Source organism: Salvia splendens, chromosome 2, assembly GCF_004379255.2.
Source record: "Salvia splendens isolate huo1 chromosome 2, SspV2, whole genome shotgun sequence".
Lineage (NCBI taxonomy): Eukaryota > Viridiplantae > Streptophyta > Magnoliopsida > Lamiales > Lamiaceae > Salvia > Salvia splendens.
This window is the reverse complement of record NC_056033.1, coordinates 38,627,529-38,699,013: the sequence shown is the minus strand read 5'-3', so window position 1 is coordinate 38,699,013 and position 71,485 is coordinate 38,627,529. Positions and strand designations below refer to the sequence as shown.

General features: G+C 39.2%; 6 protein-coding genes across 8 annotated transcripts; 3 read left to right on the top strand and 3 right to left on the bottom strand.

Moving 5' to 3' along the window:
* Positions 1-7,471: 7,471 nt before the first annotated feature.
* On the top strand, positions 7,472-8,726 carry LOC121792685 (DNA damage-repair/toleration protein DRT100-like). The gene has a single exon (XM_042190730.1). It carries the CDS (start codon positions 7,546-7,548, stop codon positions 8,644-8,646), a length of 1,101 nt encoding a protein of 366 aa, XP_042046664.1. The 5' UTR covers positions 7,472-7,545; the 3' UTR covers positions 8,647-8,726.
* Positions 8,727-34,723: 25,997 nt separating this feature from the next.
* On the top strand, positions 34,724-37,363 carry LOC121779656 (B3 domain-containing transcription factor ABI3-like). The gene is made up of 6 exons (XM_042177021.1): positions 34,724-36,199; positions 36,293-36,385; positions 36,724-36,824; positions 36,932-36,978; positions 37,064-37,140; positions 37,223-37,363. The coding sequence occupies exons 1-6, from the start codon at positions 34,724-34,726 to the stop codon at positions 37,361-37,363; spliced, it is 1,935 nt and encodes a 644-aa protein (XP_042032955.1).
* Positions 37,364-38,806: 1,443 nt separating this feature from the next.
* Positions 38,807-52,194, top strand: LOC121792683 (actin-related protein 2/3 complex subunit 1A-like). Of its 3 annotated transcripts, none has more exons than XM_042190719.1 (16): positions 38,807-38,902; positions 39,022-39,108; positions 39,202-39,287; positions 40,115-40,191; positions 40,370-40,464; positions 46,968-47,037; positions 48,014-48,083; positions 48,586-48,659; positions 48,741-48,777; positions 49,814-49,895; positions 50,288-50,376; positions 50,462-50,547; positions 51,088-51,148; positions 51,476-51,573; positions 51,713-51,771; positions 51,872-52,194. In XM_042190719.1, the coding sequence occupies exons 2-16, from the start codon at positions 39,039-39,041 to the stop codon at positions 51,940-51,942; spliced, it is 1,125 nt and encodes a 374-aa protein (XP_042046653.1). In that variant the 5' UTR covers positions 38,807-38,902; positions 39,022-39,038; the 3' UTR covers positions 51,943-52,194. The 3 variants fall into 3 exon arrangements, with proteins under 3 accessions (XP_042046653.1, XP_042046655.1, XP_042046654.1); XM_042190721.1 differs by having other exon boundaries at positions 38,824-38,902; positions 39,025-39,108; XM_042190720.1 differs by having other exon boundaries at positions 38,839-38,902; positions 38,997-39,108.
* A 222-nt stretch (positions 52,195-52,416) lies between these two features.
* LOC121792678 (probable pectate lyase 1) lies at positions 52,417-54,094 on the bottom strand. Its single transcript, XM_042190715.1, has 5 exons — positions 53,984-54,094; positions 53,839-53,901; positions 52,963-53,709; positions 52,739-52,877; positions 52,417-52,658 (listed from the first exon to the last, which is right to left on the bottom strand). Exons 1-5 carry the CDS (start codon positions 54,055-54,057, stop codon positions 52,440-52,442), a joined length of 1,242 nt encoding a protein of 413 aa, XP_042046649.1. The 5' UTR covers positions 54,058-54,094; the 3' UTR covers positions 52,417-52,439.
* A 902-nt stretch (positions 54,095-54,996) lies between these two features.
* On the bottom strand, positions 54,997-55,961 carry LOC121792698 (protein LATE FLOWERING-like). The gene is made up of 2 exons (XM_042190747.1): positions 55,897-55,961; positions 54,997-55,648 (listed from the first exon to the last, which is right to left on the bottom strand). The coding sequence occupies exon 2, from the start codon at positions 55,643-55,645 to the stop codon at positions 55,211-55,213; it is 435 nt and encodes a 144-aa protein (XP_042046681.1). The 5' UTR covers positions 55,646-55,648; positions 55,897-55,961; the 3' UTR covers positions 54,997-55,210.
* Positions 55,962-60,943: 4,982 nt separating this feature from the next.
* Positions 60,944-63,822, bottom strand: LOC121792674 ((+)-sabinene synthase, chloroplastic-like). Its single transcript, XM_042190710.1, has 7 exons — positions 63,604-63,822; positions 63,249-63,528; positions 62,450-62,828; positions 62,129-62,347; positions 61,808-61,949; positions 61,397-61,648; positions 60,944-61,234 (listed from the first exon to the last, which is right to left on the bottom strand). Exons 1-7 carry the CDS (start codon positions 63,820-63,822, stop codon positions 60,944-60,946), a joined length of 1,782 nt encoding a protein of 593 aa, XP_042046644.1.
* Positions 63,823-71,485: the final 7,663 nt, after the last annotated feature.

Below are 71,485 nucleotides of genomic sequence, written 5' to 3'. Positions count from 1 at the left end.
TCCATTTTCTGATACAAAGAATCATCCATTTCTTTCAAGAGTCCCAAGAGATATTAGATTTCTCTTGACCTCTGGGATGTACCTTACTCCAGCAAGAACCTTGACACTCCCATCATTTAGGCTGAGCTTGATACTGCCAACTCCCTTGATGCTGCAGGACTTGTTGTTTCCTAGCAAAATAGAACCATTGCACTCAACAAGATCAAAGAACCAGTCCAAGTTTGGACATATGTGGAGGGAACAACCTGAGTCCATAATCCAAGACCCCTCCACTATCCTATCCACAACATTCATTACCTCTGCAACATCCTCAGGATCACTGCTTATCAGATTGGAATGAGCCTTTCTTTCCTCGGCTTGCTTCTTCTTCCAGCCATAGCATTCTTTCTTCAAGTGTCCAGGCTTCTTGCACCAATGGCAAGACCGCGTTTCCCTCATCCCAGAATTCTGACTCTTATTCTCCTCAACCCTCTTCTTGAACTTGGGCTTGCTGAATCTCTTGATGTTGAGGGATTCAGCCTGAGTGTCTTGCACCTTTGAACCGCTTTTGTGCAATTCTTAGGCCATGAGAGCCGACTGAACTTCATTGTATGTAAATTGCTTGTCCCTCCCATAAAGAATCGCATCCCTAAGCTGATCATAGGAGCTTGGCAAGGCGTTGAGCACCAAGATTGCCTTATCCTCATCACTGATTTTCACATCAACCTCCTCAAGATCATCTACGGTCTTGTTGAAGTCTTCAAGCTGCTCCACTATAGACTTATCCTCTGAGAAGCTATAAGAATATAGTCTTCTCTTCATATAAAGAATTTGGCCAAAGACTTAGCCAGATACACATCATCGAGCCTCTTGAGAATGCCTGATGCAGTTGTCTCTGCTTGAATCTCGCGCAAGACATTATCCCCTAGACACAAGATCATTGCGCTATGGGCCTTTGACTGCATCTCCTCCATCTTGGCTCGAGCCTTCTCATCCGGTACAGGAGCCTTTCCTTTGTCATCAGAGTCTGTAGACGTGAGAACAACTCCCAAACCTTGCTGGACAAGAACCGCCTTCATTTTCATTTTCCACAAACCGTAATCATTCTTGCCGGAGAACTTCTCCACTTCAAGCCTCGTTGTCATTGCTAACTCTGTTGATCGGTGAGAATAATCTTCCCACAGACGGCGCCAATTGTTGAAAGAATGAATCACCGAAAGAGAGAAACTATCAAGAAGTAGAGTATGAAACTAGAGCTCTGAACCGGAAAGAGAATTGATCTTATTGATGTGATTCAAGAAATGTTTATACATGGAATGATCTATCTTCTAACTGATCTACAACAACACTATTTATACTAACATCTACAAAACAAGAAGTGAGCAAGAATTCACTTCAAGCAGTTGAAACTGCCGCTGAGAAGCCCAACGGCTAGTAGCCGTCGCTCAACTAACTTTTGAACTACTCTTTCTTGATCTTGTGTTGTAGCCTCCACTCTCGGTTCCCATGCAACCTCACTTGCTGTGATGAGCCATATTTCTAACACATTATATTAGCCGATGAAAAAGAAGAATAAAATAGATTTGATTTTATTGCAACCGCCGCCAATTGGGATGCACAATTTGTTTGAAAATTTTGTGAAATTAGCCAATTCTAATTCTCCATCAACATTTGTTCCTCTTCCGCAATTCCTATAGTAATCAAAATCATTGGGCAAAATTTATCAAATAGGGGTATCAATTTATTTGCTCAATCCTCTATGACTCTATCCATCGTCTAGAATGAGAGAAGTCATCAATCTACTTAGAATTGCACAAGAAATAAGAGAATTGACAATAAAATAAATTCCCCAAGAATTGCTCACTTAATGTCACTACACACAAGATTTGATCTCGCCTGAATTCAAACATGTTAAATCACCTACTACAATATGTAATGTTCATGACTTTTTCGTCTATTATACTTTTCAAGTTCGTTAGAGATACAATAATTCAACCAAATTTGGTAATTTTGAAAATTCAAAAAAAAAATTCAAATAAGTGTATCCCTAAACCCAGCCATTTGTGATATGTCGAATTTGAAACAGAGGAAATTTGTCGCACGAAATAAATTACTAGTACTATTATTCTAAGATTTTATTTGGCTATGTTAACATGTAAGATTCCAGATTTCCTTCATCGAAAATTGAATATTTTACAAGTAATTTATACTCCATCTGTCCACAAAAAATAGAGCATATTTGTCATTTTTGATTGTCCACAAAAAATAGAGCACATTTGTCAATTTTGGTTATCTATTACATTTTAAAAATGAAAGTTTTCAACAACTCCTCTCTTACTTTTTTCCCTTCTCTGTTACTAATAATATGGGCTCACACTCCACTAATATTACTTTTCTCTTACTTTTTTTATTCTCTCTTACTAATAATATGGACTTCACATTCCCTTCTCTCTTACTTTTTTCTTTTCTCTCTTACTTTACCAATTTCATATTAAAACCCGTGTCATTCATAATGTGTCCTATTTTTCGTGGACGATGGGAGTATTTTTTATCAGAATTGGCCAATGTCACGGTTAATTGAATAAAAAATTAGTTGTGGGCCCAACATTGCTCCCCAATTATTGTGGGCCGATTCATTAAATGGGCGAGAATCTGGGTCATAGCTGTAATGAAATTTGACAAATCTTCGTATATGAATTTTAATAAAAAAAATTGATAAAATAAGAGATTTCAGTAGAAAACAATTCTTATTAATGAAAATTAAATAACGTTATTAATGAATAATCACGTTACCAAAAATATAAAGTAACTAATTTATGAAGAAGTAAATGGAAAACTTAACTAATCTCCTCCCTGTCTCATTAAAAATGAAACAATTTTCTTTTTAGGTTGTTTAATAAAAAATGAAATAATATTATTTCTACATTTTCCTCTATCTTTAATAGTAGCTCTACATAAATATTGTACAGTAAATAAAATATTTCAGGTTTAATTGGATGGAAGAAGTACGAGTAGTATTAATTATAGACGGCGGTGACAGTAATTAACCGACGAAATGGACTTCATGCTCAAACTAACAGTTTATTTTTTGTCAAAATATATGATTTATTCCGTTTTTTTACGTGAATGTGGTAACCTGTCAATTATTAATAAAATATTACTATATGTCAATAATAGTATAACATTAAAATCCTCTTGATGCACCAAACATGGGAAATGGGACAGACAGAGTTCGGATTATTGTCGTGTCGGAATCGTATTTATTGAACGATAGAGTTTATGCCAGCTTGATTTACAAAATCAGGATTTTATTTTACTCTCTTTGTTCGGCAAATACGTGTCTCCTTTCAATCACTTTGAATTTTAAAAAATGTGAAGGAATGTGTATAGTGTGAGTTCCACTTTATAGAGTATACAGCAGTAGTTTTTTATAATAAAATATAAATAAAATGAATTAGTCTAACATGAGATCCATTAATTGTATAGGATGAAAAGTTTATGGGATATGTATTGGAGAGCGTACTAAAATAATTATTGTAATTGCATACACATGTTTATTATTCCATTACAATTGCCATATCAATCTAATTTTATTTAAATTAGATTACACGGGACAATAGCAACTAATGTTGAATATCAAATATATAATTGTATTTAAATTAGATTACTTGGAACAATCACAAATAATGTTAAATCTCACTATTACTAATAGTACCAATTTTGAAAATAGTGTGACAAGCTAGAATTCTACTATCGCAAACTGCTAAAGAAAATAATAGTGGCTGCCCAATTTCTAGTGACTAAAATTGGTTACGCAAAATGTTGTTGAATGTGACTTTTGGCAGCTAGCATAAAAGAATAGTGAGATGATCACAATCCTATTTCTACTAATATTAGTCACTTCGACTTTGCGTCAATTGTCTTTATGATTATTGATAACTCATTAGTAGTAGTATAATACATAGCAGACCAATTAAATTCATTTTTCGTTCGCCTTTCAACTGAATTTATTTGCAATTCTATTTCAAATTTTTATTCAGTAGCTAGTCCTAGATTATATATACTTTTTAAGTTCTATTTGATAGAGACTAGATGAGTTCAAGAGAACATTGGTTTTAACAGTCATTTAGTAGAGCATTTAACTTAGCTATGGCACTGGAAGCAAGGACGGAGCCAAGAATTCTACATAGATGAGGTAAAAATATACTTAAAAGAGATTGTAATACATCAAGAAGGAGCAAAATTGTGGATATTTAAAAAAAATAAAATTAACTATTAAAAGTAGCATACATAAATTTTTTGCCCCTTGTGGAGGCCATATAGATCCGTCTCTGACTGGAAGCCCTAAAAGCTATTCCATACTAGTAGTATTTTTTACGCTAACAAACTGGGTCAAGATAAGTTTATGTATTAAGTTAGCACATACTATTACTTAAGATTGTTGAGTTGGTCTAATAATAAAATGGCTGAGTTATTGCGAAAATTATAATTAATACTATATGAGTTGATCTAGTGGTAGAGCGTTAGATATTTAAGACAAAAAAATCTTGTATTCAAGTTAACCGTAACACAATCTATAAATTTACGTTCATTTATCAATAGAAATCAAGGGTGATTTTCGGCTTCCAGCCAACAAATGACAAAATGCATTCAATCAAAAGCCCTAATACTGTCTCATCTGAGTCATTCCCTAAAAGCCATTTATTAAAATGCTACTATCAATATCTTCAAATTCCTCCAAAAACTAATAATTCAATATCTTCAGATCAATCATGTGCACATTTATTTGGGAGGCAGCCAAAAACGGTGGACCTCTTCAATTAATTGTGAAAAATAATAAACGAATTCAATCATGTTACTCATTCATTCCCAACTCAAATTCTACTTTAACTTGCTTTCCTTTTTCTCATTCTGTTTCAGCTTTTAACCTTTAAATCCATTTTATGTTTCCCAAACGACTCGAATTATTGACCTATATATCGAATAGAAAAAAAAATGTTTCACGAATTCAGATGTGTTTCATCTTCAATCAACTACTTTCTTTCTATTAGAAAATAAACATGTACGAAATCTTTTTCAAAATCATTACCTTAGTTAGGAGAGAATCAATTTTTAAAAACCGAAATCTTAAGGGCATGTCCAGACTCGATTTATCAGCATGATTTTGAATATATATATATATATATATATATATATATATATAGGGTTATATTATACTCCCTCTGTCCCGCACTACTCGCACATTTCCTTTTGGGCACGGAGATTAAGGAATGAGTGATAGACAAAGTCAACAATTACGGCTGTAGGTATAAATTGTTACTAAAAATGGAAAGCGTGCAAATAACTTGGGACGCCCAGAAAGGAAATAAGTGCAAGTAGTGCGGGACGGAGGGAGTATACCAAACTAGTTTTAAACACTAAACGCCAAACACACATCATTATATAATAATGCGGAGTTCATTACAACTTTATTTATAGTTCATTATAGGGAATTCTAAGATTTAAAAACAATGACATCATCATGCATAATCTAGAAATCTGAAGTTCATTATATGTTTGTTATTAGTTCATTATAATGAACTCCATGTTATCATATAATGATGTTGTTCGGCGTTTAAGGTTTAAGAGTGGTTCGGTATTGATCACAATCCTATATATATATATATATATATATATATATATATATATATATATATATAGGATGTATTCATTTCCTTTTTGTATCTTTTGTTCTTTTTAATCTTAGCCCCACGATTTTGTCATCCGACGGTTAGATTGGTGCCACGTGTCCTTTAATAATGCAGATTTTCAGTTGAATAATGCACACCGACTAATAATGCAGATCATCTGAACCGTTGATAAATGAGATCTAACGGCCCATATTAAGAAGAATAAAGGATCTAAGGGATGAATAGGAGAATAACGCTCCTATCCTATATATATATATATATATATATATGTCAACGTGTGAAAGGGATTAAAATTGTTTAATCTATAATGTAATTAAAATACAATAAGACTCTCAATAAACAATACCTTAAATCTGCACGATTAATTGATACGTGGCAAAACAACCTCCATTTCCTCTCCCTTTCCACATGCTACAGTTATTACTAACCATTAATTTCAAAATATCACTATCAACCGTCAAGTGAGACCGTGAGAGCATTCACATTCGGACCTCTTTTCCGCTTCCCAAACCGCAGGATAAGAGTTTGTTCGGAAAGAAAATTCCGGAAACTGTATGGTCACTATATTGTTTATTTATTTGGAAAATGAATATCTTGTCTAGTAGAAGTGGGTGTATTGAAAGTTTAAAACCATTGTATTGATTACGAGAGTATTTTTTTTTCAATATATGATTTCTATTTCAGTTTACTGTCGTCAAGTATACTTTTTAATAAAAAAGCTAGAGATTATTTAATTATAACTCTATTGATAAAATTAATTTAATTCACAGTAAATAATTTCAGACAGTATCAATCTTACACTAGTTTTGTAATAGTGTTTGTTCATGAATGTAAAGAAAATTAATTTGAAGTATCACAGGGGAGTGATCCAAATGTGGGAGCATTTGACCCCATCAATCTTTATAAAAAGTTAATATAAGTGTTTATCCAACTTTTTAATGATTTTTCATGTGAAAAGAAACTACTCTCATTTTCTTATATTTTTTTTCTAAATTTACTATTAACGGGTATTTTATTCTTGATTTGTATATAAAATCATTGGAGGATATGTGCCGTGAATTGCAAATTCAAATTGATTAGGATTAAAGTTTTCAATGTACACACTTAAAATTATTAGATTAGTGTAAAATTTTATTGAGTTTGTGTCTTTATCCTACTAATAAGTAATAATTTATTGTTCATTTCTAATTTTTAATTTATTTAAGTTATGTTTATGTTTTTATTTTTCATCGTTCTGGCTTCTTTTCATTCCATGTCTTCATCACCAATCTGCAATTTCTTTACGCCTCCTTTTCCTTACATTTCATGTCACAACAACTATCAACATACTTGAATTGTTCATGTTATTATCGAATGTTATCGAGTTCATGTTGATACCATGATGTGTTGATACAAATACGATCATATTGTTAATGGATTCATATCATGTCCCTACTGTGTTTGAGTTTCAATATAACATATCGAGTTTGTGTTCATATTTAAAATTTTCTTAATAAATCATATCTAAATTTAACCTTTCTAGATTGGATCGTTATTAGGTCGATTTTTAGCCAGTACAGTTCATACCCCTAAATTATGAGCATTCAAAATTATTATTTTTTTTGCTTTGGAACATTTAATTTACTATTTTGTTAATATGTCACGCTTCTTCATTCACCCCAATCTTATCTCCAAGGTCCAAACCATGTTGACCTGTATACCCTTATCCAAACAAGACACGTGGAAGGGCAAAACCGTCATTTGATAGAACCACACTATTTAACCCGCTTAATTAACGTGCATGCTCTCACTGAACAAGCAGCCCAACTCTCACATGCAAACCTCTGTCACAAACCTCAACTTCTAGAGAGAGAGAGAGAGAGTTACATCACCGCCGATGGCCACCGCCGCCTTCTACTCCTTCTCTGCCTTACTACTCATCTCTCTAACCCTCCCCTCCAACGCCTGCCTCCCCGCCGACCGCGCCGCCCTCCTCACCTTCAAATCCACCCTCATCGAGCGCCACCTCGGCATCTTCCGCACTTGGCGCGGCACCGACTGCTGCCGCCGCTGGTACGGCGTCAGCTGCGACCCCGAGACCCACCGCGTCGCCGACATCAACCTCCGCGGCGAATCGGAGGATCCTATCTTCGAAAAAGCCAACCGCACCGGCTACATGATCGGCCAAATCTCCCCCGCCGTCTGCCGCCTCACGCGCCTCTCCAGCCTCATAATCGCCGATTGGAAGGGCATCTCCGGCCCCATCCCCTCCTGCATCACCTCCCTCCCCTTCCTCCGCATCCTCGACCTCGTCGGCAACAAGTTCACCGGCCCCATCCCCGCCGACATCGGCCGCCTCAGCCACCTCACCGTCCTCAACGTCGCCGATAATCAGATCTCCGGCTACATCCCCCGCTCCCTCACCAATCTCTCCTCCCTGATGCATCTCGACATCCGCAGCAACCAGATCTCCGGTACAATTCCGAGAGATTTCGGAAAATTGAGAATGCTCAGCCGCGCATTGCTCAGCAAAAACAAGCTCACCGGCGCAATTCCGGCGTCTATTTCCTACATCTACCGCCTCTCAGATCTAGATCTGTCTCTCAACCAGCTCTCCGGCCCGATCCCCGCCGCACTCGGCAAAATGGCGGTTCTCGCAACTCTAAATCTGGACGGCAACAAAATGTCCGGCCAGATTCCGACGACGCTGATCAATTCGGGAATTAGCATACTGAATCTGAGCAGGAACGCGCTGGAAGGCTACATTCCGGATGTGTTCGGGCCGAGATCGTACTTCACGGTGCTGGATTTGTCGTACAACAATCTGAGAGGGAGGATTCCTAAATCGATATCGGCGGCGACGTTCGTCGGGCACCTCGATGTCAGCCATAACCACCTCTGTGGGCCCATACCGGTGGGAGCTCCGTTTGATCACCTCGAAGCGTCGTCGTTTACCTACAATGATTGCCTATGCGGGAAGCCGCTTCGAGCTTGCTAGTTTGAATTATTATTGTGTCGCCTTAGACAATCCGCAACGCTGTCTCTTATCCGTCTCTTAACCGTGTCATCTTTGAACTATTCATGGGCCTCACTGTACTTTTCACTCTATCTCTTAACTAAGAGACAGCACCTGCAACCCTCCGTCTCTTAACCATCTCATCCCTTAACTATTCATTCAATTTCATTTTTTATTTTTATTTCCAACAAATTCAATTGCTAAAAGCACAGTTCATTAAATAAAATAAAATTACAACTTAAAATCCTAAAAAAATACATAATTAAATTCATGGCAAAATAAATAAAAAAAGACATAATTTAAAATACAATTTTATAAAAATTATAAAAACTACTCCGCTAGCGAATCATCTCCCAAAGGCGGTGGCGGTGCACTCAAGCTACCTGGAGGCGGAATACTAATTTGTCTTGCCATATACTCAATTCCGGAAAGATGGGCTTGATATTGTGGAGGCGTCATGCGGGAAGTGTCCGCCATCATGGCGGTCAAGTACATGGACAATAGGGTGTTAGAGCCCGAGACCGAGCCCGAGCCAGCCTGGCTTGATTCGCCTCGGCCACTCCTCCCTCTAGCCGCCTTCGCCGCCTTGGTCCCTTTCAGCCGACGACGCCCACGGGAGGAGCCACCTGCATCGGTGGTCGTGCCCTCAACCTCTTGTGAGGCAACCTCTTGTGAGGCGCTGCCTGACCCGCCCTCACTAGACGAGTATTGGCCACCCGCAGTGTGCTTCGTGCGCTTCGAGCTCGAGCCCTGGCAGGACTGGACAACGCCGGGCCACCTTTCAACGTCTTTGACGGCCTCCCAAACATCGACATGTTTGAATTATTTGCCGTTGTCCTCAAAGAAGACTCGCAAAGCCGCTCTCATAATGTCGGCTCCACTGGCTCCGCTTTGGTATTGAGCTGCTTCATTCATGTAGATGCCGCAAAATTTTTTGACATCTCTGTCGACGCGGTCAAAATGATTGCGGAGCATCTTCAGGATGCGGCGGCGGGACCGAGCCGGCTTGTTCTTGTTGTAGGTGGCGGTGACCTTTTCCCAAAAACACTTGCGGGTTTGTTGATTCCCGACGATGGGATCGTACGAGACACTGACTCAAGCGTTGAACAGAGTCATCATGTCCGCCCGGCTGTATGGATGACGGCCTATATCCTCCTCCTCCTCGGCCGCCTCCTCCTCTTCCTCCACGGCGTAGAATGCGCGACCCCTGGAGCTTCCACCGTCTCGCCCTCCTTCCGGATTGGGTTCATCCGGATAATCTTCCCTAATCTGGGATAATCCCTGCGAATACCTGATGCACTATTTATTAGCACTAAAAATACCTGCAAGTTTACAGGGTAGAACTAGTATAACTAAAGGTCAGTACCGGGATATCGAACACAAGGAATAAGATTGCAACTGGCTATCATATACTAAACGTCATATACTATCTAGAGACACGGAGTTTTGGGTTTTGGTTTTATAAACTAGACATAAATATAAACAAATATAAAAACAAAATAATACAAAGCAGGCTAAAGAAAGTAGAGTTTTAGGATCTAACTACTACGACCTAGTGATGATTAATCTCACAGAACCTTTACCTTTATGTGTCTCCAAGATTATTAGGAAAGTCGCGATTTTCATATAAGTCCTCTCTCGAGTGCACTTATCCAGTAGATTAGACTCTAACTATCAAAGTCTCCTTCCAATAGATTAGATTCTAACTCCTTAAGTTCCTAAGACTCAAGCCCTCACAAAGGGTCCCCTCTCTCGAGTGCAGATAAACCTATGTGTTGTACTCGTTCCTTTTACCACGTAAAACTAGCTATCTCTCGATTAATCTAGTTAGACGGACATAGTTCTAAAGTTGGCCAGACAAAAGAACAATAAAAGCACAAGAACAAGCAAAACAATCACAAGAGCTAGAAAAATGTTCAATTCAATAAATCAAAACATATTCATAATAGTTTTCACCAAAAAATCTACAAATGATGTTTAACTACTCATAGATGGATGATGGATGAATTATGTGTGGATGATGGATGAATTATGTTTGGAAGATGGAATGGAAGAATGTGTAGATGGGGAAGGATTGGAGGCTCTGAGATGGGGATTATGAATTTGGTTTAGGAGTATTTATAGGATAGAAAAAGGGTTAGTCTTGGTTATTTTCGTGCCCTACAAGAAATGAGAGAGATTTGGTTTCACAATTTAATAATTTATTCTGTTTCTTGAATTTCCGCCCAAATTTCCGTCAGCTTTGACTGCATTACGCAATGTTCGTAGAATTGTAATAACTTTCTCTACAGAACTCCGATTGAGACGTTTAAGGTATCCACGCAAAGCTCTTTCGAAGACGAAGAGAATGACATGTAGTAAGTACTGATTGGACTTCAAACTTGCTGGCAGAATGGGCTCGAACAGAGGCTGCTACACCTTGGCCTTTTTGCATCTTTTTTCTATCTTTTTCTATCATTTATCAACAAACACATTCAAAATACCAAATGTATAATATATACAATTTAAGAACATAATTTGCATGATTGACATTTAAAACTAGTCAAATCTAGCCCTTAAAAACATGCAAAATCCGTATTTGTCAATACCTCGGGGCGGAGGGACGAGCGTATGCATCCACATCAAAATGGGGAGGCTGGTACGCCGCAGGCGTCGACGAGCCTTGGGTGCCCGGCGTCGACGAACCGGAACCACCCAAGACATTGTACATGCCCCCCAGTCGCCAAACGCGTTTATGTCAAAGCCGCCGGAGCCGCCAGAGTTTCCATCGCCGGACATTTTGTGATGAAAATTGGAGAGGAAATTGAGATGATTTGAGAATAATAGATGTATGTTTGTGTGTATAATGAGGATGAAAGATGAGTATTTATAGAGTAAAAAAATAAAAAAAAAAGATAAAAATTTACCGTTCAAAGGTAATATTACCGCTTTTTTTTAAAAAAAAATTAGTAAAATTGAATTTTTTTAAAAAAATGATTTATTGCGTCAGCGTGACGACGCTCACTCGTCGGCCGGCGAGTGGGCGTCACGCCTAGCGCCAGCGTGCGCCACGTGGCGCTGACGCGTGGCGAGCTGTCACGCGAGCCGTCTCTCTGGGACGAAACGCTCGGGGAGACGAGACCTGGACGGAAGGCTGCAACGCTGTCTCGCAGACAAGACCGAGATGCACGTGAGACACGTTGCGGATGTTCTTATCTTGTTTCAGTATTATTAGTATATTATTATTAAATATATAATAAGTGTATATTTCTAATTTTCATTAAATATACGTTGTTATAAATATATATTCATAATACGGAAATATTAGATTATCAATTATTCCATTTTGCACATAAACTTTTAAGCTAATCTACTATCTACATGCATAACTCAACTTTGATAAATGAGATAAATTATTAAATAATATCATTGGCCTATTCACCACATATTTTGTGTACTTGCATAATTATATCCAACTTGCGTGGGACATTTCAAGTAATAATATAGCATATTCGTTAGAAAGTATAATAATTACTACTACTATAGTTAGTGCACACATTCCCATGCATATATTGGGTTCAACATTAATGTATATAAATATATATTACCTCTCTATCTTCAATTTGTAACGGTCATATTATTCTTTTTGCACCACCATTTCAATTTTTTTTTAATAAAATGTACTGTTGTACAAATGTACAATTGTTTAACTTTCCAGTTGATTTCATTGTAAAATTATTTTTCATTTTTCAATCAAAAGATTCAAAACTGACGAAACAAATTGTCATGATAAATATTCTTCAATTTAGTAACAAATTTAAAATTTCATATTTCTAACTCTTGATAAAAGATTAAAATATTTAAGCCTTTATTTGATTATTAATTTATATAATAATAATACTTATTATTATTTAAAAGTCTGGTTTAGAGAACCATACCGTGGCTGCATAGCTATATTGTCGAAAATTAAAGTTTGAGAATTGTATATGGAACCTAACTTATAAAATAAAAAACCTAATAATTGTACGTATGTTTAGTCTTTTATTTGAACGCCGAACTATACCCTGTTGTGAGATTAATCTTGCCCTTAATAAAATTGGCAAAATGTGAAGCCAAATGACAAAAAAACGACACCCAAGTAAATGTCAAACTTGTTGAGTTGCCATTTGCCAACTTTTGAAAATGATGTTTATATTGCAACTGATCACCGTTCATATTTTATTATATAATTTAAAAAATAGTTTCTATCATATATTCTTCCAAATCAATAGTACTCACTCCGTCCCGTAATAAGTGTCCTAACTTATTAAATCCACTTTTTTATACATTTCTTAAATTCCATTTCATAACTAAATATGAGTTTTATTACTGGACGGAAGGAGTAATTGATTTATGACTAAACGTTTTATCCGGAACCGGATCATTATTTTCCGACAGAGATTACTTTTCAAAATTCAGCTCTAATAAATATCGTTAATATCAAAAGATGACATTTAATATTCAGAATAGATCTTGTAGATGAAAGAGTATTTTTCTATTATTATATTTTTGCATTCGTTTATCTCACAAATTAAATCCAAAATTCATATCTCATTCAAAGGATTGAAAAATATCATAACTTCATTTATTCAGCTCCGTATAGTCAGAATAGTAAGCATCCTAATTTCATGATATTTTCAGTATAATCTTCATTTAAAATATCATAACATCATTTATGGGATGAGACCCTCTTTTGTGCTGAAATCCACAATAGTCCCTGCTAGCTCTCATAATTCATTAAAATAATATATATTTATTTATTTATTTTTTGTGAGAGCCGGCAGAGGCTGTTGTGCATTTCATCACAGTAGAGGATCCCCACCCCTTCATTTATTCAGCTCCGTGACAGTTAGAATAGTGAACATATCGAAACTTTATGATTTTTTTGATATAATTTTGAACAATGTTTATGGTTTTTCCAACGATTTATCTGTATTAAAATGTGTATATAACTAACTCTATGCAGCCAAAATAATTTTGAATATATGTTGTAGTGTACATGTATTCAGTGGGCCCAAGCAACATGCTAACTTCAGATGATGCACGAGAGGACCACGTGATCTGTTTCGTTTGAGTCCACTAGTCTATTACCCAAGAATTTGGTGAGTCTCTTCGATTGGAAATGCACAGTTTATTTTCCTACACAACCAACTCTAATTACAAAATGAATGCAAGAATTGAATTGGTTCATTCATTATCTACTTACAAAATTACACATATCCAAGTGGTCATAACTCAAAACCATGGAGAAGAGAACTCACGCAACTTTTTTGCCCAGCTTACCTTAATAATGATCAAACTAACTTACATCATTAATTATCAAAATACATTTATTGGAATTAAATACCTAGTTTAAGCTATTTGCGATATTTTTGAATGAACCGCTCTTCATAGGCTAGGCCAATAAAAGAGAGAGTTAAATTAAAATCAATTCTCACCAACTTCAAGCCCAATTTAAATAAAATGATTAGCTATTTGCATCTAAATATTTATGCAATAAAACGAAGTTAGGTTGAAAGTAAACACAGCATCTCTTTAATTAAATTATAAACTGTTGTGAATTTATTGGGAAATACCCTGAAGATTATCAAAATTGCCATAATCTAATAGGAGTAATATTGATCAAAACTGTCCCGACCCCATTTTCAAACAACTAAATAGATAAACTAAAGTATAAGTTAATCTATTGGTTTATCTTTCAAAATACTACATTTAATACATCAATTTAGTTACATAGATTACCATAGGGTTACATAATGTGATCAATTGCTAACTACTAGTAGTATTTGCTAAATTGCTAACTACTATAAAATCTTAACTATTAGATCTAAATGGTATACAAGTAATATCTAGTACTCCCTCCGTTTCTCCGGTAGTGGGGGCGTTGCTTTTAGGCACGGCACGTGATTTTAAAAAAATTATTCATGTTATATTGATATTCTTAGGATAGTGTAATTGGTGGTACTATTAGGCCTCATGATTGAGGTCCAATGTCCGAACCTTTTTATAAGCCCATATGAACAATTCTTATGCTTTAGTTCTCTATTTTCAGTTTTTCTCCTTTGTTTACCATTTTTTTTTTCTGATAGTGTTTTAATGTTAGTTTATTTATATTTTTGTATTGTAAATTTAAAATTTTATCTTTCTACAATTACTCATGAATTAACCATTTAAAATTTATTTATTATTAATGATATTTAATGTGTAAATATATTTGTACTATAAAATTATAAATTTAATTTAAAATTTTGGTCTTTATTAAAAAAATTAATCTATCTTTGATCGACTTTATAATAATCTACATTGAATTCCATCATTGAGTCATATTATTAAAGATGTATAGAAAAACTATCAATAGAAAGCTAACTATAAAAATTTTGAATCATAATAGTAATAGTTATAGATAAATCAAAAAGAAATATATTCTATAGTTTATTTGATGTTATGATGCATTGTCGTTACCATATTCTATAGTTTATGTGGTGTTATGATATGTTTCACCATCCCTAGCTACTCATACTAACAAGATGTAATTTTTTTAAGGGTGAGGGAGGGTCCATCTGATAAAGAACTCCAAATTTAAGTGTGTTTAACTTTGTATATAATTGAGAAATGTGGGTCAAGGAGCCGGATAGTTAATGAACACAAACAATGTTGTAAAGATTTTTGTTGGTGTGTAAAGACAACTGTTAGTCAATGAGTCGGGTGGTTACATCCCTGTTACAAAACCTCGTGCACTTGAATTCTATTTCAAAATTGCTAATCCTGAAATTTAAAATCTATGTGCGCTCTATAAAACGTGATGTCACAATACCAAAGCGAATCTAATTAAACGAATAATCTAAAAAATGCGTTGAACATTTATGAGCAGATGAGCAAGAAACATTTCATATATGAGGAGACTTTCGAAAAAGATTGCCAATGCAAAATATGGGCAATTTGCAATAAATCCGATGATATCATATAGAATCGCCGATAATATTCGATAGGCAAAAAATAAAATAGGAAATCTGAAATAAATACGGTGATGAGATTTTGTTTATTGCGATGGCTACATGTGATGAGCAAAAATAAAATAAAATAAGAGAATACTATCAAATTTTATAATATGAATTTATCATAATATAAGAACTTACATAACCAAATTCCATAAAAGCATTTCTCCATTTTTCTCAGTGGGAGTATTATGTGGGCTTATAATTTCACTTGGATCATAAAATAATGTGAAATAGTAGTTTGAGTTTCCAAGTACTACCTTTTGGGCTTATATGAACTTTACTTCAACAGTTTTTTTGGGAACTTATCAAATACTATTTGGATTGCCTTACTTTCTGAATATGCACCGCTTGGTTTAATAAATGTACCTTTAATTCATTTTAAATTTTATTTTAAAATTTTAATTTTTTTATAAAAAATAATATATGTTGTATTTCATCGTGGAATTCTACGATTAAAGATGTCTAGAAAAAAATATCGAATGAACAGTGTACAAAATTGAATCATTAGTAGCAATTATGGATAAACGTATAAAATATATACTATGATAAGTTATTTACTGTTACAATACTTAGTCATCAAGAAAGAGAGAATAAAGATATACTATATAATAAAATTAAAATATAAAAAACTCTAAGGAAGGGTTCCTAAGGCTATCCACAATGGCGCCTAGCGCACCGCCTAGCCGAGCGCCGGCGCTAGGCGGTCGCTAGGCGAACCATTGCAGCTTCCGAAAACCGCCGAGCGGTTTTTCGGAATTAAAAATCGCCTAGCGCTAGGCGGTCGACGGGCGCTGGGCGATCCGCTCGGCGCTATTGCAGCGTCGGGATCGCCAAGCGCATCGCCCAGCGGTTTTTTTGTTTTTTTTAAAAAATTTTCGAGACAGTATATATACGCGATTTGCACTTCATTTTCATTCGCACCACTTGTATTAACGAGTACTCTCTCTATCTTAATTTCTATACAAGATCAACACCGAGAAATGAGTAACGCGGGAGATGGTAGTGGAGGTAGTGGGGGGGACGCTGAGGAGTACGAACGTCGAATGGCCGAAGCGTTTGAGGCATATACCAACCGCGGGATAGACCAATGGATGCAAAGAGCCTTGCAGCCGGCGGTACCTCGACCTCGGCCAGTTGTCCATCGCCGACAAGCGATTGATCGTGATCACGTAGCTGCACATCAGCGCCTATACGAAGACTACTTCGCAGAGGAGCCGCGGTTCAACGCCAACATTTTCAGGCGACGTTTTAGGATGAGCAGTGCCATGTTTATGCGTATTGTTAACGCCTTGGAGCAGCGATATCTGTATTTCCGCTTCAGGCACGATGCTGCTAGCAAACCCGGCCACACACCAATTCAAAAGTGCAATGCGGCAATCCGACAGTTGGCTTACGGAGGCGCGGCAGACATGTGGGACGAGTACCTCCACATCGGTGAGACGACTTCCCTGGAATGTTTGAAGTATTTCTGTCAAGCCGTGATTGAAGTATTCGGTGATCAGTATCTCCGAAAGCCTACCCGCGAAGATTGCCGGGATCGGCTGAGGATGCATGGGGAGCAGCATGGGTTCCCGGGAATGTTAGGCAGCATAGATTGTATGCATTGGGAGTGGAGGAACTGTCCCGCTGCCTGGAAGGGGTTCTACACGACCGGCTACAAGGGAAAGAATCCCACGATGATCCTCGATGCCGTAGCTGATTACCGGCTGTGGATTTGGCAATCGTATTTTGGGATAGCCGGTTCGAACAACGACCTAAACGTCCTCAACTCGTCGCCCCTATTCAACGAGCAGTACCAGGGCGTCGGTCCGGCCATCAGTTTTGTCACCAACGGCAACCAGCATGATATGGGCTACTATTTGGCGGATGGGATATACCCTAGGTGGCCCGTCTTTGTGAAGACGATCCGATGCCCAAGAGATGAGAAGAAGGCCTACTTTGCGGCACGGCAGGAGTCCACGCGCAAGGACGTGGAGCGTGCATTTGGTGTGCTCCAGGCTCGATGGGCGGCGGTTAGGGGTCCAACGCGTTTGTGGCACGTCGACTGCATTGCTGATATAATGTACGCCTGTATTATCATGCACAACATGATTGTCGAAGATGAAGGTGTACAACTGACGGATTGGGCCAACGACGATAATGAAGCTGGTCCAAGCCACGGCGTGGCCGTCCCCAACGCACGGAGTGGGGTACCTCACGATGAAGCTGGCCTCCTCCAAGCACATGCCGACATGCGCCAAACGGAAGCTCATATTCGACTCCAAAAGGATTTAATTGAAGAGTTATGGGCGCGGAGGACTGCTCGGAGTTAGTTTTTTTTATTTATGTAATTTTGTAAAATGTACTTTTTTTAATGTAATTTTTATTATTAATGTACTTTTTTAAAATTTTAGTACTTTTTTAAATTTATTGTACTTTTTTAATTTATTGTACTTTTTTAAAAATTAAAATAGTATTATTAATGTTTCCCGTATATGTCTCGTAAATTAAATTCCGTATATTGTGTTATTAGTGATGTGGCTGAGCTATTTATGATATGGCTGGGCTATTTCTGATGTGGCAGGAGAATTTTTAGTATTGATGATGTGGCAGGAGGAGTTTGTGGCTGGGCTATGGCTGGGCTATTGCTGGGCTATCACCACTGTGGATACCCTAAGACAAGTACCTGACAGAAGACGGAACGCCAGCAACACATTCCTATAGTGCCCCGGGATGAAAGCTTCACACTGTGAATGCTCTGATATTAAAAAGGAGACTGAACTACAAAAATACTCACTTGATTATGGATTTATTTTGACCATAGTCTTTAGACTTTAAAAATATCACCAGATATTCCTGGACTAATAGTTTATTTCAAAATAGTTTTATAGTTCACTCTTAAAAGAATCACATTGTGATTATAAAATACGTAAATTAAGTAAAAGTTTAAACTAATACTACTAAAATTTAGTTACTGTATTTAGTTGAGGGTAGCTTATAGGCTGTGAGAACACATTAATTAAAGAATTGGTGCTATTATTAGGAATCAAGAAGTATCCTCATTCTTCAATCATGTGAAGGTTTCCTTAGAACATCCATAATAAGAATAGCCCGGCCATAGCTCAATCATAGCCTAGTCACAAACTCCTCATGTCACATCATCAACATTAAAAGTCCTCCTGTCATATCATTAAAACAAGTAAATAGCCCATCAATAGCCTAGCCACATCACTCAAAATTATATAAAATAAATAATTAACAATCACAAAAAATATATAATTGAATTTACGACACAAATACGAGAAAATTCAATTATATTATTAAAATTTAAAAAGTACATTAATTAAAAAAAATTACATTAATTTAAAAAAATTACATTAATTAAAAAAAACCCCACTTCCGTCTCACTCCTCGTCGCTACCTTCCGGCATTCAAATCGACTCGCATGCTCACAAGCATTACGTGAAGAAAACTCTTCTCCTTGGGGTCAGTTGCCGTCTTCCAATCGGCTAAGGTCTTGACCATCTAAGCCCGCGTTTGTTGACGCGTGAAGAAGGCGAGATCGGCTGTCGACTGGCCAACAGGAGGGGATGCCGACTGGACCTCCTGGGACCCCCCTCGATTCCCGTTGCGCCCGCCTTTGACCAGCCGGGCGAGTTCGGCGAGCGAACGATGGAGGGGACGAGAGCTCCTGAGCACCCTCGGGGAGGTCGTGGGAACCGCCGCTGCTGCCGCTGTAATCACCAGTATAGTTCAGTCGCTGCTTCTTCTGCCAGCCAGCGTCGACACCTGCCCGGAACTTCTCGGAGTCTGTCAGCACCTCATAGCAGTTCCAGTAGGTGAACTCCTTATAGAGCCAGGGCACGGGGAAGGCTTTCTCCGCTATCCTCCTGCAGTCCTAGTCAGTTTGGCCACTGCTCTGCATGTGGAGGACGTTGGCGTACAAGCCCGAAAATCGGGAGACCCCAGCCCTGATTCGGTCCCACGTCTTCCGACACTCCTCCCCGTTGCGTGGCCTCCCCTCCGGGCAAAATGCCTTGTAGGCTGCTGCTATTTTGGCCCACAAGTTGACGATCCTCTGATTGTTCGAAGTGAGGGGATCATCGCAAACACTCACCCACGCCTTGGACAACGCGACGTTCTCCGCATCCGTCCACTTCCTCCGTACCTGGCTGTCGTCATCAACCGGCTGCGACGACTCGCCGACCCTTTTGCCCTTCCCCTTGCCCTTCTTCTTTGGGCCGCCCCGACCCCTCCCTACTCCCCCTTTTGAACGGGAGTTTCTGGAACCCCGAGAATATCAAACCCCAACTCCTCTAAGGAGAAAGTCTCAAATTGCGTGAACTACGTCTCCGATGGGGTCGATGTGTGCGAAGAAGCAATCGAAAAATCAAAACCGGGGCGATAGACGTTGTCCCCTCCCCCCGGCGTCCCCTGCGTCACGGGCTGCATCGTCGGTACCCCCCAACGTCCCCTGCGGCATGGGATGCATCGCCGGTACCCCCCGGCATCATCTGCATCCCGGGTGCCCACCCCGACATCATCTGCATACCGGGATGCATTCCCGGTATTCCCTGCCATCCCGGCATACTAACCCCGCTTGCCATCCCAGGCATACTACCCCCGACTGTCATCCCGGACATCATCTGCTGCCACGGGTTCATGTTGTAGTACCCGGGCATCGGACCCCATCCACCTCCCACGGGTACCGAGGGAGTTTGAGACCCGCTCGTCACTGGAGTACCTTCGTTGTTGTTATCCATTTCGCGTTGTTGCTCTTGTACAGAAATTAAGACAGAGAGAATACTCGTTAAAACAAGCGGTGCAAATGAAAATGACGTGCAAATCGCGTATATATAGTGTTTCGAAAATTAAATAAAAAAAATCCACTCGCCGATCGCTCGCCGATCCGGAGCCTGCAATGGCGGCCAGCGGATCGGCGAGCGCACTCGCCGATCGCTCGCCGATTTTTTCACAGAAATTCGGCTAGCCGGTTACAATGGTTAAACGAGTGGACCGGCTAGCGTCGGAGATCGGCTAGCTGGTCCGCTCGCCGCCACTGAGGATGCTTTTACGTAGTAGTCCATGTAAAATAAAAAGAGTATATATAATACTTTCAACCCAGAAATATAAATGAAATAAATAAGAGAAATAATATAATACATAGAACATCACTAGATTCTCGAAGTTAGAATATGACCCATCTTCATTTCACGCTACTATAAAAATGTTGGTCAAACTCGAAGCTCTTTTTTTTAAATAAATATATTGAAATAATTAGACTGGACTCCACTTACCGAGGTTTAATATTGTGGCCTCAATTAGGATTTCTTAGCTGTCAAGGATAAGGGATTGTTACTAATTCTAATTTAGATAAAGGAAGAAATCGTAGTCTTACATTATTAATAAATTCGTATTAATATAATATATATTCGCATTTATTTATTGGTAAAATCAATATATTATATACGTTCCCTATATATTTGTTCTCTATATCTTTTACTATGCTAGAAGTGTTGCACGGTATAAGTGTAAGTTACTATATGCTGAGTAATTTAAACTCATGAATACTATTAGTAGTATGTTGTAAACTCGAACAGAATTAATATGGCTTGTGTTTCAAGTTATTAAAACTATAGTCATTTTGGGCTCAAGCTAAGTACTCAACATTGCCTCCCTAGGACCTCTATTGGCATTCCATTTTCTGATGAGGCTAATATTTTCATCAGCGATATTCGATGCTCATGCCTAGGGCCACAGGGGGCTACATAGGACATTGGACCCACAATATGCAGATGTCCTGGCGGACATCCCCATGGACATCCAAAAAACACCTCCTGCCACGTCATAAGGATATCCCACTGCACAGTGACGGACATCCCCAAGGACATCCCGTATTTATAGAATTTTAAAAAAAAATAATCGGAACGTCCGCGCGGACGTCCGTGGAGTCAACGCAATGGCGGAAGTCCCGGGAACGCCACGGAACTCCGGTGTCCACAGCGGACGTCCGTATCCACGTCACCGCTGCACAATGGCGAACGTCCGTATCCGCGTCACCGCTGCACAATGGCGAACGTCCCGCGCGGAACTCCGGCACCCCGGCCAGACGTCCGCCGGGACAGGGCGCCATTGTGGATGCTTTAGGATAGTTTAATTGGTGATAGTGGGTTCAATAATAAAGTGACGTTCGGTATTAAGTTAAAATAATATCAATATATAATCTAGATTTGAATTGTGAGATTATTTTAGCCTATGGAGTTAAATATAACTAATTATTCCATAATTATCCATCTAAGATTGAGTTGTGGGATTGAATCTCATGAACAAAACACAATACATATTTAATTTCGAGATACAATTTTGCAAACCGAAGCCCCTAAAATTAGTTTTATTAATGTCTCTAAAATTAATTTTATTTTCAGTTTTCGAGTAAAATATACTCCCTGACTAATGTTTATATTAAAATTAATTTAAATTACTTTTAAAATTTATGAGTAAAAGTAAATACTCACGTAGTAGATAAAAATATTTTTTTAATTTAAATTTAGTATAAATAGTTAGAATAAAAAGTTAATATTCCCTCCGTCCCATAAAAATATGTGCACTTTCTATTTTCGTCCGTCTCACAAAAATATGTGTATTCCATTTTTGGAAAATTATATCAATTAAATAATGTAGGTCCCACTATCCACTAACTCTACTTTAACTACCATTCACCTTTTCTCCGTTACTTTACCATACCATTCTTCTCTTCTCTCTTACTTTACCAATTTTATCTTAATTCCCGTGCCAAAACCAATGCCCATATTTTTATGGGACGGGGGAAGTATTTTATAAGTATAATACTAGTATATGTTAAACTAGATTTGAAATTAGTAGCATAAATAATTGAAAATGTTTTTAACTAAGCATCATGTCCTATGTCCGATGTTCGAACCTTTTTATTAAGCCATATCCAACTTTTCTTACTTTTGTTTACCATTACTTTTTTCTGTTAGTGTTCTTATGTTAGTTATTTATATTTTTGTATTTTAATTTATCTTTCAACTATTATTTCACAAGATTCTACGATTTTTAATCTCATGAATTAAGTATTCAAATAAGCTTTATTTATTGTTAATGATATTTAATATGTAAATGTATTAGTATATAATATTAATAAATTTAATTTTAAAACTTTGGTCGCAATAAAAAAAATAATCCATCTTTGGTTTACTTTATAATAATCTACATTGAATTCTATCGTTGATTAAAGATGTGTAGAAAAATTATCGAAAGAATACTTATAAGATTTTGAATGATAGGAGTAATAGTTATAGATAAATGAAAAAAGAATACTCCTTCTAAGTAAAGAAATACTATCTCATTCTAAGTATAGTTCATTTGGTGTTATGATGCATTGTACTTATCGTATCAAAATGTATTAGTAAGGTATCATACCGTATTGAAAATCACGTTATACCAAAAATTTATTATTTTAAGATACCGTAAGTGTATTTTGTTAGTATGTTTTACCATCCCTACCACTCATACCAATAAGATGCATTTTTTTGTGGGAGGAGGTGTCCATCTTATAAATAACTCTAAGGTTAAACGTGTACTTGTATGCAAGGAAAGCTGTGATTTAAGGAGTCGGGTAGTTAGAGCACCTCAAATGGTACATTAAAACTCGAAATGGATTAGGCAATTAGCTTCAATGGTATTACAAAACCAATCCCATTTTTCTTATTTTTGAGTAAAATATGGAGCACCTATCTTAGGTTTACATTAAAACTAACCCAAATTACTTTTTCAAATTTTATGAGTAAGAGCACCCACAACCGTGCTCTTGCCAGCGAGCACGGTTGTGGGCCCGACCCCACTTTTTCTGTCTGCTCTCTGGCAAGAGCACAACACCCACAACTGTGCTCTTCCACAAGGACGAGCACAATTCAATTTAAAATTCAATTAAACAAAAATATTTCCATAATATTAAAATTCATTAAAAAAAACCTAAATAATATTACAAATGACAAATAAAATAAAAATGACATAATTAAAATCCTAAAAATTAAAAAGTACATAATTAAAATCCTAAAAATTTAAAATTACATAATTAAACTCCTAATAATTAAAAATTACATAATTAAAAGCTAAAAAATACCACGTGGAAGACTACTCATCCGGCGGCACTACCCCCAATTGTCTTTGGAGGCCCAATATCATGGCCACATGCGATCAAAGTTGCGAGGGGGTCATAGTTGACCTATCGGCCATTTTGAGTTGGGCCAAGGGGGTCCACATCGAGTTGGTGGGGGGTGGAGGTGGCGCATATGGAACGAGAACGAGAGAGGGTTCGGGAGCATGGCGGTTGCAGCCGCGGCGCGACTGCGGTTGGCAGCCGCCTTCTTCCTTTCTTGCGGTCGGCATTGGGAACCGCTCGGGCAGGCGTCGGGGCTACCCAAGTTAGCTCCGACGAGTTGGCTAGCCACTTCTTCGGAGCCGACGTCGGATAGGGATACCGACCTTGACCGTTTGGAGGAGCCGCTAGAGGAGGATGTTATGTCTCCCCTATACTTCGGGTGCGTCCGCGTCTCCTGCCAAACGTTGAGGTATTTGAATGGCTTGTAGTTCATGGATTGGTAGGTGCTCATCGCGGCAGTGATGATGCCGACCTCGCTCCGGCATCTCCCCGCCAACCGCTCTTCCTGGAGGAAATAGCCATTGAACTTGCCAATTTCTTCGTTGGCTCGGTAGATGGCGTGTGCAACATACTCTCATTGCGCTCGATTGTTCCCGACGACCGGTTTTCATTGTACCGGCGAGCGATGCGCCACCAAAAGTGATCGCCGGATTGGTTCATGCCAACCACCGGATCTTCGGAGATCTCCAAGTACGCCGCGAACAATTTATCCATCTCCGCCGGAGTGTACGGTGTGCGGACACCGCGAGTAGGAGGAGTCGGAGTTTGGGAGGGGGCGGTCGGCCTAGGCTCGGGTGTCCACCCGTATTGCCCTTCGGGGGCATCTTGGTCGTCGATTGGGTATGGCCGGTAGCCATCCGGAACGCCCGAACTTTGGGTTTGAGGAGGGGCCGAATAATCCGTTTCCGGACTAGGAAACGGTTGTGAAGAGAACCATTCGGGGTTCCAACTGTGGGAGCCCGGGGGGTTATTGCCTTGGCCGGACATTGTTATGTTGTAGGAGTGGAAAAAAGATTGAGAATGAATATGAGAGAATGAAGATGAGAATGGATATGTGAGAATGACGATGAGAATTGTGTAGTGTGGTGTGATTTTTTGGTGTGAAAGTGGGGGTATTTATAGATGAAAATGTGTATTTTTTGGGGGGAAAAAAAATAAAAAGTGGTAAAAAACGGATATATATTTTTTGGAAAGTGGAAAAATATTTTTTTCTTATTTTTAATCATTTTTTTTAATTAAAAACTGATTTTTAATTAAAAATAAAAAAATTCAAAGGCAACGGCTATGTCGTTGCCCTATCGCTGCGCGCCACGTCAGCTGCTCGCTGGCACGGACGTGCTCGATGCATTGAGCAGCGTCGTGCCAGCGGTGGCGGAGCTCTTCCTTGCCAGCGGCACGGACGAACGGACGCCGTCCGTCCACCGTTGCAGATGCTCTAATGAAGGTAACAGAGAAAATATTCTTCAAAGTTTGAATTTAGTGTATATGGTTGGAGTAAAATCACTATTCAATGTGACATTTATACTAAAATGAGTTTGAGTCCAGTGTAAATGGTTGAAAATGCTCTTAGTGAATACAGACCATACTGGAAAGACTTTTGTTGGTGTGTAAGGACAACTGTCACTCAAGGAGTCGGGTGGTTCAATATCTATCGCAAAACCTTGTGCGACTTGATTCTACTTCGAAACTGCTAATTTTGAAATTTAAAATCTAGGTGCGCTCTATAAAATAAAATGTGAAGTCACAATAAACGAGCGAATCTAATTAAACGAATAATCTAAAAAATGCGTTGAACATTTATGAGCAGATGCAAGAAGCGTTTCAACTTTCAACTATGAGAAGACTTTCGAAAAAGTTTGCCATAGCAAAAAATGCGCAATTTGCAATAAATACAACAATTTTATATAGAATACATCGATAATATAATAAAATAAGAGAATACTATCAATTTTTATATATGAATTTATCATAAATATATGAATTTACATAACCAAATCCCATAAAAGCCTTTCTCCTTTTTTTATAAATTAAATAAGACATAAATATATTATTTTCAGATTTATAAATTAAATTTTAATTATGCAATAAATTCATGTCTAATTTTGATAACAAAATGTTACTTAAGTGGGACCATGCCGCATTCCACCGCTTGCAAAGGTCGCCACATCATCACATGACATGACGTGGCCAGTAACCATTTGGTAAATTCAACTGTTCACGTGAGCACGACACCGCATGCAAACTGCATGGCTCCCAAAACAAAACCCATATGTATATCTTAGACCAACTTATTAATCTCATAATCAAATTATAATAATGATACTCCCTCCGTCCCAAATTAGGAGTCACTCTTTGATCGAACACAAGTTTTAAGGAAGTATTTGAATGTGTGGTATAATAAATAGAGTTAGGTAGTGGAATGTGAGAACTCTTTGACTTTTAAGGTATTTTTGATGTCCAAATATAGTAAGTAGGAAGAGTGACTCTTAATCGGGAACGAATCAAAATGGAGAAGAGTGACTCTTAATCGGGACGGAGGGAGTATTTAATAAATTTAAAATTAACGTGTTAAATTACTATTGGCTAATTTTATGCCTTTCTTAAAATAAAATTCATCCTCACAAAACGACGAGAAAATTTAGAGAGATGGAAATTTAGTGGAAAAGCAAAGAGCGTCACAGTTTCATCTACGAATGGTGACAATTCCAGCCACATTAAGCAAGAAGCCTTTCCCTCAGTCGGTCCAATCTCCCTCTTTCTCTCTCTATATGTATATGTGAGTTTGTATCTATATCCGCATTGAATATTATTTAGATGTGGAGAGAGAATTGAGCTGCTATGGAACTTGCAATGACATATTTTTTTTGACAATTTTGGTTTGCTTTTTGAAATGGGAAAGTATGGCCAAATGCGTATAAACCGGAGATAAATTGGAGGAAGTATAGCACGAGGTTTTCTGAAATTTTTTGGTTGTTTTCTCTTTCTCTCCTCTCCTCTCCTCTCCTCTCCTCTCTCTAAAAAGTTCAAACTCTCTCTTTCTCTCTCTCTCTTACTTAAGAGAAAGACTCCTCCAAAAAAAAACCGATTTGAACTTATCTGCAACCAAGAAAAAGCCATTGAAGCAAAGAAAATTTACTTTGCAATTCCAGAACATTCATGGTGGTTGTTGGGCTGCAACCTATTTAAGTGTGGTGGTTGATGAATCCGCGAATTTTTGATGATAATAAATGCTCGTAAAAATAAATTACGACACAGAGATTTACGTGGTTCGATTTACTGAGGTAAATCTACGTCCACGGGAAGAAAAGAGGGCAGAGTTGTATTGCTTGATCTGTTTTCTACAGCTTACAAATACAAGCTTGCTATATGATATTCTCTCTCTTAGAGTTGGTGTCTCCTCTGTCGGATCTAAGTTCCGTTTATATATAGAACTGAGATCGTGGCTTGCATCACCACCCTAAGTCGTGGAGGTCACGGAGGTCATGAGATCCTGCATGGCCACTAATTAGGCGGTGGCTTACATCATCAGTAATTATGTCGTGGATGTCGTGGAGGTCATGAGAGCCTGCATGGGTCCACCACTAGATAGACCGTGTCTCCCAGTCCGGTATTGCCGAGCAGCTTTTGCCGATCTGAGAGTAGAGCTTGATGCCGACCTGAGGGCAGAGCTTGATTGGTTGGTTTTTACTGAGCTGTAGGCTGAGGCCGAACTCCTTGGTCATGCCGAACTGATACTCTTTCTTGGGCTTTGTGCTGGCTTGTTTAGTACGTACTCCATCACTACCCCCCCCGAAAAGCGAAGTGAATCACTTCGGCATCCTGGATAATGGTACGGGGTAAGTTGATGTTTGTCCTCGGTCTTATGAAGTGAACTCTTCTTTGACCAGACTTGGTCCTTGGTCTTGATGAAATAAACATCTTTGACCGGACTCGTCCTTGGTCTGATGAAATAAACATCTTTGACCGGACTAAGCTTGTGTCCTAATTTGGCGAGTTTTATCGCTCGGATCGGACTTTCCGTTGTCCTAATTTGGGGATCGGACTTTCCCTTGTCCTAATTCGGCGAGTTTTATCGCGTGGATCGGACTTTCCCTTGTCCTAATTCAGGCAAGTTTTATCGCGAGAATCGGACTTTCGTTGCAGTTCGTTTCAGACGAAGTGCTTGATTTTTAAGCCGAATTGTGGTCTTGTATCCTCTTTAGAAGCTTGGACTTCACAATCGTTGGCTTATTGCAGCTCGTTTCAGACGAACTGCTTGTTTAAGCTGAATTGTGGTCTTGTATCCTCTTTAGAAGCTTTGACGCACAATCGTTGGCTTGTTGCAGCTCGTTTCGGACGAACTGCTTGTTTAAGCTGAATTGTGGTCTTGTATCTTCTGTAGAAGCTTTGACTCACAATCGTTTAGCTTGTATATGTTCTAAGAAGGGGATCAGCCTTCGAAGAACAAGATACCTCAGTTACATTTGTAAGAGACGACACTCACATAGACAGACACAACGCACGTAAGACAAACAAAAACGCACATAGGCAAAGAGAGCAAAATAAAAAACAAGGAAAGCACATAAGACTGACTGACCGACCGGACTGTCTCTTACAAATGGAACTTCTTGAGGTTGGAAATGTGCCATGTTCGGGGTACCTGTTCTCCTGACATGTGAGCCAATCTGTAAGACCCTTTGCCGAGGACTTCCGACACCCGATACGGACCTTCCCATGTGGGTTCGAGCTTGCCCAGCTTTTCTGCTCGGCTTACTTCGTTGTTTCTCAAGACGAGATCTCCCACTTGAAATTGCAGCTTCTTCACCCGTTGGTTGTAATACCGGGCTACTTGCTCCTTGTACTTGGCTGCTTTTATGCACGCCAATTCTCTTCTTTCTTCGGCCAGATCTAACTCGGCTCGCAGTCCGTCATCATTCATTTCTGAGGAGAAATGTAGAGTTCGTGGACTGGGTACGCCGATCTCAACCGGAATCACGGCTTCAGTGCCGTACACCAGACTGTACGGAGTTTCACCGCTGGAGGTTGTGGGTGTAGTTCGGTAGGACCATAGGACTTGAGGGAGATTTTCTACCCATTGTCCTTTGGCTTGTTCTAACCGAGCTTTTAACCCTTTCACCAGGATACGATTTGTTACCTCCGTTTGTCCGTTTGCTTGTGGATGAGAGACCGAAGTGAACCGCTGTTGAATATTCAGCTCTTGGCACCAATTCTTGAACGTCTTGTCGGTGAACTGAGTCCCGTTATCCGAGATGAGGATGTGGGGTATGCCAAATCGGCACACTATGTTCTTCCAGACGAAATCCAATGCCTTCGAGCTCGTTATCGTAGCTAATGGTTCAGCTTCCACCCACTTCGTAAAGTAGTCCACGGCAACGATTAGGAATTTCATTTGCCGAGGAGCTTGAGGAAGTGGTCCCACTATGTCTATGCCCCATTGCATGAAAGGCCAAGGGCTCTGCATAGTGGATAGATCGGTCTGCGGCATCTTTGGGATATTTGCATGGATTTGGCACTTCGGGCAGGTCTTGACGAGCTGCACTGCTTCTTGTACCAAGGTTGGCCAATAATATCCCCATCTCAGAACTTTTTTAGCTAAAGTTCTGGCTCCGATGTGACTACCGCACGATCCTTCATGAACTTCTCTGAGGATGTAGTCCGTCTCTCCTGGTCCTACGCACCGCAATAATGGCTGGAGGTAAGACTTTCTAAAGAGGACTCCATCATGAAGTTCGTACCGAAGTGCTCGGCACGTGATCTTCCGAGCTTCTCTCCTATCCTCGGGCAATTGTCCTTGATCCAGATACTGCAAGATCGGCGTCATCCAGTTCGGCGAGCTGGATACCGAATGTACCTCGGCTTCATCAATGCTTCGATGCATTAATTCTTCCGCCTTTGAGCTCGGATCTGAGGCCAACTTGCTTAAGGTATCTGCTCGGCTATTTTCCGCTCTAGGAACGCGGATTATCCGAAAATAGGAGAAACTTCGGCTGATGCTTTGCGCTTTGTCCAAATACTTCTTCATTCTCTCGTCACGAGCTTCACTTGTACCCAACATGTGATTTACTATGACTTGTGAATCACAATGGACTTTGAGAGATTTGGCGGGCAGACTTTGCGCTAACTGGAGTCCGGCAAGAAGGGCTTCGTACTCGGCTTCATTATTAGTAGTGGGGAATAGGAAACGAAGTGAGTAGGTTACCTCGTGTCCGTCGGGAGCGACAAGTAAAATACCAGCTCCACTTCCCATCTTGTTTGAAGCTCCATCTACGAATCCGCTCCAGCAGTCCGGCGGCTCTACTTCGGATTCCAAGGGCTGTGCTAGTTCGGCATTGGCAGACTTTTTCTGTTCGGCAATGACAGGGATTGCTTGATCGAACTTGGCCTCTGTAAGAAAATCTGCTAAGGCTTGTCCCTTGATGGCTTTCCGAGGTAGGTACTCGATTGAGTGTTCTCCCAGCTCTATGGCCCATTTGGCGATTCTGCCTGATGCTTCTGGCTTGGTCAAAACTTGCCGAAGAGGCAGATCGGTTAAGACGCATACCTTGTGAGCATAGAAATATGGCCGCAGTCTCCTTGCTGCATTTACTAATGCCAGAGCAATTTTTTCCAGAGGTTGATACCTTGTTTCTGGACCTCTTAATGCTCGGCTTGTAAAGTAGATGGGAAACTGCTTTAGGCCTTCTTCTCGTACAAGCACCGCGCTGATGGTTTGATCTGATGCCGCTAAGTATAAGAATATTACTTCGGCTCCGGTTGGAGCAGAGAGAATAGGAAGCTCGGCTAGATAACTTTTGAGCTCGTCAAAGGCCTTTTTCTGCTCGGCTCCCCACTCGAACTTTGGTGCCTTTTTCAACACCTTGAAGAACGGCAGTTGCTTTTCGGCTGCTTGGGAAAGGAATCGATTCAGTGCGGCTAGACATCCAGTTAGCCTTTGCACGTCATGTATGGACTTCGGCATTGTCATGTTCTGAACGACTTGAACTTTGGAGGGGTTTGCCTTGAGTCCGTCCTTTGAAACCCAACAACCCAGAAACTTTCCCGAATCTACCAAAAAGGTACACTTTTGGGGATTAAGTTTGAGGTTGGCTTTCTTGAGCACGTTGAGAGTGGACTTGAGGTTGTCTTCGTACTCCGAAGTGCTTTTGCTTTTGACAACTATGTCGTCGACATACACTTCAACCTGCTTTCCGATTAGGTGCCGAAAAAGCTTGTCTACCATCCTTTGATAAGTGGCTCCGGCATTCTTTAAACCGAATGGCATCTTTTTATAAGCGAAAATGCCGACATCGGTAATGAAAGCTGTTTTCGGAGCGTCACTCTCATCCATCAACACTTGGTGATATCCTTTGTATAAATCAAGAAAACAGAAAATTTCGAAGCCGATCAAAGCTTCTACTTTTTTATCTATATTCGGAAGGGGATAGCAATCTTTAGGACAGTGCTTGTTTAGATCGGTAAAATCTATGCACATCCGCCATCCTCCTCCTTTTTTCTTGATCATTACAGGATTGGCCACCCAGGAAGGATATTTTACCTCGAATAGTACATCCGCTTTTAGTAATTGGCGGACTTCGTCATGGATGACTTGGCTTCTTTCTGCCGCAAAGAGTCTTTGCTTCTGTTTTATCGGCCGGACCGAAGGATCAATATTCAACCGATGAGTGATTACCTCGGGGGGCACTCCGGTCATGTCCAACGGAGACCATGCAAAGACGTCTTTATACTCCTTGAGGAGCTGGATGGTTTTTTCCCGGAGTAGAGGCGTTCCTGCGAAGCCGATCTTGACCACTCTGGATGGATCATCTTCGTATAACTGAACGGTCATTGAGTTCGGCTCTGAAGTGACTTCGGTCATCTCGCTTGCCTCTGACTCTGGTTGCTGTGATTGCTATGCTTGATGGTGCCGAACTGGTTGCTCGGCACTTTTAAGCGCAATCTGCAGACATTCTTTTGCTCTCTTTTGATCACCTCGGATGACCGCTATCCCACCTTTAGTGGGGATCTTGATGGTGAGGTGATAAGTAGAGCAAACGGCCCGAACTGTGTTGAGCCAGTCTCTCCCCAGGATGATGTTGTACGGGGACCGAGCTTTTACCACAAAGAACTCGATCATCGTATTGGAGCTTGTAGGCGCTTTTCCCACCGTGATCGGAAGGCTGATAATACCTTCAGGGCGGGTGTCTTCCTGGGCGAAACTTTTCAGAGGAAGTGGAGCCGGACTGAGCCGAGCTGGATCCACTTCCATTTTATCAAAACATTCTTTAAAAAGAACGCTGACTGACGCTCCTGTATCCACAAATACTCTGTGGATCAGTTTGTTTGCCACTCCGGCTTGAATGACAATAGCGTCTTGGTGAGGAGAGATGGCTGGGACGGGATCGGCATCTGAAAATGTAATCGCTTCGTCTTTCTTCAGCCTTTTATGTGTCGGCTCCTCTTGATTGGAACCTCTGCGTTCTGCTTTTAGGGACGACTTAGTCTTCCCGGCAGGGAGAGCATCAATAGTCTGGATTACTCCATCATATTGCGGCTCGTCGTCGTCTTCGGGATCTTCATGCCTTTTCGGATCCTGAGGATTGCAGTTCGCACCTCTCTGCTTTTTGTTCTTTTTCGGCTGCTTGCTTTGGTATTTTTTTAACGTTCCTGTTTTCACAAGAACATCAATACCTGCAGCCAAATTTCGGCACTCCTCAGTATCATGACCGTGGGCTTGATGGAAGGAGCAATATTGATCCTGAGGTCGCCGCGCGGCTGATTTCGTCATCCGCTTTGGTTTTTCGAACATATCGGAATGTAGTTCGAAAATTTCCGTTCTTGACTTGTTTAATGGTACGCACTGAGCGGGCGGCTTCCCAGGATTGAGCCGTGGCCCCAATCTGCCTTGCACCGGTGCCCTTTGAATTCTTTCAAAAGGAGTTCGGCGAGGAAGCACCTGGCCGCTTTGATCGGGCTTCTTTTTCTCTTCTTGGGATGAGCTGTCTAAAGACCGTTTTCGACGGTCTGCCTCATCCGCACGGGAAAACTGGTCCGCAATGTCCCACATTTCTTGAGCTGTTTGCGGGCCGCACTCCACGAGCTTTCTGTAGAGAGCTCCGGGCAGGATTCCATTTTGGAATGCCGAAATGACAAGTAGATCGTTAAGATCATTCACTTGTAGGCATTCCTTGTGGAATCTCGTCAGGAAGTCGCTGATCTTTTCGTCGCGACCTTGACGTATAGAAAGCAGCTGAGCCGAAGTAATTCGGGCTTCCGCTTTCTGAAAGAACCTCCTGTGGAAAGCATCCATTAGATCTCGGTAGGATCTAATGCTGCCTTGAGGAAGGCTGTCGAACCACCTTCTGGCGTTCCCGATGAGCAGCTCGGGGAACAGCTTGCACATGTGGACCTCATTGAGACCCTGGTTCGCCATATTATACTGATAGCGTCCCAAGAAGTCATGAGGATCCACGAGTCCGTCATAGGTTATCGACGGAGTTCGGTAGTTCCGCGGCAAAGGAGTTCGGATGATATCGTCCGAGAACGGAGTCTTTAACGCTCCGTACATGGCGAACCCGACATCTCTTCGGTACGGAGGAGAAGGGGTTCTCCTGTGATTCCGGTGCCGAGGAGAAACAGGAACATGTCGGGGTTGAGGATTCTCTCTCCTGGAAGACACGTCACTACTGCGGTAGCGACTTTCATGCTTAGACGAGGAGGGAGAATCCGTCGTTGTCTTCTCCGGCTGTTGGCTCTTCTGCAGGAAGGTTAAGAACTCCTCCTGCTTCTCAGCCAAGAACAGCTTGACAGCCTCATTCAAATCAGGCTGCTGGGAAGACTCGGTGTGTGGACCTTTTGAGCGGCTTGTTCCTTCACCGTGAGAACTGGATACAGACTTCTCACGAGGCTGCTTTCCAGGCCTATGGGCTGCTGGGTTAGTTTCCTCATGGTCATCACGGATGGAGGCACGGGAGTTGTGCGGTCTGGCATGCATTTTTTTTTTTTTTTGTTTTTGTAGTGGAAAAAGGGTCAAAAATTCGCTTTATCACAGATTTGGTTCTCGGCTTCCCACAGACGGCGCCAGTGATGAATCCGCGAATTTTTGATGATAATAAATGCTCGTAAAAATAAATTACGACACAGAGATTTACGTGGTTCGATTTACTGAGGTAAATCTACGTCCACGGGAAGAAAAGAGGGCAGAGTTGTATTGCTTGATCTGTTTTCTACAGCTTACAAATACAAGCTTGCTATATGATATTCTCTCTCTTAGAGTTGGTGTCTCCTCTGTCGGATCTAAGTTCCGTTTATATATAGAACTGAGATCGTGGCTTGCATCACCACCCTAAGTCGTGGAGGTCACGGAGGTCATGAGATCCTGCATGGCCACTAATTAGGCGGTGGCTTACATCATCAGTAATTATGTCGTGGATGTCGTGGAGGTCATGAGAGCCTGCATGGGTCCACCACTAGATAGACCGTGTCTCCCAGTCCGGTATTGCCGAGCAGCTTTTGCCGATCTGAGAGTAGAGCTTGATGCCGACCTGAGGGCAGAGCTTGATTGGTTGGTTTTTACTGAGCTGTAGGCTGAGGCCGAACTCCTTGGTCATGCCGAACTGATACTCTTTCTTGGGCTTTGTGCTGGCTTGTTTAGTACGTACTCCATCAGTGGTGCTCTCTCACTCTCCACTGCAATTTGCAACCTAGGGTTTTCTCTCAATCTCCCTAAATATCAAATCTTAGATGTTTTATGTTGCTGCAAGTTGCATCCTTGTTTTGTACTTGAACCCCCTTTTCATACACTTGTTTCCTTAAATCAATTACAAAATCTGTCCGTACCAATTATTTCCTATATCTATCTAGACATATCCATATTCCCTCTCCTCTCTCTTGATTTTGAAAGATGGGAAAAGTTGAAGCGGCGGAGCAAGATCTGACGGCGGCGGGTGGCGATCAAAACCCTAGCGGTTTCGATCCGATTGTTGACAAAGATATGTGGCTTGATATGGACGACGCCTCCATATTCTGCGACGATTTCCCTTCCCTGCCGGATTTCCCTTGCATGTCGTCCTCTTCATCGTCTTCCTCCACTCAGCCTGCGTTGAAGCCGATCGCGGTCACCTCCTCGTCTTCCTCGGCAACATCGGCCGTTTCGTGGGCGGTGATGAGGTCCGATGCGGAGGAGGACAGTGCCGGAAGGATGAGCTTCCAGCAGTTTCAGGACGAGGTCAAAATGGACGCCGGGGCCGCCGCCGGAGCGGCGTTATCCTCCACCGCCTCCGACGCTGACATGATGGAGAGCTTCGGGTACATGGATCTGATCGACTGCAACGAGCTTTGGGACCCCTCGTCTGTTTTCCAGAGCGAAAACCCTCAGGAATTGGTGGAAGAGCAGGCGGCGGCGCCGGCGGCTTCGGAGGTGGAGGATGAGAATGGCGGTTTGAGCTTCCTGCAAGGGGACGCGGAGTTGGCGATGATATTCTTAGAATGGCTGAAACAGAACAAGGATTACATATCTGCTGAGGATATGAGAAGCATCAAGCTGAAGCGCTCCACCATTGAAAGCGCTTCGAAGAAATTGGGAACTACTAGTGAAGGCAAGAAGCAGCTTCTCAGACTCATCCTCGACTGGGTCGAGCAGCACCGCCTTCAGAAGAAGGCCAAAGGCGCTGCCTCTGCCGCTTTCCCCTTCCATGAAACTGCCCAATTCGCTGATCCGATCAATCCAAACCCTAATTTCATTTACAATCCTGATCCAAACGCGCCTCAGTGGATGCAGCCGCAGCAGCTGCCGCAGCAGGAGGTGGTTTTGCAGCCGTCTTTTGCGCAGCCGATGCCGATGAATCACGGTGGAGTTGTGAACGGCATTCCGTTGCAGCATTCAGCGGAGTATCCGACGATGGAGCACCCTCCGTCGTGGGCGATGCCGCCGCCGTTCCAGCAGCCGCCTCCGCAGCAGCAGTTCAGTCCTTTTCCGGATAATGGTGGAAGCGTTGTCAACCGGCAGCAGAGTTTGTACGGCAATCCTTATCAAATGTGTGATCCGAATGGGGATAGGGTGATGAGACTCGGGTCTTCTGCGACGAAGGAGGCGAGGAAGAAGAGAATGGCCCGACAGCGGAAGCTGTATCCGCACCCTCACCGTCACTCTAGCAGCTCGAATCAGCAGCGAGACGGCCAGCTGAACGATTCTCGTGTGGATGATGGCGGCGATCATGATGGTTCTCCGGGGGATTGGGGGTACTGGGCCCCTGGTGAAGGCGGCGATCCCTCTCCTACGGCTGTGCAGCATCCTAATTCTGCGGATCAAGCCGCTGTGCTGCAGCAGAACGGCCAACGGCCGTCTGCTGCTCCTGCTTCTGATCGGAGGCCACAACAGGTTGGTTTTGAGTTGTGAAATAGTAGTAATTCATTTTTTTATATGAGATGTTTGCATGATTTATATTGTGAAATATTTGGTGGTTGTGCTTAGGGTTGGAAGACTGAGAAGAACTTGAAGTTTTTGCTGCAGAAAGTGTTGAAGCAAAGTGATGTTGGTAACTTGGGAAGAATTGTGCTACCAAAAGTATAGTTCTGCCTTTCTTAATTGCTTGTTTTTCTTTAGTTTCGTAAAAGACCAGTAGTCATTTAAATCACGAATTTTGGTCTAATTCTTGTGAATTTCATAAGGTTTGAAGAAAACTTACTTGAATCACAAAGTTTCAATTTTCCACATTTTAACTTAGTGAGTTAATTTTCCGTTTTATACAATACATTAAAGGACTCATCATAATTTGACCAAACTTCGTGATTAAAATGATTGCGATTCCTTTGATAAAATTTCTTAAAGATGAGTTAGATTTTGTTGTTTCTTGGCATTGAAATTGTGAGATCTAAATAAATCAAATTGCAATGTGGTTTCAGAAAGAGGCTGAAAGCCATCTCCCAGAACTGGAGACAAGAGATGGGATTTCCATTACCATGGAAGACATTGGAACCTCTCGTGTTTGGAATATGCGTTACAGGTAATAGTTTCGAATTAAGTTGGATGTAACTTTCACATTCTGTATATTTTATCCATTTGTGATTAAACTTCCATTCTGACTGTATGATTTTGGGGGATTAATTTCAGGTTTTGGCCTAACAACAAAAGCAGAATGTACCTTCTGGAGAATACTGGTAAAGAAGACCAAATATATATTGCTACCGGGAAATCGATTATTTACCAATTACCTTATGATTTAATTTATGTTGTTAATTATAGGGGATTTTGTGAGGGCCAATGGACTTCAGGAAGGAGATTTCATTGTCATCTATTCAGACACCAAATGTGGGAAATATGTAAGTTAATTATGCTGTGAATATAATCATGTTGTTGAGTGTTTCTCAATTTCCTACTTACTCGAATGCTGGCTTGACACAGATGATTCGAGGAGTGAAAGTGCGACAGCCGGGTGGCAAATCTGAGGGCAAGAAGCCGGCAAGGAGAACCGTACGAAGCCTATCATCACTCGGTGGCAACAGCTCCTCCCCGCTTGCTCCGATTAGACAGGCTATAAGATGAATGTGTGTGGGGCTGGGGAAAGGTGTATATGTTCCAACTGACAGAGTTTGGGTTTAACTGCTTGTGTTGTTCTTCTATGAATATTTCATGGGTCCTAAATCCTAATAGTGGTACATAAACATTTTGGCCCTCCTAGGTTATTTTGCACCTTCAGCAGCAACCACATCCTTTGCTGCTAGTTTTTATTTCTATTGTTAGTATTACATAACAAACACCGAATTAATTATATGTAATCTCGTGTCAATAAGTTGTTTGTTATTAGAAGATCTCATGTGTTCTTGATTCTCTTACATTTTTGTTGTTCAACCACATGTTTACTTATTCTTTTCCTTGTATATAGCAGAAATTTACCAATGTTAGGAATGCTACTGAGGTATGAACAAGTATAATGCATTACACCTCAAAGAAGACCTGGTATATATATTCCTAACTTTCCGCAAACGTTTTTCTGGGCACAAAGACTAAAAATTATTAGTAATGTTTAATGTGTTAAGTAAGTTTTAGGAGTAATAAAATAAACACTCCGTATTATTTTCTATTTCTTTTTCTATTAGACTCCTCTCCTTGATTTAAGTGATAAAACTCTGAATATTTGAATTTCTTATATAATTGTTCTGAGTTCTCATGTTTATTTAGTTATCAATTTTAACATGTCCTTTTCACAGTTACTAATGCATAAAAATTAAAATAAAATAAGAGAGTTACACTCCTACGCATGATCTAAATCTAAGTAAAAATAGTGCTTTCATTCACAAAAGAGAGATTATGAAAATTTCTGGCGCTACTATTTTGGCTATAATCTCCCAAAAATAGGTGCAAAGTCGTACAGACCTCAAAGGATATGCCAGATCCTATAAATACAGTACATAAAAAATGATTTAATGCTAGAGCCACTAAAATGAGCTTAGCTCTCTTTACATAACTCCAATTAAGGCGTGCAAAATGTGCACACGAAGACGGGGAGATTGATTTCCTTTAGCGATTAATTAAAAACAATTACTAATTTAGTTTCTTTTTCCAACAAACTCAACAATATAGGTATCAAAATTTAAGGAATAAACCTATATGCTCCTGTTAAACATGTAACTCAATCGAAAGCAAGACACTTAATCCCTAAATATTGTGTGAGTTTATCACCTCGTCGTACAAAAGGGAGATACTCAATTTATACGATATCTTCTTGAAACTCAATATTCCACGCTTGGAGATTCGGACATAATCGGCCCTAAATTTTTCAATCGCAGTAGGTGGGTAGATTAGAATTAGCCCAAAATAAAACACACAAATATTTGGGCCACTAGTTTGTTTCTATAGGCCATAAAATAACCATACAGCCTTGGATGGGCTAGAATTTCTAAAATATTTTCAATATATTTGGACCGGCCCATTGCTTCAGAGATCAGAGCTAAAAATACTAAAAATAATTAGTTAAGAAGATTAACAAGGAACCAATCTTAAGCATGACGATTTGAGTTGATGAAGCAAGCAGCAACAACGACAATCTAGCAAGCTAGCTTCTATTCAATCCCTTTCCGTGAGGTACATCGATGCCATCACATACATCTTATTCTTACTCATCGCCTCAATTTTGATTTCAATTTCGATTTCGTTCTCGATAAAAATCTGGTTGAAGAATTCTGAATCATTTCAACTTTTAGAAGAATTGGATACGATAATGGCTTCAGTCTCAGTTCATCAGTTCGCTCCGTGCATCACCTGTCATGCTTGGAGCCCAGATCAATCCAGTAAACCCTTCTCGTGATTTTTTCTTTCTTTTTTTATGCGTGGTTTTGGGCGATTTTGAACTGCTCGTAATTTCTCCCTTTCTCGAATTGTAGTGATAGCTTTTTGTCCCAATAACAACGAAGTGCATATCTATAAGATGTTGGAAGGCAAGTGGGAGAAGATCCATGTTCTTCATAAGGTAAACCGTAACGACCTTTTGTGTGTATGTGTGACAGTGAGAGAGAGAAAGAGAGAGAGAGATGGTTGGTTGAAGTTAGAGTGGTTTTCCAGCATCCTTCATCTGATGGAATGTGCTTTGTGATAGAACATTGGACACCTTCGTTAGAAAGTGACGAAGCTCTTCTCTATAAGTATGGTTCTATGTATCTTGGCATAGTTCTGCGGTGACTAAAATATGATAATGGCGCATAGAGGGAGAAGGAATCTCATTTCTGGTGGATTTTTTTCACGTGAATTAGTAGACAGTGTTCAATTTGATAGATGGGTCTACTTGGATATCGACAATATCATGAAGTTAAGAATATTACGGACAATTTTTCTCTCAAGGCTAGTGAATCGAGTTTGCCAATTTCACACATCTCCCCTAATAGAAGTTATCCTGATCAAGTGCAAACCTGGCACTTGCATACGAACTAGCGAAACTTTAAAACCAAATATCCTAGTTAATTGTGCTGCCATGGTGCTTGAAGTCATCGCTGCTTTGTTATTTATATGGTTAGTTGGTCACGAATGAGGACTTAAGAGCACTGGCAATAGGTAGGCAAGGGGTTTGGATCCACTATTTTTTTAGGGTATGGTTGATTCCCTCTTTTGGGCATCAAAAGTACCATTGAGGAATAGCTCATCTGTACCACACAGCAGCTTCGGTTCCATTTCGTTTTCCTACCTGAATTCACCACCAAGCACCCTATTTAGTCTAAGTGTTTCATCTAAATTATTGCTTATTGCTCTAGAGGACGGTTTCCTATCAGTTCTTTTCTTCTTACTTTTAACTTCTTGTTGCAGCATGATCAAATTGTTTCAGGAATAGACTGGAGCAGACGCACGGATCAAATAGTTACTGTTTCTCATGATCGGAATTCGTAAGTGGCCATAAGTTTAAGCGTTAGTAGTCTTTCTGCTATTAAAATTACTATGTATTAGTTCCTGTTATTCATTTGTTGCTAGCACTTTTCTTGCGTCCTTCCTGCTAGTTGATGCAATTGACAATTTCTTGCTGCAGTTGATCTATACACTGACAAACTATTCTATTTCTCTTAGATATGTTTGGTCACAAGAAGCATCGGAATGGGTCCCGACTCTTGTAATCCTCAGGCTAAACCGTGCAGCACTTTGTGTGCAATGGAGTCCAAAAGGTACCTTAACCAAGTTCTTTTTATTGATGTCATATGCAAAATTTGTACTTTATAATTTTGCAATCCTTTTCATATTAAGCCCTTATCAACATTGTACTAAATACTAAAACTTATAGCTAAATGTTGCATAGTAGTCATTTACTATGAGGCTAGGATGTGTGGTATATGATGCTGGGGTAAGTGTTAACTTTCAGAGTATTTGGCTTACCTTTTTTTTTTTCTGAAAACTGTGGGAGTATCATTTTTATATGCTGCATGTCCAATATTTTTGTTATTCTGCATCGCTACATTTTGTATTTCAATTCAGTGTTATTAAAAAGCGGAGATGGCGGCGCCGTGGCGGATGGCGGTGGCAGTTTCTAGGCTCAACGCCACCGCCACCATGTGATATGGCAGTTTACTCCCTTTTTTGATGGCGGCCGCCATTCGCGAAGCACCGTGGCAGGATATGGCTTTCATGGCGGTCGAGATGCCTTTTTGCCTTGTAAAATGACCCCACATACCCCACTTCCCGGCCCACGTGACATGTAACCTAGCCCATTGGCCATTATAAACCGTCTATTTATAGGGTTTATGGGAGTTTCTGGCTTCAAAACCATAACCGTTGCTGTCAATCCAAGTTATCATCTCTCTAGTCTCCACACGCACAAGGCTCCAGATTCTAGATTTTCATTCACGATTCAAGATAACTGAAAATTTTTATGTACTACTACTTAGACCATCCACAATAGCATCAGACTAGCATAAAAAATATAAATAAATAAATAAATCGGGTAGCCTATTGCTCGCCGCAAAATAGGCAGCCAACGATCGGTTAGCCGGTTAGTCCATGCCCAACCTCTCGTCCGCTCCGCGCTCTTCCTTACCGTTAGCCGATTGCAATAGTGGACTAGACGCCCGCTGATGTGTATATTTCGAGCTTTTATATCAATGGATTAATATCACACAAGTTAATTAAATTAGCTCTAAAATTACAACCTATCTGCAAGAGTACAGATGTAGTTGTACTAAAAGAGTGTCGAACCACATGGAGGCGTAGGTTATTTAATTCCTGATAGACAAAATAAAGTTTGATAAAGATAGGATAAAACAAACAAAGATAAATAAAATACTAAACTAGAAAATAGGATAAGAAGAAATCATTGCTCCTATATGTCTTGGGCATACGAATTGGGATACTTCGATGGATTACTACGATCAAGACTATGCTTAAGAGGATAAAGTTTGTTTTACGCTCCCTATCCGCTGAACACTTCAAGGGAATTGTATACCTAGGATAAGCTGAACACGTCTCCAAGGTTCTACTCACCAACCTATCACTCCTGCTAGGTCGCGCAGTAAGCTTTAGTTTAGCTTCTATGATTGTCAAACACGATAATTAGCTCATTTTAACTTAATGCCCACGCGGAAGCGCAGCAGACACTAAACCAAATTTATAGATGAAAACTATCGATCCACTCGAGATTATCTCCCTGAACAAGTATCAAATCTCGAGTTCCTTGCATATGAGTATGACCAAAATCTATGCTAAAGAGGCAATAGAATAATGGCTACAAAGTTCTACCTATCTAGACGTCTCAAGATTAGTAGAATAATTAAACAATTCATAAACAAGAATCACACATAAATTAAACCGTAAAAATCATCAAAGTATCCACAATTCACCCTACAACATATTCGGAGCAACGAAGGAAATCTAGCCAAACATACTAAAATGAATTACACCAAAAGAACCGTGAACTCCGTGGTGTTCTCCAACTCTAGATGATGGCTGATCTTCCCCGAGATGGAGTTTGGACCGTTCCTTCCTCTTCTCTCTTCTTGTCTCTTTCTCTTATTTTCTTCCAATGACGTCCTCTCCGAAATTTTCACTGTGTTTTGGCATTAAAAGTCCCCCAGCCCCTTTTGTTGACTTCTTTTTCTCTACTTATTTTTTCCAAAAACTGCCGCATAAAACTGCAATATTGCAGTTAAATTGATCCACCCGGCCGGGTATATTATTAGGCATAAAATTCACCCGGCCGGGTGGCCAATTTTGAGAGCTTTCTGTCCTCTCGCTGCCTTCCAGAAATCACACGGCCGGGTACATTATTGGGCATGAAATTCACCCGGCCGGGTGGCCAATTTTGAGAGCTTTCTGCACAACTTTTCACCCTCCGAGCTTCCTTCTTTGTTTCACCATTTACTCCTCTTCCTACACCATAAAACACACTTTTGCAAGCATCAAACTATATAAATCATGTAAAGTTATGAGAATAACAATGTAAATTTGATTCACATCAAATACCCCCAAACTTATTTACTTGCTCGTCCTCGGGCAAGATCATATAAAACACAACACTTTGAAGCTCAACTCACAAAAGTTTTTTCAAAAGTTTTCAAAAGTGTGAAACACGTAGAGACATGAATGACAAAGTCTAAACCCCCAGCAATTTCAATCAAGATTTCCCACTCTCATGAACCATCACTTATCAACTTAGAACTTCAAGTCAAGGTGCATTTCAAAGTAAGTCCAAACATGTGATCATACAACTCAAACCGTCATCATTGACTCGTCAAGCATTACTTATCACATAGACTCGCGGATTTCAAATCAAACTTCTTTAACTCTACCAAGCTGTTTACAAAACATCTACAAGCATCAACGATAAGGTCCAAGGTCTTATTTAAAGGTTGTAATGGGGCTAGGGACGATGTAGGATAGATATGGATAGTGAGCTCAAAGGCTACACATTTGAGTGCCAAATTCTTCCCTCCTACAACTTCCTTCCAAAGATCAAACAAGAAGATTTTACAACCAAACTCTCGCTCCCCCAAACTTGAGATCTATTCTAGACAAGATTACAACATACAAATATAGAAGCTCTATCTTTATTTCATCAAACCTTTTTTTTTTTTGGAAAAGACCTCGACTTTTACAAATTTGGAGGTCGTCTTTTTCTTTTCTAAGAACTTCATTCTTTTCACATTACATCAAGTCTAGAAAGTGTCTACTCTCTTACAATTCACCACCCAACACACCAACTCAAAACACAAAGCTCAACTTGCATTTAGCACTCAAATAGTAGCAAGGTCTATTGATGAGACTAAAATTAGGTTTATTTAAGTAGCTAAGTGATCGGCTAAGTGTTTACACAAAGAATAGGGAATTAAGCTCAAGGTGGCTTCTAGGGGATCATTTGATGGACTAGGCATGTGATCATTTGGCCATAGAGTTCATCCTAGTGCCTTATCCTCCCAAATCATTGACACAAACGAACGCAAGCCCTTCACTCGATAAGGCAAATCAATCCAACATAATTTCCACAAGACATGTAATTTTCATACTCTCCTCAACTCAAGAAATCGATTATAATCACAACATGCTCTTTCAAATAAATCATGCACAAATTCCATTCATCCTAGGCTTCAAAGATCAAGTAAGATCAAGCAAGATTTCCCAACCAGAAAGCCGAAGATCTAGCATGCACCCGTCAATTACATGATTCACAACACTTTAGCATGCAATACACCCAAAAAACATGCCTAATGCATAAAAATCATTCAACTTCAAACAACCCCCCCAAACTTGAATGCTTCATTGTCCTCAATGCAAGCAAGGAAGAACATAAAAAGTAAAGGGAAAGAATACTCCCCCAAACTTGGCATGATATCCATAGTGTATTCGGGTGGGAGGGCGGGTGTATATTTCTTTGTGGGTGTGCTGAATGTGAATCCTATCTCCACGTTGCTCCTACAAAAAGAAAAATTAAAACAACAAAAAGAAAACAAAATACTCAATTCATAAAAATACATCGAAGGAAAGAATTGAGCGAACAAAACCCTCGATTTATTAAGAGAAAATAAAAAAAAATTAAAAACTCATTGGGTTGCCTCCCAACTAGCGCCTTTTTTTAAAGTCGTTGGCTCGACTTAGTCTTCAAGCTACAACTCTGAAACAAGAAAATAAAATGTTAGAAAACTATAAAAAAAAATAAAAACAAAAAGAATCCTAATTAAATAACCAGTTGCCTCCCCGGCAACGGCGCTAAAACTTGATGTGTATATTTCGAGCTTTTATATCAATGGATTAATATCACACAAGTTAATTAAATTAGCTCTAAAATTACAACCTATCTGCAAGAGTAGTACAGATGTAGTTGTAGTAAAAGAGTGTCGAACCACAGGGAGGCGTAGGTTATTTAATTCCTGATAGACAAAATAAAGTTTGATAAAGATAGGATAAAACAAACAAAGATAAATAAAATACTAAACTAGAAAATAGGATAAGAAGAAATCATTGCTCCTATATGTCTTGGGCATACGAATTGGGATACTTCGATGGATTACTACGATCAAGACTATGCTTAAGAGGATAAAGTTTGTTTTACGCTCCCTATCCGCTGAACACTTCAAGGGAATTGTATACCTAGGATAAGCTGAACACGTCTCCAAGGTTCTACTCACCAACCTATCACTCCTGCTAGGTCGCGCAGTAAGCTTTAGTTTAGCTTCTATGATTGTCAAACACGATAATTAGCTCATTTTAACTTAATGCCCACGCGGAAGCGCAGCAGACACTAAACCAAATTTATAGATGAAAACTATCGATCCACTCGAGATTATCTCCCTGAACAAGTATCAAATCTCGAGTTCCTTGCATATGAGTATGACCAAAATCTATGCTAAAGAGGCAATAGAATAATGGCTACAAAGTTCTACCTATCTAGACGTCTCAAGATTAGTAGAATAATTAAACAATTCATAAACAAGAATCACACATAAATTAAACCGTAAAAATCATCAAAGTATCCACAATTCACCCTACAACATATTCGGAGCAACGAAGGAAATCTAGCCAAACATACTAAAATGAATTACACCAAAAGAACCGTGAACTCCGTGGTGTTCTCCAACTCTAGATGATGGCTGATCTTCCCCGAGATGGAGTTTGGACCGTTCCTTCCTCTTCTCTCTTCTTGTCTCTTTCTCTTATTTTCTTCCAATGACGTCCTCTCCGAAATTTTCACTGTGTTTTGGCATTAAAAGTCCCCCAGCCCCTTTTGTTGACTTCTTTTTCTCTACTTATTTTTTCCAAAAACTGCCGCATAAAACTGCAATATTGCAGTTAAATTGATCCACCCGGCCGGGTATATTATTAGGCATAAAATTCACCCGGCCGGGTGGCCAATTTTGAGAGCTTTCTGTCCTCTCGCTGCCTTCCAGAAATCACACGGCCGGGTACATTATTGGGCATGAAATTCACCCGGCCGGGTGGCCACTTTTGAGAGCTTTCTGCACAGCTTTTCACCCTCCGAGCTTCCTTCTTTGTTTCACCATTTACTCCTCTTCCTACACCATAAAACACACTTTTGCAAGAATCAAACTATATAAATCATGTAAAGTTATGAGAATAACAATGTAATTTTGATTCACATCACCCGCCCTAGCCGCTAGCCTGTGGCTAGGGTGGGCACTAATCCACTATTGTGGATGCTCAGTTTGTATTAATTCCACTATTTAATTCTCTCTCTTTTCTTATTATAACTGTTCTACTCGATGCATTGATTAATTCCACTTTATAATTCTCTCTCTTTTCCTATAACTATTCTACTCGATGAAAGCGTCTCCATAATTATTGTCTTCCACCATTTAATTTTCTAATTTTCCTATAACTATTCTAATTTTTTTGCATCTTATGTTATGTATTATATTTTATTTATTTGTTAATTTATCGACCACCGTTTATGCCATAATACCGCCATGCCGACCGCCATATCCCTATGGCGGTTTTTTGACTACCGCCATAAGCCGCCATACGCTATTAATAACACTGTTTCAATTATATATGAATGTAACATCCGCGTAATGTATCTAGTATGCAGTATGTGTTCAGTTTCTTGAAGTGAATCTCTTTAAGTCAAAATTCAATTTAGAATACATATAAGGATATGTAGAAGCTCCTACTTCAGTTGCAGCTAATACAAGCTACACCCGGGCACCTATCTTATTTCCACCTTTGAACTGCATTACCAAAAATTCTCCATTCTTGTTTTAGCCACTTGCTTACTTTCTCCAGCGTTTTAACTCCCAAAAACTGGATACTCTTCCAAGCAGGCTATCTATGGATTTGTTGAAAGTGAAACTGATGATGTTTCTTGATTAGACTGTGAGCCGAGAAATACTTAAAGTTGTTGGATTAGGTTTCTTGAGCAGTTCTTTGAATTATGCTATTGTGTCACTGTGTGAGTAAGGGTGGTGGTGATTATTCTAACTGATGAACAATTAAATCAAGTTTCATTGGTTGAGTATCTTGAGATGAATATAAAATCTATCAATGCATGATATGGTGACTCTATTTTCTCGTCATGTATATTGCCATATATTCTCTAGTTCAGTTTGAAACTGTCTTTTACAATTATAATATTACCATATAAAACTCTGGAAAATTACTAGAGGTAATCTTGATTTTGCATCTGAAGAGTCTATCTCAGTATTTTGTCTGACTAATACCTCGCTTTTAGAGAACAAATTTGCTGTTGGAAGTGGAGCTAAAACTGTCTGTGTATGCTACTATGAGCAAGAGAACAATTGGTAAGATCTACTAGTACTACCTTCTTCTTCAATTGTGATGCATGTCATGAATGATATTATCCTGAAGAAAATTTTCATCTTACCAATGTTGATTCCTTATCATTTGTATGAGATGATGTAGTTGAGTTGGGTGATCAATCTCACCAGTGGCCTATTAAGGCTAGTGGTTCTATGATTCTATCACTAACCTGGTTTTAAAACATTGAATGTGATTTCTTGTACTCAATTTCAGTTTAGTGGTATTAATTTATTTTGTATAGAAAAATCTGAACTTCACATTTTAAGGTAGCTACAATATCTTTCTATGCACATATCACAAGATACAGTTAACAGAATTAGAATAAACATGAAACACAAAATTCGTTTAAAAAATTTGAATCAAATACCTGGCCAGTAAAGATCTTTTTGCTTTATTAAGGGCATTTTTCCAGAAAAAAATGGTGGCTACGAACTTGTTATATTTGAATATTCTTCCTTCAACATACTCAGTTCGTATGCATGCAAATTGTGTGGGATCAGTGAAGAAACTAAAGAGAACATATTCCAGAAAGACAGCATAATTTGGAATTCCAGTATGGCAATAGCCATGAGATACTCTTGTTTATGGTTGCAGGGGTGAGTTTAACTTGGATAGAAGGATTTTACTAGGTTTATCAGGAAGCTGACAGCTGAGTGAACTATGGCCAAGATCCTGATATCCTAGTCTCTTTGTACCCATAGCAAGTTACAATTTAGAAATTTGAATGGGAAAATATAGCCATAAATGATCATTTCTAATAGCATATCTTGCAATTTAGATGGGTCAATTAACATCAAATTGGTCTTTAGATCTTTTAGAAAGATATGTTTGAGTACATTATGATATTTTTCTTCTTCATTGTCAGAATTCTGAAATGTTTCCTTTTCTTTAATATCTTTGTTTATGTAAAAAGTGACTGTTAGTGCATTAATATTTGATCTTTCACACTTCCTACAGGTGGGTCAGTAAAATTATACGTAAGCGGCATGATTCTTCTGTAACAAGTATTGCTTGGCATCCTAATAATGTGAGGCTTCTCAGTGATATTTTCCTTACCAATATATCTATATTCTATACTTAATATCTAGGAAAACATTGGTATGTAAGGCGTGATGTACTTGAGCATCGTGTGCACTTTGATTCAAAGATTTATGAAGCCTGTGCATGAAGCACTTGATAGATAACAAGTATATGGGGTTATGTAAATGAATGTAAGGTAATTGCTGAAGTTCGAGTTCAATTGAGTTAGTTTGTCATCAAGCCACATTGTGTCTTAAGAAAAACAGCTTTGGACAAGCACTGGCAAGTGCCAAGGGTCGTGCATCCACATGTATTTTCGCATTTAGAATATGATATATATTGTCTTGTATAATGATCTCGGGGACACCAAATTGGCCTTAAGGCACAGTTCTGTTTGCTGAAATGTCAATCAGTAAATTTTTTACAATAAAGTAACATATCCCTTTGCTTTCTAAGTTTAGAAGGCTGAACTACATTGTCTTACTTCTTTAATCTCAACATCTGTTCAGATATTACTTGCAACCACCTCAACAGATGGAAAATGCAGAGTTTTCTCCACTTTCATCAAAGGTGTAGATACCAAGTATGTATCTTTGCACAAAGTTCTCAGTCATTTGAGTTCTCATTTATAATTGCTTTTATGCTTACTCTTATAATCTCGCAGGCACACTTCCAGTGGTTCTGATTCAAAATTCGGAGAGGTACCGATAATTTCCTTTCACATGTAAATAGCATAGTCTAGATTATGATGATATGCTAGTAAAGGTATTGTTTGTTTATAGCTAAAACCTAAAAGCTTTAATAAGGTAGTGATAACAATACACCATAATGTTAATGGCGGTTGAAATGTAATTGCAGGTGACACTGTAGGAGCAGCTCTTAGAATTAGTTTTTCTCAGCAGCCAGCTCTAATTTGTATGTTTAGGCTAAATTCTTTTGTAAAAGTAAAACAAATCCAGCAGTGTCTCTGACTTACTGGTATCAGTAGGCATCTTGAGCATTGTGGCTGTAATTTAATTGTCTTTAAAAGTTAAAATAACACTAAAATAATTTGGCCTTGATAGATTCAGTAAGAAATATCTGTTGATAGTTTGATATTAATCTTTTGATGTCGTTCTTCATTACTCAACTAGAAACAAGCTTGTCTGCTGTCTACCTGCTGGAACTTACTATGATGCATAGTTCATCATTATCTGGTTATAATTCCTGATATGCTCTTGGTTATTCAGTAACTTGAAGTCTCGAATGTTTTATACAAAAAACAGGTCAGCAACTTGAAGTTCCAAAATTTTGGGAAAAAAAAGTATATTTCCCACAAGCACAAATCATTTGCTTAAATTATTGCCTGGGTCTGGGAACTGCAGAATCTCTGTTGACATTTCCTTTCCGAGTAGTCAAATATTGAAACATTTTAATTGATGGCTGTTCATTGTTGGTCTGATTTACTTTTGGTTTCTGATGCACCACAAATGTTCTCTTGTATTCCTACATTAGTTTAGTTTAAATGCTCCTCTATTCTACTTGGAAATTGATTCATCAACTAATATGCAATGAATTAAACTTGTTCTATAATACTGAAAATTGGACTACTAGCATGAGAATGATTTTATAGTGATTTTACTAGCAAAAAATAGTGGCTTATAAGGAGAGTTGATCCTTCTAAGTTTCATCCTGCAGCGCATTGTTCTCTATCTATTTACTTACTTGATTGTCTTTGTAACATTATTTGCTGTCCAGCAAATCATGCAGCTTGATCTTTCACACAGTTGGACCTTTGGTATCAGGTGGTCCCCAAGTGGAAATACCTTAGCCTATGCAGGTGAGCTAATCATTATTTTCTCTGTTGCCACAAAGGTCTTACTTAAAACTTCATGTCACTGTATGCTGCTGATTTATATTGCTAAAAAAGAAAGAAAAGAAGAGAAGGAATCCTTTGATAAATGGGGGGACATAGGCTCCTGATTTGTAACATCCCATGGACTAACTTAGTCTTAAAGGATCTGTGAATCACCAAAAGATCAGTTATTATTTAGTTGCATGCTGCAGCTCTATAGTGATTCACAGATCCTTTAAGACTAAGTTAGTCCATGGGGTGAAATCCAGGAGCTCTATAGTTGCATGCTGCAGCTATATAGTTCAAACTCTATTTAGCTGCAGCTCTTGGGATTTGAAATCAGTTTTCATGATAGATATGTTTTCTGTTGTGAATAGGCCATGATTCGATGATCTACTTTGTTGAGGAAATTGGTCCCTCTCCATCTGCTCAAAGTGTAGCATTCCGAGATCTGCCTCTTCGAGATGTGGGTCAGCATCCACTCTAAAACATTGATAGCTTTTATTTTGATCTTCTTTATGTATAATTTTTTCATGATGTATATAATTCAGGTTTTATTCCTTTCTGAAAGAATGGTTATTGGTGTGGGATATGATTGCAATCCCATGGTATTCACGGCCGATGAAAGGGGACTATGGTAGAATGAACTTTTTACTTATCTTTTCTTATTTTATTTTCTCCTATATTCATATGTTAATAACATGGATAGTGTGGCTCAGATTTATCTGTCTTGAATTTCTCTGTTATTATTGTAATACTATATACATTCATTGTGTATATGTTACAGAAAAGTTTTTTCAACTAAAAATCAAATAGTCATCAACTTTATCATAGTATGATCATGCCTAATGAGTAGTAACTTGTCCACTTAACATTTGAATGCATGCTACTTAACCTGGTGGTCAATTCATTCTCAGGAAGTCTCATATTTCATCAGAAAGTTTTCTTTGAAGAGTTTAATGGTTGCCCATCAACTTTTGACGCATGTTTTTAATGGTACCTGTTAAGTTATACGAGTGTTTGTTGGCCAATAGAAAGTCACCATTTTTTGATTTCTTAAATGATTTTCCCTTTATCTATTAAATTACCAATAAAAAGTGGAGAGTGACATAAGCATGATGCATTTCAGAGCTATGCCTGAAGTTCAAACTATCTGATTCTTGTTTTATAATTGTAGGAGTTTCTTGAGGTTTCTTGATGAGAGGAAACAAACTTCAAATGCAAAATATGATTCGCAGGTATGTGCTCTTTGTACTCTTCTGGTTTAGTCATCACACAATTTACAATTAATTACTCGTATAAATCACAACAAATTTTTAGATCTGCAGGTAATGTAATTTATAAGTGCACAATATTGCTTGATTTATTATACCTAGACTATTTTAGTGCAGCTACAAGTCAGCTCAAAAGTACAATGCCTGTGTTCTTTATTTGTGAAACAAGTGTTAACCCTGCTCTTTTATTTGTTACGGGAAAATAATAATAGTTGACATAAACTAGTTGGTTTTGGATATATCTTGTTTATTACCATAGCACACTCTGATATTAATTTTCATTCCGTTCAGTTATCAGGGACATTTGGAAAATTGTACGGCCAATCGAAGTCTGGTAGCAATGAGTCCAATGAGTCTTCAAGAATACGTGCTCATGATAACTGTATAACGTATGACTCTAACCCCCTTGTTTTTATTGTTCCTCTTCCTCAACTGTACATTTTGTTTTCCTCTTCACTTCTTCCTACAAGCGAAGAAATACTGTATATAGCCATTGGCCTTATCCTCTTTCCTGCTTCCATATTCTAGTTCTGTTGTGCCTTTGAAGAAAACAAGGGATGCCACAGTTACTACCTTCACCACTGCAGGTTCGATTACATTGCAGCACTTGTTTGTTGAACCAACTTTTCCTCAAATTTTAACATACCACAACCTCTTACATAATTGATTGTCACACGCTTATCACAGGATTGGATGGCAAGGTAGTCACCTGGGATTTACAAAAGCAACAAGATCTGATGGAATATTTACAAGGATGAAGTTAATATTTTGCATTTTCAGGAGCGTTATGCTCAGATGATTGGTGCTCATTGATCTGTACACAGGTTCCTTCACTAGATTGTTTGAGTTTATTCACAATTAATATAGTACTCATGTTTTAAGAGCCTAAAATTGATCTATTATGTGTACAATGTTTATCACCCCTTCCCCCCTTTTTTCCTTATGATTTATGTGTATTTGTAATGACTGGAAAATAAAATAAGTTGCCCAGTTATTAGGTGTTTCATACATTTCTTGACTTGAAAATTTCCATATATTTTTTCCGGTTGTATTTTCTTAATGGTGATAACAAGGAGACTAAAAAACTAAATTGAATTCTCAAGTTACATGTAAAGACTAGAAACAAAGGTACATATTGGTTAAATCAATTGCTATAATTTTCTATGCCCCTAAAAGAATTTAATTCATTCTAACTGAAACATATGTCAAAATAATGTGATGTATTCTGTCGTCAATGAAGATATAATCGTGATGATCAGCAACGGACGCCTTTGCGGCAGTGTAGTGCCCCGGCATCGCTGGTGAGTGTTGCTACCAACGAAGAAGGCTTGGCTGTGAGGCTTGAGGCCCTAGCGTAGCTGCTTGCTTCCCGTTTCCCTGACGCTGTGAAATATGCGCCATTGAGCAGACGATCACCCTCCGATTTCCAGTTCCAGCTTTTCCACGTCTCATCATTCACTATTCTCTTCGTTACCTGGTTGACAGGATGAAAAATACTTTAGTATTTCTATAATTTGGTGCTAAGCTTTTTTTGAAGTTGTTATTGAAACAAACCTCTTTAGCATAAGGGTTGTTGGAGGCAAGGAATCTGTTGCCTTGGCTGTTGATGGTGGGATTTGCACTACCACCAATAGCATACATCTCCCATGAAGTGTAGTCATTGTTTACCACATGAAAATACCCATGCCTGCACCTGAATTATAAATACAGTTTGCTGGTCTAATTAGCATAACAGAATACTGTATTATTTTAATTAATTGTGTTTAGATAAATATTACCTTGGCATCCTTTGGATTAGGCCCTCCCCAAAATGATTGTATGCCACAGTTACTTGCATCCCCTTGTCTCCCATGTATGAGTCACTGTGTCCTAACAACATAACCTCATTGTGGTGAGAGAAGTGATTGTTGGAAATAGTAATCGCGGTTGATCCCATGGTAACATCAACGAGCCCGTCGGCACATTTGGCCAGCGAGTTATGGTCGATCCACACGTGCCTCGACGCGTAGATTGATATCGCATCGCCGTCCGCCATGGTCCGGTACCCGTAGCTGGAGGGCGAGGTCCGGACCATGGCGTTCCCGGTGGGTTTGCAGTTGTGGATGCTGAGGCCGTGGACAATCACATTGGTGACGCCCCGGATGGTGAGGCACCCGCCGTTGGCGATGTGGACGTCGGCGCCGCGTCCGTCGATGGTCTTGAAGCTGTTAATGAGGAGCTCGTGCTTGAGCGTGATCACCATGTCGCGCTTGAACACGATCCACAGGGGCCGGTCCTGGATCGCGGCATGCCTGAGGGTGCCTGGGCGTGGGTTCATCGCGTCCTCATCGCTCGGGTCGGTCACGACGTAGTAGCGGCCGTCCCGGCCCCCGACGGCCTTGCGGCCGAAGCCGATCGCGCAGTCGGCCAGACGGCGGCGATTTCGGATCCAGTTGGGGTCGCACCGCCAACAGTCGTCGATAGGGTTTCCTGTCCCACATGATAAGGACTCCAACTTCCTCGATTCGGTTCGGTTTCGAATAGTCCTATATTTTCGTTAAAAAGTTAATTAATTATTATAAATATAAATAAAGAAAACAATAGGGGCTTAAACTCTTCCCCTTCGCCATGCATGTACTTAAAAAAAATGCAATGTAATTTAAGATGGTGCTTACATATCAACCATGGCAGCTATAGCTGCGGGATCATCTACTACATTTTCAGTTCCATTGTGTGATCTGTAAGTTCAAAAAAAAATAATAAAATAATTGATGAACTCAAATTACAACCTTAGGATTAGAGATGATAGAATTAATATACCTTGATGCGGCGGTAGTTGCAATGACGAGCAGCAGAAATATAGAGAACGCAAATATTTTGAAGAAAATTGCCATTGTTGGAAGCTTCAAATTCAAAAGAGGAGTTGCTTGATTTCTGTCAGTAGAAATGGGAACGAATGAATGAGGTGATTGAATTGGGGAAGGCGCGAGTGTTTAATATAAACGGAAGGGAAAGTCCACGTACGTATATATACAAAAATGGTATTGTAATTGCACTGTATTTTGCGCAACTTAATTGGACTTGGACTTAGACTTAACCCTCGTCAGTTAGGTCAATTATTAGGTTAATTCCAAATTCTCTCGTGTCATTTACGAATTTGAATTCTATGACTTGTAATGTCTGTGGGATATAACCAAAATACTGTTGTATATTAATAATATAAATAGTGATGAGAAGATAATTTATAGTTAAAAAATTAGTTAGTGTTTGTATAGAGTTGGGTATATGCTATTTGACCACAACGAATGAGTTTTTTTATAGTTGACCGGCAGCACTTGTTGGTCTTAAAACGTGTATACCACACCCAATATTAGTTCAGAATGCATATTTTATGTGATTATAACTAATTATTGCCTAATAGTCTTATAGACTATATCCGACACAAACATGTCGGAAACATACACAACACAATGGCTATCCAAAATCGTCTTTCCATTTTATTTATTTTATCTCGTACTTATCACTAATTACCTCATCTTTTACTTAAATAAAACAACTGTAACTAATCATTCATTCACTTTTTTTTATATTTTATTCTAATTACTTTCAAGCCACCACAATTTAACTAAAAAATACAAAATTCATTAAAATTTTAATTTACATTTTACTATAAAAAATTGAAAAAAAAAACAAAATTAAAATCCTAAAACAAAAAAAATACATAATCGACTCGCAAGATTTTAATTTTCCTTTGTGATGCCCAACTCACTGGGCAGTGGCAGATCTGGAAACCGACAAGAGGGTCTAATTTTGTCTCAAAATATAATTTTAATAACATTTTTAAATGAACTTTATAAAATTGAAAATTACTAAAAAACACTTGTCCATCTCGTATTCGTTCACTGCAAATTATTTCCATCTAATGAATCCGTCTCCTCAAAATTATGTTCTAAATCCGCCACAGATCAAATCGGGGGACGATATATTATTATTAGTAGGAGTTGCTTAAAATCTGAATTGTGTGGGCACATTACATTTGTGATTTGTCTACAAATGCAGAGACAAATCAAGCTTCTGATCTCTGCGCCGCCTCTCATGATAATCCCCAAATCCCTGCCCCGAAAACTCGTCATCGATGCACCTAACCCTACTCCACTGACCACAGTAGGCCGAGCTCTGCTCATGCGCCAGGCTGTACTGATACAGCGCCGCCACGTCTTCGAACGCCGCCGCACCGTGAACCGCGTACTGCGCCGGATTGATAATGCCGACGGGGTAGCCGGGAGAGAAGATGAGGGGCGGCGGCGACGGCATCAGAGCGTACTCCGCTGCCGCCCTCTTCGTCTTTCCCGCGGCGCTCCTCTCCTTCTTGTGGGCGTTTTGATGGCCGCCTAGCGCCTGCGAGCTGTGGAACTTTCTAGAACAATATGTGCATGGGAATGATTTTCCTGCTTCTTCTCCTTTATTTGGCGAGCCCTCCATTTCCTGTTTAATAAGTCGGGAGTTCGAGTCATTTTTCTATTTTTTTTATAATAATAATAGATCAACTTGTCACATTAGTATGATATTATTCACTATGACTAAGCTCTTAAGGTCTTGTTCTTGGAAGACTTCTCAGAAGGTCTCGTACTAATGGAGTTGGATAGATAACTTTTACATATTTTTCGATTTGGGATGTGGTTTGTAGCTCAATAGTAAAAAAATGAGAAAGATGAGTATAGAAGAGAGCAAACCTGTTAGAAGAGTCTTGAATCTTGATGTAGTGTGTGTTGATTTGAATTTTGTATTTGGAATGTAGAAGGAGAAGAGATGTTGGTTAAGGTTGGAATGTGTGTGTGGTATTTATAAGGGAGAGTGTGCATTGGGATTTGAGACATTTGGCACAAGAGAAGGTGGTATGTATGGGTCCACACAGAAGAGATAAGAGAAGAGATAAATGCTCTTTCACTCAACTCAGAGTGTAGTTTTTGAAGTGAGTGATTGGAGAGAGAGTGTGTGTGTGTAGATTATTACCCTTTTTCAGGCAAATTTGATTGTGTATTTTTATTGGAAGGATGAGTTGAGATGTAGTTGTATGTTGGTGTTATCTTGTTCATAAAAAAGAGTGCTCAAAATTTGAGGTTTTTATACAGATTCAACTAACCTGCTACTGGAATATATGCCCATATACCATGTTCTTTCTTTTATTTTACTTTTTTCAAAAAAATCTTTCATGCTTCATTAATATATGTATCTTTCATCTACAAAATATGAAATTATGTTTTTATTTTTTCTATTTTATTTAGGGTATAATAACAAAGCAGCCAAGATCCTACTGCATGGCCGGAAAAATCCATTAAATTTGGTATATAGATTTGTCGGCAATCCTACTTTGCAAAACTATGTCCCAATTCTTTGGGGTTAGGGTTCACTTCCATTCTTCATCCGTCATCCATTAGCAGCGATGAACACCACACCGCCTCTGCCTTTCGATGCCAACTTTGTCCGATCCCACAAGTTTCGCTTCGTGATTCACACACACTAAGTGATTCCAACAACTCAAACTTCATACCCTTTCAATTTATAGAATTTTAATATCTTACTATATAGTATAATATAGCAATATGAATGGTATAATTAAATGGATCCTGCACACAGTCATCAAGGGTCATGAATGCCATATGCTAGTATCCAACAATTTGCACGTCTCTCTCTCTCTCACTCATAAAGGGGGTTAGCCAGTAATTGCCCCATTTTTATCCTGACTTTCCACCGCCAAACCCTATCCAACTTGTTCCTCTTTTACTTGTACACCGTTTTCGCATCTTCATGTTTAACATTTTCATCACAAATTCTTTTCTCATCTTCGATTTTTTTTTCTAAGGCTATACTATTCAATTTTTCATTTTCTTTTATCTATTTTAAAAGAACCCAAATCATATACACAAAGCCGCATGCGCTGCTCAGATTTGAATATTTAAATGATGGATCGAGTAAGATTTTGTCACAAAGACTTACCATAAATCAAGAAGGCAAGAAATAATAGATTAGTGCATAATTGATATTCATTTAATAGGATTGATACACAATTACATTGTCTAGGAATAGATTATTCCTTACCATATGAGAATGTAATCAGACCCTATATCAAGGTGTACTCGAATGATTCATCAATATACGGAAATATTACAATCTCTCAATCTTTCAATATGGTATTAGAGCGGGTCACCGACTGTGGGTCATATTTAACTGACCCAGCAGTATATCTGGGCTGAAACCGAAAAAAAATGACTGACCCAGCAGTATAACTGGGCTAAAATTTGGGCCAAGTGGTCCAACCGATCGAAAAAAATTGGGCCGATTGTCCAATCGATTAGAAAAATAAGTCCAACCCCTCCAAGGTTCACCTTGAAGGGTTTGAGGGAGGGTGTTGGCAATTGAAACTAAAAATATAACATATAACTGTCCCACATCGGTGTCAAGAGAAAACTGAAACTAGTATATAATTCTCATGGGCCCCTCCTCCTATCAACAATGATAGGAGGAGGAAAAGGGTTCCGAACCCGTTAGTGACCCGCTAAGTTGGTCTCTAGGCCCAAATCCAGAAAGAACACTTACTCCAGACCACACACTCTCCCTGATGCCATTACCAAACACTGTGACAGAAGATGGTCCAACAGATGATGCGAGCTGCGGTACAACCGGGCCGTCTTCATCCCATAATACACCTTGCGAAATCAGTGAACCCGTCTCATTGTCAGACTTGTCTACGATTCCTGAGGTTAGTAATCCTGAAAATGATTCCACCTCTCAACTTAATACTAACCATGGGAGACAGGAAAATGAGCCAAGCGAAGAGCCAGGAGTGAATGGCAGATCGTTCGAACTACCACCAAGGAGCACAAGGGGTGTACCTCCAAAGAGATACTCACCAGACTGGAAGGGACGCAAAACAAAGTACTCTATGGCAAACCTCTCTGTTGGACACCTAACTGAGATGGCTCGAGCTTTTGAAGTGGCCTTGTATGAAGAGGACCTCCCACGATCGGCTGAAGAGGCAATGAAACATCAGCACTGGAGAGAGGCAATGAAAAAGGAGATGGACGCACTTCTCAGAAACAACACCTGGGAAAAATGCAGTCTACCAGAAGGAAAGAAACCAGTAGGATGCCGATGGGTATTCACCATCAAACGACGAGCAGACGGATCTATCGAGAGGTACAAGGCACGGTTAGTGGCAAAAGGATACACTCAAACCTATGGAATAGACTATGAGGAAACCTTCTCCCCAGTGGCAAAGATGAACACAGTCAGAACCTTACTTTCAGTTGCGGCATGCAAGGATTGGAAGCTGCATCAGTTTGACGTGACGAACGCCTTCCTACATGGAGAGTTGAAGAAAGATGAAGAAGTGTACATGGAAGTCCCTCCAGGATACTCGAACGAATTTAACGAAGGACAGGTGTGCAGGCTAAAGAAAACTCTTTATGTGCTAAAACAGTCACCTAGAGTATGGTTTGGAAGATTCTCACAAGCCATGAACAAGTATGGTTACTCCCAAAGCCAATCAGACCACACATAGTTCATCAAAAGAAGAGGTGATCGGATAGCTTGTCTAATCATCTATGTGGATGACATGATCATAACCGGGGATGATAAAGAAGAAATAGAGGACTTGAAGAAAAACTTGTCCCAAGAATTCGAGATGAAAGATCTAGGGGCTCTAAAATATTTCTTAGGAATTGAAGTGCTTCGATCCAGAGAGGGGATATTCCTAAGACAAAAGAAATATGTGTTGGATCTCCTCGCAGAAACCGGACTCCTCGACTGCAAGCCTGTAGATATACCACTTATGGTCAACCATGGCTTAAAGTTTGAAGAAGGAGTTAAACTCGCCAACCGAGAAGAATACCAGCGTCTGGTCGGTAAGTTAATATATCTCGCCCATACAAGGCCAGACATATCCTATGCAGTGGGAGTTATAAGTCAGTTCATACATAAACCCCAAGAAAACCACATGGATGCAGCACTAAGGGTGATCCGTTATTTGAAGGGGACTGCAGGTTATGGGGTACTGTTAAGGAAGAATGATGATCTTGAAGTAGATGGATTCACAGACGCTGACTGGGCAAGCAACCCGATAGACAGAAAATCTACGGGAGGATACTTTACCTTCGTTGGAGGGAATTTGGTCACATGGAAGAGCAAAAAACAGAAGATGGTAGCATTATCAAGCGCTGAGGCTGAATTCCGAGGAATCAAAAATGGTCTAACAGAGATCATGTGGCTGAGACGTTTGCTCACTGAAATTGGTCTTCCTCCCAAAAGAAGAAGTCAATTATTCTGCGACAACAAGGCTGCTATCAGCATCTCTGAGAATCCGGTCCAACATGACAGAACTAAGCATGTGGAAGTGGACCGTCACTTTATCAAGGAGAAAATCGAAGGAGGGATCATAGAGTTTCCATTTGTCAGATCAGAAGACCAGCTCGCCGACATTCTCACCAAGGCAGTAAATCCTAAGATGTTCAATGAAGTCTTGAGCAAGTTGAGCATCGGAGATGCCGTTGCTCAACTTGAGGGGGAGTGTCACAAAGACTTACCATAAATCAAGAAGGCAAGAAATAATAGATTAGTGCATAATTGATATTCATTTAATAGGATTGATACACAATTACATTGTCTAGGAATAGATTATTCCTTACCATATGAGAATGTAATCAGACCCTATATCAAGGTGTACTCGAATGATTCATCAATATACGGAAATATTACAATCTCTCAATCTTTCAATAGATTTTATTTCACTTCCTTACATTTGTCACCTATTTTTGGTTTACATTCTCAATACCATGAATCGAGCATCCAGATGTATATTCTGACATTGGATCATTTCCAAGGCAAGAATTGAATCTATTTATCTATATCCTCATATGCATCTTGGACCAATTATTTATGGGAGCTTTTTTTTTGTGTGATTTTACGTAAGAAAGGCAATTCAAATAGGCCCAAGATTAGCTTGGGTCAATTAAATAGTCATGTAAATATTTGGTTACAAAGATACAAGATTAGCCCGTTATATTCCTTTTAATCTCGGCCCTAATTTAATTTTATGCCCCGGGCTTGTACTAATTTGGTTTTAGTATTGTAATATCTCATTATTATTTTGTTTAATAAATCTAACAGTTAATTGATCCACATCATCTTGATATTTCGACAAACCCAAAGATATTCCCTCCACCCCTAGGAAGGTGACACTTTCCTTGGGTGTTACGAACTTTTATGTAGTACAATTAGTTTTTGTGTTTAGTGAAGATAAAATAGTTTTTGTGTTTAGTGAAGATAAAATAAAGTAGAGATAAAAATATTTTTATTTTTAATAATGAGTCATCTTGGTTGTGTAAAGATGTATAACCTATGAAGGTTATTCAAATTCTAGTTTGTTCTGCATCTTTCAAATTTTGGATGGTAAATAAAATTTGCAATTGTTCAACAAAGAGTTTTTATGAGAAAATGCAATGTTGGGTCAGCATACACATAAATTTTTTGGTGATAATGAATGACTAATAGTGGCACAAACCTAAATGCCACTGTTTTGAGCCTTAAAACAGAAAATAAACAAATTTGGTTAGATGCAATCGGTGAGAATTTTTGAAACTTTATAATTCATCATTTAAATTGTGAAAGGGGGACAAGCCAAAGCACATAGAGAAGAAAAGCCACGAGAAACCATAAGATTGATAGATAGATAGATAGATAGATAGATAACAAAGCAGCCTAGAGAGATATATTGTAGGTTATTCAGGCGTATGGCTCGAACAGCAAGCCGGCCATCTGTTGATGAATTCCCGAGTGTTGGACGCCATGACCATCTCCCTCGAGGTACATAAATTGCCCCGTTCTTCCGAGATTAGCTGCGGCCTCCACCAAAATATCCTCGAATGGATAACTCGCAACCATGGCTGTGTTCATCTCCTTCCACCACTCCCTCAACATAGACATCATGTGTTGTGTCGCCTCTTTCTCCGAAGCATTTGTGTCGTTCATGTAACACTGGACTGCTTTTTGCACGTCGCCTCTCTTGAGCTCAAACTAGATTAATTGAAATAAGAATAGTAAATATAAATAAATTGGTTCCAAACAAAACTAGTTTTATTAATCAAGGGCATGCATGTCCTCTTTGATTGCAAATAGCGGCGGATTTAGGGGTAAATAGCGGCTTTTGCATAAAATTTGAATACGTTAGGTACTTACCTGTGCCGTCCCGACATCATCGGCAAGCCTCAAAATCATTCCTGATAAGTAAAGTATGTCATGATATTCATACAAATTGTCGATGGTTGATTTGTCATAACTTGAATTTGGCAATGTGAAATGAAGTTGGGATATTATATTTGGAGATGCCACAGAAACCTTTGAATTGCCCATATATTCTTCTAGAGTTGGAATATATCCACTGTAGTACCATCTTGCCTCTTTTAAATATGATACACCCAAGTCGTACCACTGCCAAATTTATAACAAAAAAAATCTCGTAAGAACTCTCTCTCATCATAAGTTCAGATAAAAGTGACTGTTCTTATAAATAAAAGCGACAAGTAGTTACTTGCGAAAGCCTCAGAGCTAGTACCTTATTACAGATAGCATAGAGAATAGAAAACGTACCGATTTTATTAACCATGGGAAACTGATGAAATGTTGGTCTTGGATGAGAGTATCATATGCCAGCTCAGAAACAAAGTTGTAGAGTGCCAAATAACAAACTTGCATGTAATAAGGAAGTTGGCCTATTGATTCACTATCCCATCTGAAATTTAATCTTAAATTTATCAATCAATAATTGTCTGACTCAAACCGACAATCTATTGGTTTAGAAGGAAATCATCATATCAACTGATCATTATACGTTGGTTAACATGTTTGGTTTGAATTGAGAGCGTTACACTCAATAATACGTATTACGGAGACAATATATAATATACTAACCTTTGAAATGCATCGGTAAATAGTTGCAACTCCTCTACAGTACCGTATACATCGTAAATATCATCTATAACTGTTGCCAACATAATCATTTTGGCAGATGCTTTTCTTTGATATCCATATTGACTTGGCTCAAACAACCCAACTCCCCAAAAGTAGGACTCCACAATTCTGTCCCTCACAAATGGGAGTTTTTCAGCAAGGCATAATCTATTCCACCAGCTATAACATTGCCAAAGGCAAAAAAATAAAAATGAAGTGTCAGATTGGCTATATATATCTCGGGACGAGTGTAGAATTTTATTTTTTTTCCTAATTTCATACCTCGATATATCTTTGAGTTCTTGTTGATATATTGCTTGCATAATTTTGAAATCGAGTACGGCAAGCTCGTAAATAAGTGGATTTTTGTCCGGCCTTCTTGCATAAGCATCTAAGAACCATCTTGCCTCTAGTCTATGAATCCTCCAATGAAGAGGAAGATCCAAAGAATGTTTAATCCATGATGATAGATTATCATTAACACCTTCATCAAGTTTATTCTGCAAATATTTTGTGGAAAATACTCTTGCAAGCTCCAATGATTCTTCACCTTCTCTCAAAAGGAAGGATGCTTCATAAAGTTGTAAAATCCCTTTCGTATCTTGAGAAAGACTTGCCTTGAAATCACTACCTTTCTCGTTCATGAAACAATCAAATACTTCTGCGATTATGATTAAGCTTGGATTATTAGATTAATTAGTTATACTCATAGAAACAATATTATAGGGTGAACCATCGGAAAAATCATAATGTTTGGTAAAATTATGGTCTATCCATTAACATTAAAAAACAACTTGAAAACTATGAAATTTGCATCTGTTTAAGTAGATTTTTTTTGGTGAAATTGTATTTGATATGGTAACCGGAAAACCAAACATAGATAGTGTCACCGCCAATGAGTTACATGATACAGCCTATATATAGGAAACAATGTTAGCACGTAGGCGACCGAATTTATTAGTCATGGAATAGTTGTGAATCCAACTATTCAAAATGATGAGAGAGACCATAATTTTATCAAATTTCATGGTTTTTTAGTAAATTTACTTAACTAAATATGTGGTATAAAAAGTGTAAGCACCTTGGGACACATCAAAACCATGCTGTCGGAGGACTCTGAATCCAAGAGATGTGAAATACAAACCCCTTTGATCACATGCCTCATTACTTTGGAAGCATTTGTGGTGGCTATGGATAAAACCTAAGATCTCCTTAATCTCATCTTGAAAAAAGTAAGACAATCCCAAATATTTCAAGTCATCAATCAATTCCAATTGTTTAACATGTTCCATTTTTCCATCTTGCAGAATCATCTTCACTTGTTCAATCAACTCTTCTCTCCTACTTAAGTGCTTCTCCTCCTACATATGATACATATGCATAATTTTAGCAGCAATGAAAAGAGAAATAAATTAGGAATTTGAGTATAATGATACCTTATGATATGGAGTGTTCAAAGATTGAATGTAACTAAAATCCCAACGGGAAGGCTGGTAGTTTCCAGAGCGTCGAGCTTCTTGTTGTGCGGAGCAAGAAGCCCGGAGGCGAGCAGTGCACGAGACGGGGCACACTTTTGAAGCTCTCCTCACCTCCGAGCTGTGGAGACGACTTGGTTGCTTGCTGAGGACAGTTGCATGCATGTTAAGGGTAGACATTTTTAATTGTGACCACTGACCTTCACCTTGCAATATTTCTTTTTAATCTGTGTTTACAAGCTTTGGTTACTCTTCATATTTATACGGCCAAGTTGATGTGACTTGGCGTTGGTTGGTAAGATACTATAGCACAATTGGTGAACTTAATAAAGGATCTTAGTTTAGTGGCGGCTGATATTCATACTATTAGGGAACAACAAGCCTCGTAAATTATTAAGATAATAGTCGTTAAAATCACGAATTTACTCAAGTTCTAGTTACTTTCATAAGGTTAAAAAAATATTGAATTTGTTTACACTCAACTCTAACGTAATTTAAATAGTTTTTCCCCAATTAATTTGTTTACACTCAACGCCAACGTACAACGTATATTTAATTATTGGTGCGTATAAACCTCATAAAATTTACTATAAGATTATAGGTAATTAATAATAAACATTCAAAATGATAAGATGCATGATTATATATAAAATTTATTTTAAAATTATATAATTCCAGAACTATATAACCCCTGTACTATATTATAAAATTATGGTCATGATGATATACACAATATGAAAAGATGAATAATTATAGTGAAAAAAATGATACAAAAGTAAGAATCTATAAGTAAGTTACCATACTACCACGTGCTTTTGTTAATTTAGTAGAGTAATTCTAAGCTTAAGAAAATAATCTCGTGCACCCAAAAATGAATAATCTAAGGACGCGTTTTAGTTAAACTAGGATTCTTGTATTTCTGGATACATAATCTACACTTTAAAAAGTGTATTTAGTCTTAGTGTCTCAATTAAAATTAACAGATACAAATGAAAACGTCCTAAAAATACAAAAGATTAAGAAGTAATAGTAGTAGATATATAACTGTATCCCCAACCTAAGTGTGTTTTTTAAATTTATGGCCATTTTTAAAAAATTTCCAATAAAATTTAAGTTTGTGGCCTTATAAGATAAGTTTGATTACGTGCGAGCCTTGGACCATGTGAGCAGGTCCTAATTGAAGTTCAACTTTCGATTTGTTTTTTCTTTATTGAGATGAACACTCGGTTTGGTTCTATTAAATCACTAGTCAAAATTGAAAAGTAGTACTCTTTCATTTGTAAAAATATGTCTTTTTTTTAAATTTGTTAGGCCATCCACAGCGCTGTCACTATACCGTCCCTTAAAACACTATTTGCGGGCCCCACTGTACTTTTTACTCCATCCCTTAACTAAGGGACGGAACCTGCAACCCTCCGTCCCTTAACCGTCCCTTAAAGTACTATTCATTCAATTTCATTTTTTTATTTTTTTCCACCAAATTCAGTTAATAAAAAACTCACTTCATTAAAAATAAAATAACATTACAACATAAAATAAAAATACAACTTAAAATTCAAAAAAATAAAAAAAAGACATAATTAAAATCCTAAAAAAATAAAAATGGCATAATTTTATAGAAAATAAAAAAAACTACTACGACGTCGAATCATCCCCCGAAGGCGGTGGAGGTGCTATGAGGCCACTTGGATGCGGGATACCAAGTTGTGCCGCCATAAACAGGACTCCGTTAAGCCAGGCTTCGTATTGGGTGGCCGTAAAGCGGGAAGTGTCTGCCATTGTGGCGGTCATGTACATGGACATAAGGGAGTTCGAGGGTCCCCCCGAGCCCGCCTGGCTTGATTAGGCTCGGCCCCTCCTCCCTCTAGCCGCCTTCGCCGCATTTCTCCCTTGCGGCCGACGGCGCCCACGGGAGCACTCACCAGACGAGTATTAGCCACTCACCTTGTGCTTCGTGCGCTTCGAGGTCGAGCCCGAACTGGACTGCACACCGCTGGCCCACCTTTCCTTGTCCCTGACGACTTCCCAAACATCGGCATATTTGAATTGTTTGTCGGTGTCTTCGTAGTAGACCCGCAAAGCCGACCTAAGAATGTTGGCTCCCGTGGCTCCGCTTTGGTACTGAGCCGCTTCATTCTTGTAGATGTCGCAGAATCGTTTGACCTCTCTGTCGACTCGGTCAAAGTGAGCGCGGAACATCTTATATGTGCGGCGGCGGGTCTTTTTCGGCTTAATCTCGTGGTAGGCCTCAGTGACATTTTCCCAGAAGCACTTCCGGGGTTGTTGATTCCAGACGATGGGATCGTACGAGACGCTGATCCAGGCGTTGTACACCGCCAGCGTTTTTTTGGGGCCGTACGGATGCCGGCCTAGATCCTCCTCATCCTCCGCCCTGGAGCCTCCCCCGCCTCGGCCTTCTTCCGGAGTGGGTTGAACCGGATAATCCTCCCGAATCTGGGATAATCCTTGCGAATACCGCGGGGCGGAGGGACGGGCGTAGGCATCAACATCAAAATTGGGTGGTTGGTACCCCCCGGCGTACCCGAACCCTGGGTGCCCGGCGTCGATGAACCGGAACCACCCAATGTGTTGTACATGCTCCCCCAGTCGGCGAATGCGTTGAGATCCCACGCGCCGGAGCCGCCACCGCCGGAGTTTCCTTCGCCGGACATTTTGTGATTAGATGTTAGATGAAAATTAGAGAGGAAATGGAGATGAATTTGGAAGAATAGATGTGTAGTTGTGTGTGAAATTAGGATGAATTAGGAGTATTTATAGAGTAAAAAAATAAAAAATAAATAAATTTGAAAATGGCTCTTTTAAACAGTAACATTACCGTTTCACTTTTTTTAAAATTTTTTATTTAATTTGATTTTTTTTAAAAAATTAATTATTGTGTCAGCGTGACGACACCCACTCGCGGGCCGACGAGTGGGCGTCACACATGGCCTGGGAGCGCGCCACGTCACCGCGGCGCGTGGCGAGCTGCCCCGCGTTACGTCCCGGTGGAACGTGTTTCGTGACGAGATGGTGACGGGCTGGGGACGAGACGGGGCGCCACAACGCGGCGCGCTACCGTCCCGTCCCTGCGTGACGGGTTCCGGGCCACCTGCGTGACGCGTTGCGGGTGGCCTTATCAAGTACTCCTACTCCCTATCTACAAATACCACTATTGCACCAGGCACCCCACTAGTATTTTCAGGCCATCCACAACGCTGTTCCTATACCGTTCCTAAACCGTTCCTTAAACTACTATTTGCGGGCCCCACTGTACTTTTTTACTCCATTCCTTAACTAAGGAACGGAACCTGCAACCCTCCGTTCCTTAACCGTTCCTTAACCGTTCCTTAAATTACTATTCATTCAATTTCATTTTTTATTTTTATTTCCAACTCAATTCAATTAAAACAAACACACTTTAATAAAATTAAAATAACATTACAACTTAAAATTCAAAAAAATAGAAAAAGACATAATTAAAATCCTAAAAAAATAAAAATTGACATAATTTAAAATACAATTTTATAGAGACAACCAAGAATAAGTTTGTCCCACATCGAAAGTGGAACATGAAACATTCAAGGATGTCTCTATAAAATAGAGACAACCAAGAATGAGTTTGTCCCATATCGAAAGTGGAACATAAAACATTCAAGGTTGTCTCTATAAAATAGAGATAACCAAGAATGAGTTTGTCCCACATCGAAAGTGGAACATGAAACATTCAAGGATGTCTCTATAAAAGAGAGACAACCAAGAAAGAGTTTTTCCCACATCGAAAGTGGAACATAAAACATTCAAGGATGTCTCTATAAAATAGAGATAATCAAGAATGAGTTTGTCCCACATCGAAAGTGGAACATAAAATATTCAAGGATGTCTCTATAAAATAGAGACAACCAAGATGAGTTTGTCCCACATCGAAAGTGAAACAAAAAATATTCAAGGATGTCTCTATAAAATAGAGATAACCAAGAATGAGTTTGTCCCACATCGAAAGTGGAACATGAAACATTCAAGGATGTCTCTATAAAAGAGAGACAACCAAGAATGAGTTTTTCCCACATCGAAAGTGGAACATAAAACATTCATGGATGTCTCTATAAAATAGAGATAATCAAGAATGAGTTTGTCCCACATCGAAAGTGGAACATAAAATATTCAAGGATGTCTCTATAAAATAGAGACAACCAAGATGAGTTTGTCCCACATCGAAAGTGGAACAAAAAACATTCAAGGATGTCTCTATAAAAGAGAGACAACCAAGAATGGGTTTCATAAATTCACAAGCCCATCAAATATATATGGGCTAATACGAATTTCTAGTATTCATTTATTTGTAAAAATTGTTTTTAAATATAAAAAACAATTTTTATAAATAAAAATATTTTTTTTATTAAATTCGATTTTTTTTAAAAAAAATTGAATTATTGCGTCACCGTGACGACGCCCACTCGCGGGGTAGCGAGTGGGCGTCACGCGTCGAATGGGAGGCCGCCACGTCGCCTCGGCGCGTGGCGGAACGTGTCGTGCCGCGTCTCGCGGGAACGGCACCCGGCACGGCACCGGCACGGAATGGCGACGACACGGGCGGCTGCAACGCGTGCCGCCGCGGTTCCGTTCCTCCGGAACGAAATAAGGCACCGCAACGGCACGCGTTGCGGATGCTCTCAAATATACAATGAGACAACGACACAATGACACAATGACACAATGAAAATTATAGCCGTGCTACTAAAAGTAGCCATATTATATTAATTTCCCTACACAGCCTGCTCTCATTTAAGTTGTGGGAAATCGGTAATACTCCCTCCGTCTTTTACAGCCTGCTCTCATTTAAGTTGTGGGAAATCGGTAATACTCCCTCCGTCTTTTTCCCATTTTCCATAAAAAATGACTAAACTCTCGATTAACTTATTACACTCATATTTTATTATAAGATTAATATATATGTAGCTTACATTTCACTAGCTTATTCCATTCACTTTTCTTCACATTTCCCGTACTGAGTCAAACATGAACAAAATTTTGCGGACGGAGGAAGTAAGGTTTCAAAGACAGTTTTAATGCTCTATTCCGTTCTTATTCGTTTTTGAGTCATCTACCAACTTGATGCATTTCTTTTATTACCAAAAAGTGGTACTCTATATCTATCTTACTTTATTCTCTTTTTTACTTTTTCTTTGTACTTTAATCTCTCTTTATTTAACCATTATACAATTACTACAACCTAAAATCATGTGCCCAGAATGAGCGCCACACTTACCGCGGGACGAAGAGAGTATTTCTCAACTATCTCAACTTCGAACAAACATATTTTGGTTATACTAGAAAGTAAAATATTAAATCGGACAATTTCAATTTTTCTCAATTATCTCAACTTCAAACAAAGCAACGTCCTTTGGTTATACTCAAATCGACGTTGTTTCATTAAAATAGGACAAAAAATAAAAGAAAGACGAAATAAGATATTTTTTCTAATAAAATAACATTATTTTGAGCGTCACTAGAATACATTGTTTTGCACACAGACTGAACAATAGCGAAAAAAATGAAACCTTGTGATTTGATGATCCGTTTTAAAACTTTATGGAATTGATCATAATTTAACCAAATTTTATGACTTCAATGACCATTAATCCATAACTTGAAATTTGAACTAAAAATTAGTTAGGAATTGCCTTGAAATCACTACTTTAATCGTTCTATAAGTAGTAACGTAACTCACCCTAATACCACAGTGTATTAAGAAAATAATCACAAGACTTAATTACTAATGATACAGACGTCAGTAGTAGAGTGTTTTATATTTATTCCATGTACGAGCCTTGCTAAATCGGCCGCTGCTAATTAAACATAGATGTTGGTCCTCATTTGAAGCTCGATTTTCGATCCGTTTTTGGGCTAACGAACTCTTATTGAGATGAGCTTCGGTTTGGCTAGATCTTGTTACACTAAATCACCAGTAAATTTTAAAATTAGTACTCCATAGTCCGCAAAATATGTGCATTTTTATATTTTCGCCCGTCCACCAAAAATACGTACTACTATAATCTACTTTTCGGGCATTACCCATAAAAACTTCCAACCGCACTTCACTCAAATAAGCACCTAATGTAATTTCAAATAATTAATAGTATATTACATAAGTAGAGGTTAAGTAATTTCATGATTCGAGCATCCGCAGCGGTGGGATTTGTCCGTTCGTCCGTCCGTGCCAGCGGCAAGGAAACCCCTGTCCGACGTGGTGCTGCATTTTTATATTTGCCGCTAGCACGGCGCTGCTCTTAGCTAAGAGCACGTCCGTTCCAGCGAGCAGGGCGACGTGGTGCGTTTCTATTGGCCGTTAGCATTTTTTTAATAGAAATTAATACAAAAAATTAAAAAATACATATTTTCAGATTCCAAAAAATATTTGTTTTATTACTGTTTTTAAAAATTTTTTTGAAATTAAAAAAAAAATTAATCCCAAAATCATCTATAAATACACACATTCATCATTCATTTGGACGAAATTCGGCCACTTATGAATTTAATTAAGTAATTTTTAAGACTTTAATTATGAAATTTTTAATTTTTAGGATTTTAATTATGTAATTTTTAATTTTTTTGTAATTTGTAATATTATTCCGGCTATTTTTAATGCATTTTAATATTGTGCAACTGTTTTTATTTAAATTGAATAATAGAATGGTGGGACCCTTGAATGTCCTTGCGGAAGAGCATGTGTCACACCCGCATTTTCTAAGGATAGAAAACACGTTTGATCGAGACTAGGGGGATTAAATAAGCGGAGAAGAAAGGGGAAAAAACGACACAACTCGACCATAGCTCGAAACAAATGAGAATAGCTCGAATAAAATCAGAGTATCTCAACAATCAACAACTCAAAAAAATGAATATTATCTCAAAGATAAAAGAAGGACAACTACTTAGTGGAAGCATTTGAGAGAATGAATATGCCACGTGTGAAGACATGACACATTCTAAACACTTAAATTTCTTCAACGGTCTTGCTCAACATCCACCACCCGTCACGCTCAACCTGCACATTTTTAAAAAGAAATACAGTGCTGAGTACTTGATGCACTCAGTGGACTCATGCCGAAAATATTTTAAAAAAATGTATTTATCATGCCACCATTGAGTGACCTTGGGGTTTTAACTTTAGAAATCGTCCAAGACACTAAAATAATTTCTATCGTAAAATTCGTGACTGCAGTCATTTTCCCATAGATGTCTACTATATCTGATCCATTGATAACAAGGAATGTGGCCACATTCCAAGTCACTAGACCGGCCGACCCAAAAGACGGCTCACGATCCCCATTGGTGTACACTAGCCTGAGTAGGGACTCACTCCCTAGTCAGACCCGAATTCGATTATCCATAGATGACAAAAGCCACATCAGATAGGCTCCATGGAATAAAACAAAACACGGCATGACAAATATTCATATCATTTTCACATAAAAATATACTTAGGCCCTTATTTAGTTCGAAAGCCCACAGTAAAACTTTACTTCGAAAGCCCACCTCGTTCGTTTAGTTTTCTGAAATTGAATTCCTTACTTCGACTTCAATTTATTCGCAGATAAATCCCTTCCTTGAGTCCAAGCTTGTCTTGTCTTTCATTTATTTTCAAGGCCGCCCGAGCTCTAATGATTCTTGTATTCAAAGTAGTCCAACTAATTTTATACTCCTAACTGCATACCCAAACTAACAAAATTAAAATTCAACAAGCCCAATTATTACTTTGGCCCAAAATAAGAAAGAGCAGCCCCTAATCACTTATCTTTCTCCCCTCCGTAGTCTACTCTCTGTTTTTAATCAAAATTAGGAG

Coding starts and splice junctions, on each gene's coding strand:
- LOC121792685 (XM_042190730.1), top strand. CDS start 7,546: ATGGCCACCGCCGCCTTCTACTCCTTCTCTGCCTTACTACTCATCTCT.
- LOC121779656 (XM_042177021.1), top strand. CDS start 34,724: ATGGGAAAAGTTGAAGCGGCGGAGCAAGATCTGACGGCGGCGGGTGGC. Junction 36,386..36,723: donor GAAGAATTGTGCTACCAAAA/GTATAGTTCTGC, acceptor ATGTGGTTTCAG/AAAGAGGCTGAAAGCCATCT. Junction 36,825..36,931: donor GTTTGGAATATGCGTTACAG/GTAATAGTTTCG, acceptor GATTAATTTCAG/GTTTTGGCCTAACAACAAAA.
- LOC121792683 (XM_042190719.1), top strand. CDS start 39,039: ATGGCTTCAGTCTCAGTTCATCAGTTCGCTCCGTGCATCACCTGTCAT. Junction 48,660..48,740: donor ATCAAAGGTGTAGATACCAA/GTATGTATCTTT, acceptor ATAATCTCGCAG/GCACACTTCCAGTGGTTCTG. Junction 51,772..51,871: donor TACTACCTTCACCACTGCAG/GTTCGATTACAT, acceptor CGCTTATCACAG/GATTGGATGGCAAGGTAGTC.
- LOC121792678 (XM_042190715.1), bottom strand. CDS start 54,057: ATGGCAATTTTCTTCAAAATATTTGCGTTCTCTATATTTCTGCTGCTC. Junction 52,878..52,962: donor CTAATCCAAAGGATGCCAAG/GTAATATTTATC, acceptor TTTATAATTCAG/GTGCAGGCATGGGTATTTTC. Junction 52,659..52,738: donor ACAACCCTTATGCTAAAGAG/GTTTGTTTCAAT, acceptor CCTGTCAACCAG/GTAACGAAGAGAATAGTGAA.
- LOC121792698 (XM_042190747.1), bottom strand. CDS start 55,645: ATGGAGGGCTCGCCAAATAAAGGAGAAGAAGCAGGAAAATCATTCCCA.
- LOC121792674 (XM_042190710.1), bottom strand. CDS start 63,822: ATGTCTACCCTTAACATGCATGCAACTGTCCTCAGCAAGCAACCAAGT. Junction 63,529..63,603: donor TGAACACTCCATATCATAAG/GTATCATTATAC, acceptor TATCATATGTAG/GAGGAGAAGCACTTAAGTAG. Junction 61,235..61,396: donor ATGATGTCGGGACGGCACAG/GTAAGTACCTAA, acceptor CAATTAATCTAG/TTTGAGCTCAAGAGAGGCGA.